The 63,178-nt window shown below is 46.5% G+C and overlaps 2 protein-coding genes across 4 annotated transcripts; both read left to right on the forward strand.

The window, feature by feature from the left end:
- The first annotated feature begins 16,757 nt into the window (after positions 1-16,757).
- Positions 16,758-38,575, forward strand: LOC115085882 (gastrula zinc finger protein XlCGF26.1-like). Of its 3 annotated transcripts, none has more exons than XM_029592418.1 (4): positions 16,758-16,945; positions 17,618-17,744; positions 23,277-23,396; positions 37,220-38,575. In XM_029592418.1, the coding sequence occupies exons 1-4, from the start codon at positions 16,922-16,924 to the stop codon at positions 38,542-38,544; spliced, it is 1,596 nt and encodes a 531-aa protein (XP_029448278.1). In that variant the 5' UTR covers positions 16,758-16,921; the 3' UTR covers positions 38,545-38,575. The 3 variants fall into 3 exon arrangements, with proteins under 3 accessions (XP_029448278.1, XP_029448279.1, XP_029448280.1); XM_029592419.1 differs by having other exon boundaries at positions 17,660-17,744; XM_029592420.1 differs by lacking the exon at positions 23,277-23,396.
- LOC115083165 (gastrula zinc finger protein XlCGF7.1-like) lies at positions 38,545-40,838 on the forward strand (the record flags this gene model as incomplete). The annotated part of the gene is made up of 1 exon (XM_029586972.1): positions 38,545-40,838. A coding segment is annotated over one exon (615 nt), but the record flags the coding sequence as incomplete, so codon positions are not given.
- Between the last annotated feature and the right edge of the window lie 22,340 nt (positions 40,839-63,178).

Raw genomic sequence — 63,178 nt, forward strand, 5'->3', positions numbered from 1 at the left:
GGAACAGCTACGGTGCAGTCTTAAGGATGAGCATGCTAAATATAGCACTATTTGGGGGCCGTAACTTGATTATGTGAATGATACTTAAGCTAATTTGTGGTGCCTCTTGGGGTTATTTCTTTTTATTTCCACTTTTATTGTCCCTCACTCGTTTCCTCCCCTATGTACTCTCTTTTGTTATGTACCTCACTGCAATATGGGTTATTGCTTCTATGTACTTACATCTGTTTGTTTGGAAAACTATAAATAAAGAGTTATAAAAATACAATCTTAGAAGCACAATCCATATGTCTTCCATGCATTATGAAAGGTGGAAGGAAGGGAAAACGATTACCGGCAAGGTTAAAAGGTGAGGTGAAGGAGGCTATTTTAGCCAAAAAAAATCCTTCAAAAATTGGAAGAAGGATCCATCTGAAGAAAACAGGAAAAAGCATAAGCATTGTCAAGTTAAGTGTAAAACATTGATAAGACAGGCGAAGAGAGAATTTGAAATGAAGTTGGCCATAGAGGCAAAAACTCATAATAAAAAGGTTTTAAAATACATCCATAGCAAGAAACCTGTGAGGGAGTTGGGCCATTAGATAACCGAGGAGTTAAAGGGGCTCTTAGGGAAGGTAAGGCCATTGCAGAAAGACTAAATGAATTCTTTGCTTCCATGTTTACTAATGAGGATATTGAGGAGATACCAGTTCCGGAGATGGTTTTCAGGGGTGATGAGTCAGATGAACTGAACCAAATCACTGTGAACCTGGAAGATGTAGTAGGCCAGATTGACAAACTAAAGAGTAGCAAATCACCTGGACCGGATGGTATGCACCCTAGGGTTCTGAAGGAACTAAAAAATGAAATTTCTGATCTATTAGTTAAAATTTGTAACCTATCATTAAAATAATCCATTGTACCTGAAGACTGGAGGGTGGCCAATGTAACCCCAATATTTAAAAAGGGCTCCAGGGGCGATCCAGGTAACTATAGACCAGAGAGCCTGACTTCAGTGCCGGGAAAAATAGTGGAAACTATTCTAAAGATCAAAATCACAGAACATATGGAAAGACATGGTTTAATGGAACACAGTCAACATGGATTTACCCAAGGGAAGTCTTGCCTAACAAATTTGCTTCAGTTTTTTGAAGGAGTTAATAAACATGTGGATAAAGGTGAACCAGTAGATGTAGTGTATTTGGATTTCCAGAAGGCGTTTGACAAAGCCCCTCATGAGAGGCTTCTAAGAAAACTAAAAAGTCATGGGATAGGAGGCGATGTCCTTTCGTGGATTACAAACTGGTTAAAAGACAGGAAACAGAGAGTAGGATTAAATGGTCAATTTTCTCAGTGGAAAAGGGTAAACAGTGGAGTGCCTCAGGGATCTGTACTTGGACCAGTGCTTTTCAATCAATACAGATAAGAACTGACTCTTAAGCAACATCAGTCACACCACATGCACACCACATACCGCCTCTACTCACACAACCCCGGGGGGAGGGGGTAGTGAACAAAAGCAAAAAGAGCAACACGCTTGCAGTGGGATCACTTGCCGTCTAGTTAAACCTATGTTAAGGTTCGTATTAAGCACTGTCTGCTATCTGTACTGTGTTATCATGGATCCCATGTGTGTATGTCATTTTCCTGGCAATAAAAATTATTTTGAAAAAAAAAAAACCAGATAAATGAGCCCTGACCGACGTGCCGCAAATGCGCAGTAGAGAGCAGCTCTGCTGTGCATGCGTGAAACAGAGAGCTCTGAGCGAAGTGCCGTGCATCTCTCTCCAGGGAGACGAGAACCAGCGTGGCATTTGCGGCACGTCGGTCAGGGCTCAACCGGCGCGAGTTCAGCACAGAGAGTATCGGGGGGGGGGGGGGGTGAACGGGAAGGTGCGCGAACACTGGAGGGGAGAGACGAATGCAGAGAGAGAATCGAATGCCAACGGGCATCGACGGAAGCCTCACCAACCCGCTGGGCCGCCTCTCATCTCTGGCTGGAAGCTTCAGCTGCTCTCACGTGTGAACGGGCTTGCAGGAACACCAGGGAGTGGAGGAGGAGGGCTGAGGGAGAGGGAAGGGGTTGTGGATGAGGTGAGAGGGAAAGGAAAGGGAAGATGAGAGGGGATGGAAGGAAAAGGGAAGAGGATATGAGTGAGTAAGTAGGAAGGGTAAGAAGTTGTGGAGAAGAGAAAAAGAGGGAGTGGAGGAGGGCTGAGGGAGAGGGAAGGGGTTGTGGATGAGGTGAGAGGGGAAGGAAAGGGAAGATGAGAGAAGATGGAAGGAAAAGGGAAGAGGATATGAGTGAGTAAGTAGGAAGGGTAAGAAGTTGTGGAGAAGAGAGCGGCTCTGACCTACGTGCCGGTCTGACCAACAGAATCCCGCCCGTTTGAATGGGATTGCAGGAAAAACTGGTGAGTGGAGGAAGGGGGGTGAGTGACCGAGGGGGAGGAGGATGAGTGACCGAGGTGAATGAGCGAGGGGAAAGGGGAGTGAGGGAGAAGAAGTGTAGAAGAGTGACATTCTCGAGTCACATAGCAATGACTGAGGAGGGAAGGGGAGGGAGTGAGAATGAGGAAAGGGGGTTTCAGTGAGAGGGGAGGGAGGCAGTGGGAGAAATAGGGTGAGTAAGACTGAAGGAAGGGAGTTTAAGTGGGGGCAGGGGAGGGAAGGGAAGTGAGTGACCGAGGGGGAGGAGGATGAGTGATCGAGGTGAATGAGCGAGGGGAAGGGGGAGTGAGGGAGAAGAAGTGTCCGAAAACGAACAGAAAAACTTTTTTTTAATGTAGCCCATTTGGCGGGCTTAATGGCTTGCATATTTATAAATGATCTGGAAAGGAATACGACAAGTGAGATTATCAAATTCGCAGACGATACAAAATTATTCAGAGTAGTTAAATCACAAGCGGACTGTGATACATTACAGGAGGACCTTGCAAGACTGGAAGATTGGGCATCCAAATGGCAGATGAAATTTAATATGGACTAGTGCAAGGTGTTGCATATAGGGAAAAATAACCCTTGCTATAGTTACACGATGTTAGGTTCCATATTAGGAGCTACCACCTAAGAAAGAGATCTAGGCATCATAGTGGATAACACATTGAAATCTTCGGCTCAGTGTGCTGCAGCAGTCAAAAAAGCAAACAGAATGTTAGGAATTATTAGGCAGGGAATGGTTAATAAAACGGAAAATGTCATAATGCCTCTGTATCGCTTCATGGTGAGACCGCACCTTGAATACTGTGTACAATTCTGGTCGCCGCATCTCAAAAAAGATATAGTTGCGATGGAGAAGGTACGGAGAAGGGTGACCAAAATGATAAAGGGGATGGAATCCCTTTCCTCACCGTGGTAGTGAAGGATCAGCTTGTGCTGCCAGTGGCTCCTCTTCACTTGTATGTAGAATAACTGACGCTCGCTGGTTCTTAAGACCAGGGACCATACATGGGTAGATAGCGCACAGATGCAGAGCTTGCTGATCTCAGTGGCCCAATACGTACATCCATAAAGGTGCTTGCTACAGAGCTAATGAGGGAGGTGGGCGGGCAGATAGAATTAGTAAAACGCTAGAAACAAAACCAAGTGAGCTTCGTCTTTATTATGATTACTGTTTAGGCTGTATCAGCACACGTCACTGAAGGATTCATCATCTTTTTAAGAAGTGGCTGTGCCAGAGCTATCTTAATTGAGCGTGTGGGTAGTAACTGGAGGTGTGTGCACATTTCAGGCGCCCTACCTCCGGGTGCTCCCTTTTGCTGCTGCCTCGTGATCGGCTCCGGCTCAGCCCCCTCCCTCCACCGCGATCGGCGAAGACCCATCGGGGTCCGTGGAGGTGAGGCCCGCCGTCCCGTCCTGCCTGCCCGGATCGCTATCGGCATCACTGCGAGACCCCCAAGGCCCACCCCCAGCGAGAACGACAGTCCCAGCGTGGTAAGGGAGTTTAAATTCAGGCGCCCTACCTCCAGGCGCCGTGCACCGAAGGAGCATGCCGAAGGAGCACGACTAAGGGGCCTGCCCCTTAGTGCGCCCCTTCGTGCGTCTCCTTTGTGCTCCAATAGGCCTCCAGCCTTGCATGTTTAGATCACGAGCATTGCAGCTGCCCTCACATTGACCCTTATTGGACACTGGACCTAAATCTACCAACACACCGTGACACTTTCATCTCCAGCAACTCATGATCCGGCACAATAAAAACTGTATCATTGTATCCCCTTAACTGTGCTATTGCCTTTTGCTACTCCACTCTATACACTTGCTATCGCACTTAGCTCCAGGTAGCATCATCCTCTTAGCGTCGTGTATCTGTATCGTTGCACTCACTCCACAGTGGTATTCGCTGCACCATTCCAATCACTTACTGTACCACTCTGCAACCTCCCCTCAGCTCCCTTGTCCCCACCCCCCACGCAGGGATATAATCTTCTTCCCCACCCCCCCACGCAGGGACCTACTCTTCTTCCCCCCGCCCGCCACCCCCCTTACTCAATTGACAATGTACCCCATCCCTCGCATCCACCGTCCCTTCTCCCGACTACCCCCTTCCTGTTTCCACCTTCCACCCCCCTCTCGCAAATCCCTAATCCCCATCCTCATCTCCCCCCTTACACAACTCCTAGGCCTTACCACACTCTCCATAATTCTCTTTAACGCACAGTCCCTCACCAAAAGACACCCATCCTCAGCGATCTAATCGACTGCAAACCAGATCTCTGTGCGGTTACCGAGACGTGCCTCAAAGACACCGACACCGACACCTACGAAATTTTCTCCATCCCCAGACCGAAAAAAAGAGGAGGTCTCCTCCTAGCAGTGAAGAAACATCTAAAACTCAAACAGATTCACACTACCCCTCCTCCCAAGCTGGAAATAGGGCTTTTCAAATCCCCCCACCTCCAAATCTGTCTAGTCTACTCCCCTCCCACCCTTCTAGAGTCCAACCCCTCATAGAATACTTCGTCGACTGGCTTAGCACCGATACTCCCACCATCCTACTTGGAGACTTCAATCTCCACATCATGCCAAACCTTTATCAAATCCCTACGCGCACTTGGATTCCAGCAAATTATAACATCACCCACACACAATGCTGGCCACATACTGGACCTGATGTTCATCAACTCCGATGTCCGGTCCAACTCCACACCATCCTGTACCCCTGTTCCCTGGTCCTACCATTACCTAATAGAATGCCTCCTCTCTACTAACACCCCACCCCCCACAAACAAAGCCCACAACACCACTATCATATCCAGGAAATCATGCCCCAATGATGAATTAGCTGCTGCACTCACCTCTTCACTACCCAGCCTCGTCTGCCCGGACTCTGAATCAGCCCTCGCCTCCAGGAGACATAGCAAATAAACTCTGCCCCCCCATCAAACGAGTTTTAAGCTCCACTGCCAAATCTGCAAACCTATGGTACACACCTGAGCTCAAAATTCTAAAAACTAATCTCAGACAAAAAGAGAGAAAATGGCGACAGGACCCAACCACCCAACACTCCTCCATTTTCAAATCAGCGCTACACAGCTACAGAATCACAACACTAAAACTTAAGAGAGACTTCTATGCCAAGAAAATCCACGATTACAGATTCAACCCCAAAGCCCTCTTCTCCTACGTTGCAAGCCTCACCAAATCCATCACCCCCTCTATACCTGATTCTGACGCAACCGCCAGATGCGAAGAACTCGCAGCCTTCTTCCAGAGTAAAATTACTAACCTTCTTTTGAGATTCCCTTCTTCACCCACCCCCTCCCCTCCCTTCCCCCCCTACTCTCCTCACACCATCTCTTCCCACCATGGCCGCCCTCGACCTCACCTCATCCAAAGAAGTCGAAAACATCCTGAAAAAACTCAAACCCGCCTCCCACCCCAGCGACACCATCCCCCCTAAAACCCTCTTGGCTGTTCCCACCGCCATAGCCCAAGCATTAGCGGACATCATCAACTGCTCACTTGCCCACGGCATTGTCCCAGACTCACTCAAACATGCCGTGGTCAAACCCCTTCTAAAGAAGCCCTCCTTAGACCCGAAAGACCCCGCTAACTTCCTCCCGATCTCCAACCTCCCATTTATTGCCAAACTAATGGAAAGAATTGTTAACTCACAACTCATGAAGTACATTGAAAACCATGCAATCCTCCATGTCTCCCAGTTTGGTTTCCGGAAACACTTCAATACAGAAACGCTACTCCTCACCCTATCCAACCACCTCCTCAGGGGCATGGGCCAAGGCCACAGTTACCTCCTTGCCCTACTCGACATTTCCGCGGCTTTCGACACTATCAGCCACATTCACCTCCTGACACGCCTGGAAAGCATCGGCAACACAGGCCTAGCCCTTGCCTGGTTTAGATCCTACCTCTCAAACAGGAACTTTTCTGTCAAAATCGGCGAAGCAGTATCCTCCCCCCACCCCCTAAAACAAAGAGTCCCTCAAGGTTCATCCCTCTCCTCCACCCTCTTTAACATCTATCTCGTCCCTCTATGCCATCTCCTCTCCGACCTTAAACTTAAATTCTATCTATATGCTGACGATGTCCAGATCGTCACCCCTATCCAATCTACCATCACTGAAGCCTTAAAGCATTGGGAAAATTGCCTAGTTGCCATCAACGGCCTCCTTACCAACCTTCACCTAGCACTCAACGCCAACAAGACCGAGCTCCTACTCATCTCTGCGCACTCCCCCCTCCCCTCCACTCTTTCTAACGATCCCAAAATTAACTCCACCTCAGCCCAACCATTTGTCAGGGATCTCAGCGTTCTCCTTGATCCACAACTGAACATGAAGAAACACATCAACTCCATTCTTAAAGATGGCTTCTTCAAACTTAACGTCTTGAAGAAACTCAAACCCCTGCTATACCCTCAGGATCTCCGTACAGTGATCCAAGCCACCATTGCCGCCAAGTTCGACTACTGTAACTCTCTCCTCCTGGGTCTCCCCTCTCCACGATAAAACCCCTTCAAATGCTGCAAAATGCTACAGCAAGAATCATCTCAAACACCCGCAAATACGATCACACCACCCCCATACTTAAGGACCTACATTGGCTCCCTATCCCATCCCGTATTCACTACAAAGCCCTCACCATTGTACACAAAGCCATTCACTCCCACAACTCCAACTGGTTAGACATCCCTTTCATTCCCCACCAATCTATCCGGCCCACCAGAGCCACCAACAAAGGCTCTCTACTTGTACCATCACTAAAAACTGCCCACCTTGCCTCAACTCGTGACCGTGCCTTCGCTATTGCCGGTCCCTCTCTATGGAATTCCTTGCCACCTAACCTGCGCCTCGAACTTTGTACTATCAAGTTCAAAAAGAAACTAAAAACTTGGTTATTCAAATGAGCCTACGTTGAATAGACCTTCACAACAAACCTTTCCTATTGCTCATCCAATGCAATGACACTTTCCACCCACTGCTTATGCCCAAATGCTCACTCCTCTTACACTGATGTATTTATATTATATTAATGCTTGTTAATGCTTTTGCTTATGTTTTAATGGTTCTCTGTTAAAGATATTGGTATATTCTATCTTTTCTACTCTGTATCACCTAGTTCTAGTTCTAGTTCTTCCCCCCCCCCCTAGTCCCAGTTACCTCTCCCTGTTAAAATGTAATTTCCAATCCTTTTGTTTTATGTGAACCTATGTGATGTCCCCACTAACACCGGTATATAAAAGCTTTTAAATAAATAAATAAATAAATTCTCCAGCTTTGAGTTGCGCGGTGGACATACATTGTTGTACAGCAGCTGGACGTGAGCTGCAGGATCCTCTCCCCTGCAGTGGGACAGGATCCTATTGGATTTTTGCATTTCTGTACCACAAATCTTTACAGTAGAGTAGTAAAGTGCTTTAAAAACCACTTTTCACTACTTATGTTTTTTATATTTAAAAATGTGTATTTGAAAAATGTTCAAGAGTTTGTCATGCAAAAATACTTTATTTTTTTTTAAATAAAATATTTTCTAACAGAAAAAAAATCTGATCCTTCAGTACCCCTATGAGGAAAGGCTAAAGAGGTTGGAATTGTTCAGCTTGGAGAAGAGACGGCTGAGGGGGGATATGATAGAGGTCTTTAAGATCATGAGAGGTCTTGAACGAGTAGATGTGAATCAGTTATTTACACTTTTGGATAATAGAAGGACTAGGGGGCATTTCATGAAGTTAGCAAGTAGCACATTTAAAACAAATCAGGGAAAATTCTTTCACACTCAACACACAATTAAGCTCCCGAATATGTTGACAGAGGATACGGTTAGGGCAATTAATGTAGCTGGGTTTTAAAAAGGTTTGGATAAGTCAGAGCTTTCCAAACTTTTCATGATGGTGACACACTTTTTAGACAAACATAATTTCACGACACGGTAATTCAGTCTACTAGTAAACCAGAGGTTAAAGGTTAAAACGAACGAAACATATTTCGACAATTTATGTATGTTTCCTTAAATATACATAAATAAAATGTTTCACGACACAACCTATCTCATGAAAACCTTACATTTATATTAAAAATATATATTCCAAGATTCATGTTATTGTTATAATTTATGAGAAACAATAATAAAACAAATTGTCTGTCCCCCACACAGTCATCTCTCTCCTCCCCCCAGCACGTCTGGCCCCCACACACTCATATCTCTCCCCCTCAAGCACATGTCTGTCCCCCCAGCACGTTTGCCCCCCACTCACTCATCTCTCTCCCCCCAGCACATGTCTGGCCCCCACACTCATGTACCTCGTCTTTTTGATTGTTGCCAGTTAAGTGCTTCACTCCCTTCCATGATCACCAGACACTGCTGCTTGCAGTCAGTACTCCTCATGGCCAGGCCTCATCGGCAGCAGCAGCCAATGCAAGGATGGCTGGGCTCGTTCCACCCACCAAGCCCCCCAAAAAAACGCGATTGACAGCAAAAATCACCCAATAATAAGCAACCCATAAACTGAAAAAAAAAAAGTGAATCTCTAGGAAAAAAAAAGCCCAAACTCGCATCAGAGTTGACCGGGCTTGCGCGACACACCTGCACACTGCAGGTGACACACTAACGTGTCCCCACACACAGTTTGGAAAGCTCTGGGATAAGTACTTGGGCAAGAAGTACATGTTGCGCCGCTCAGCTCTGCCTGACGCAGCTGAGCGGGCTTAACTTTTGGCTGTCTGCACTCCTTGCGATACCGCGGGAGGGCGGAGTGCCCTCCCGGCGCTTTTCGGCGCTTCACGGCCTGCTCCGCGGGCAGGAGGCCTGGGCGTTCAGCCAAGATGCCGCCGCTTCCCGAAGTCCCAGCTCAGGTCGTTCCTATGTGTGTACGCGCCCCGTCGTAGGATACTTGAGGAGACCAGGGCGGGAGATCCGGACTCCGCCCCGTGGATGACGTCATCTAGGGCGGGTTATTTAAACTTCCTTCCACCCTTTGCTCCTTGAGTTAGCAAGGAGCCTCTCTGCTGCTTCCGAGCTTCTCTGTGAATTGCTTCGTCATAGGATTTGCTATTGGATTTCTTCTTTCCCTGAATTCCTTTCTCAGCTGGACTCTTGGTTCCGGATTCCTTTCTGCGGAGACCTGGGTACCCGCTCCTCGGGGGCCTTGGCGCTTTCTTCAGTGATATAATGAAGATTTTGATTCAGAACTTTGGTTCATTTAGCCAGTTCCAGAATCCTTAGTGGTCTGCTTCACACTGATACTGCTGGGATACAGTGAACCTTTGACTGACCTCAGACTCAAGAATGTGGAAGATCTGGGAAACTTGTAAGTTCTGCAAAGCCTATAATTAAAGGCTATAAGGTTATCAATGGCAGATGTTTAAGCCATAATACCAGCTTGGTTCTCACAGATTCCTATCTCGACTGACAGAAGCCAGGTGAACTGGAGATTCCCAGAGGTCAAAGCTTTAATTAGAGGCCTGGCACCAGCAACAGAACTCAGGCCTAATATCTATTTACAAAACACAGAAGATCACAAGAAAACAGAATGCATCAAAGCCATGTTAAGACAAAGGAATTTTAAGGTGGGAGGAGTTTTCTCAGGGTAGCGAAGGGTAGGTTATGACACTGTCAAATTGGTAAATGATTCTCTCACAAGCATTTTCTAGGTATGGTTTGAAAGTATAAAATAACAGCTTTCACAAGATATTGTAAGACACAGTGTTGCTATGCCCATCTTGAAGGATGGCTCCTGTGCTTCCAAAGATATGAAATATTAAATTTATACTTGTTCTAACTAAATTCTGAGTCATATCTTTGTTTGAAAAAGTGCTGAGAAGCGTCTTACTAAAGTCTAATATTTAGACATCAGGTACCTCTCTGGGACCAGGTACTCGCTCCTCGAGGGCCTGCTCTCCCTGCCTTGGTGCCTGTAACCAACTACTTCTGCCTGCTGGGATCTCCAACTAAACAGCTATCATCTTACTGAGTAATCTAACTTTGTCAGTCTGTCTCATCTACAGCTCTGCTGCACTGGGAACCTGCATCCGGATCTCCCTGTACCATCTCTGTGAGATGGGTCTCCTCTGCCGAGGGTCCCTGGACTGCTACCTCTGGATCAACTCACTACTGCCACCTCTGGTGGTATCATCCAGCTGTATAATAAAAGACAAATCTCTGTGTTTGCGTGTCTCGAGTCTAGCCTAGTACTGTGGTTCCTCACAGGGCTCCTCCTCGTGGGAGTGGCCATCACTGCAGTACCCAAGAATCCACTTCAACACCTCAAAACCATAACAGTACATTAACTGCTATTAATGAATTAAGATGACTTGGGGGTAGATTTTTAAACATGCACGAGTGCGTCCATGTGCACGCGCATGTTATAAAATCGGGGGTCGGTGCGCGCAAGGGGGTGCACAATTGTGCACCTTGCGTGCGCCGAGCCCGCACCGAGCCGCGCTCCCTTCCCCCGGTCCCTCCCAGGCCGCTCCGAAATACCCCCACCTTCCCTTCCCTTCCCCTACCTCCCTCGCCCTTTCCCCCCTACCTTTTCCTTGTTTTTTCGTTTATTTCAAAACTTACCTCAGCCCTGGGGCTGAAGTAAGCTGCGGGCGCCGGCCAACTGCCCCCGGACCGCCGCTCTCTGCCCCCTCCCCGCCCATTTTTGCAAGCCCCGGGACTTACACACGTCCCGGGGCTTTACACGCGTCGCAGGGTCTTTTGAAAATCCGGCGCGTAACCTTTTGAAAATCCAGCCCTTAGGGAGTAGCCACTGCTATTACTGGCATCAGTAGAGGAAAACTGGTTCTTCCCTGCTAATTTTCGCTCCTGTAATACCACAGATCAGTCCAGACAAGTGGGTTTTGCATCCCTACCAGCAGACGGAGTAAGAAAAACAAAGCTTTGAGGCTCTGCTACATAAAAGAGCGCGCCACCTGCAGTCCCCTCAGTATTGACCTGCACCCAAGCCAAGATGTAACCCCCAAACCCCTTTCTCAGGTAACATGGAAAACTATAGGGTTGGAAACCCCCAAAAACCGGAGCCCAAAACACTCCCAAAAACGAAATCTGAAAAACGCAAACCATGATCAACAACTGCCCAAATACCCTGAAAGGCAAACCAACTTGAACCACCAGTTGGCAAAAAACATAGTCTTTCGGCAGTGACGGGATGGTGTTACAGGAACGAAAATTAGCAGGGTCTGTCCTTTCCTGAACATACCCAGATCAGTCCAGACAAGTGGGATGTACCAAAGCCCTCCTACACTGGGTGGGAACCCGTAAGACCCGCACGCAGCACACTCTCACCAAAGAACGCTTCTTCCTGCGCCCTCACATCCATGCGGTAATGTCTGGCGAAAGTATGCAACGAGGACCACCCCACAGCCCTACAAATCTCCTGAGGCGGCAGCAACTGACATTCTGCCCAGGAAGTGGCTGGCGATCTTGTAGCGTGCGCCTTCAGTCCCGCTGGAACTTGACGGCCCTTACAAATATCGGCCGTGCAAATAGCCGCTTTCAACCAATGGGAAATGATAGCCTTAGAGGGCTTCTCTCCCTTCTTCCTGCCCCCATACAGGACAAATAGGTGATCAGAGCGCTGGAACTATTTGACAGTTCCAGATAACGCAACAGAGTTCTCCTCACATCCCAAATATGCAGCTCCCTGTCCCTAGGGGAATCCTTAGATCACTCCAGAAAAGCTGGAAGGTCTACCGATTGATTAACATGAAAGGAGGACAACACCTTAGACCAAAAACAGGAAACCATCCGCAAGGAAACCCCATCATGGGAAATCCGCAGAAAGGGATTCTTGCAAGACAGAGCCTGTAATTCTGAAACCTGTCCTGCCGAACAGAAGGCCACCAGGAACACTGCCTTCAGAATCAAAGCCTTCAGCGTTGCTCTCCTCAAAGGCTCAAATGTAGCCCCACACAAAACTCGCAAGACCAAATTAAGGCTCCAAACGGGGCATAACGTCTGGACCGTAAGTTGCAAATGCTTGACCTCTTTTAAGAAACAAACCACGTCCGGACTTGAGACCAAGAACCTCCCTCGCCATTCGCCCTTAAGAGAGCCCAAAGCAGTCACCTGAATGCGAATGGAACTATAGGCGAGACCCTTAGTCAAGCCCTGTTGCACAAATTCCAAGATGAGAGGAACCTCCACTGACAAGGGATGCACCTTTCTCCGAAGTCACCAAGACCCAAACGCCCTCCAGACCTGAAAATACGCCAAAGTGGCAGGCCGACGAGCTGGAGAAACGTGGAGATAACCAGCTCTGAATAATCTTCCAGGTGCAGCCAACACTTCTCAAAAGCCAAGCTGCGAGACAAAGGTGATCCTCTCAATCCGAAGTTCTTGGAGGAGAAGTCCGTTAACTGTTATTAATCAAGTTTACTTAGGGAATAGCCACTGCTATTAATTACATCAGTAGCATGGGATCTTCTTAGTGTTTGGGTAATTGCCAGGTTCTTGTGGCCTGGTTTGACACAGCATGGCAATTTCTTATGTTCTTAATATTGTTGGGTTTGTGGCATCGTGTGGATTCTTGGTCGCAGTGGTGATGACTCCTCCCACGGGGAGGGGCCCCGTGGGGAACCACAGCGATAAGCTAGACTCAGAAAGCAGACACTGAGGAGGAAAGCTTTATTGTACTGCTGTAGATACATGATTCTTGAACAGGAACGGATAGCACTGTAGTCCAGCGATATTCCAATAAGCTCAGACAGTCTCAGATGTAGATGGTCTCACCCGGATGTAGCAAGGTTGGTAGTGTTCCGCAGAGCGGGATAAGCCGAACCTGAAGGATGGAAATGGAGAGCTGGAGCATAGAGGTACTCACAGGGAGGCAGTGCAGGAATACTCCTTGGTAATAGGTAAAGGAAAGGACCTGAGGTCCGTGGTGCAGGATACCCTGAGCTGGAAAGGCCCTCGAGGAGCGAGTACCTAGGAGCACTGAGGGATCCTGAAAAAGAAATAGATAAGAACCCCAAGGAGCGGTTGTCTTAGGTTAGGTTGTAGAACCCCGAAGAGTAGATAGAAGCGAGAGGCCCCTGAGGAGCGGGTGCCCAGAGCTTCTGCAGGAGCGAGGAATCCAAGCAAACAGCTTAGAAGCGGTCAGAGTAGCAAAACCGAAGTCCTTGCTAACTCGTTGAATTGGAGCGGAGCGGAGGCTATCTTCGTCTTCTGATGAAGGGACAAGGCTTAAATACCCGGATGTACTGACATCATGCAGTGGGGACGCCCCCGAGGTTCCCGCCATGACATATTGATAAGTGTAGGCAGCGTGCGCGCGCCCTAGCAGGCCACAGGAAGCAGCATGGTGGACGGGGTTTCGGCACTCAGCATCGGAGGCAGCCATCTTACCCATGGAGGAGGAGAAAGGTAAAAAAAGAGGTGATGCAGAGCGGTCGCAGCCGTTTGCAACCAACGGACACAACAAATCAGGGTTCCTGACGCAGCAACTTCGGTAGATGAGCCAGCCGAAGGGATCCGACCACCGCCAGATGCACCAGATGTGCAAATCACGGACACTCGGGCACTACATTCACCACAGAACTGGGAATGTGCCTCGGAATTCGACCAACCAGAGGCCAAGGAGGATACACGTACAGCAGGATCCCCAATGGCCAAGGACACGCTAGAGCATCCAGGCCCACCGAACTGACCTCTCTTCTGTCTAATCATCGGTTGCATAAGACATGCGATATACTCCTGACGGGGCTGTATTGCAAGTGCAGGCACTGTGTAAAGTAAATCAGCTGATGCGTGCACTTATCTTAATCCACCAGTTAACAGATAGTATGTTTGATCCTGAAGTACATCCTCCGACACGGCTGACAATTCAGCCCATTCAAATTATTTTGACAGTTGTCACCGCCTGGAGTTCCCTGAAGAAGGAGTCACACACTCCGAAACACTGCTGTGTTTACACAGTGCCTGCACTTGCGATACAGCCCCGTCAGGAGTATATCGCATGCCTTATGCAGCCGATGATTAGACAAGCCCAGTGCTTCACGGGCTTGACTATATAAGCCAGAAAGTACACTGTGGCAATATATGACGGTTGCTGGACATCTTTTTTTTAATCGAGTTCCTCTTTTGCATAGCTGCAACCTTTAAAAACGGCAGACCCCCGCCACCGGGATGGTCATCTTTCAAGTGACCGCCGACACCGCAGCATCTCCAAAGTAACTGGTGAATAAAAGGTGGAAACGCTTTAAAACACTCTTCTCCTCTCTTCGTTTATTGATTTGTGCAACATTAAGGATCCGTGGACACTTAGCGCTCTACCATCTTCTATTTTTGGTTGTCACCCACTTAGTATCCCGCTCAACGTCTCCACCTTATTTTTTGAGGTTTTGTTACCACCCATGATACAGAATTTTCTTTAGGGAAAATTGGCGTTTAGTAGCCAGGATGTCAAAGGGAGGAATTGTTGTGATTTTCTAAATGCTATGTCCTGCCAAATCTGACAAATAAAGGTCTATTTCAGAGGCGCATACCCATTGTCGTTTACCCGACTTAGGATGGCAAGGAAGGTGGGAGGGCAGCTGGCAGGGTCTTGTAGCAGACAGATCCCTGCAACCCCCCCCAACCGGCCTACAGAGGAGGTGGTGAAAATTAAAATAGTCAAGGAATTCAAAGCGGGAAGGGATAAACACTACGGATCCCTAAAGGCTAGAGGACAGGACCGAAGAAAAGGGAGCATGGGAGCAACTTGCTGGTGCGGCAGTTGTTACCCTTAGCAGAAGGCATGGGGATTACTACCCTTGACCAATAAGTCTTGATGCTTTTGATGCAAATGCAACATCGCTCTCCGCTTTGATGGCAGAGGGGAAAAGGGCAATTGGATTCAGACAGCAAGCAATGAGGTCCCTGATATGTATGGTCTGGGGTACTGATAGGCAGACCTAAAGGGAAAAAAAAGCACAGAACTGCTTCTACGGGCAAGTCCATAACCAAAGCATGGCAAGCACACTCTCTGGATTTTCAAGAAGGCTCGTCACCCATTAAAAATATGGCTAGCAGAATTTTTTTTATGGGTTATCATAAGGCTTGGGGATAACTGCACGAAATGGCAGTTACTACACTGTCCTTAAGAGAAATATGGGAGTAACCTGCATGGCAAATACTACTACCATAAGAAGCTCACTGGGCAGAATGGATGGACCTTTTGGTCCTTTTCTGCCATCATTACCGTGTTTGTGTTACAGGAAATTCTCAGAGATATAGCAGCAAAAAAAGGTGCGCAAACCAGAAGAGAGAGAGAGAGAGAGGGAGAGAAATTTCTTTTTCCTGTACAAGAGAGTCTGGACCAAAGCAGGGCTCAGGCCAGACAGATAGAGAAGTAGGGCTGTGAAGCAATGGGCACAGTGCACCGGAAACAAGGAAAAGTTTTATTGTGTTATTCCTGTGCAGAGAAGGCAGCCTGCAGGGAAGAAAAGAGGGGCTGAACCTGAATCAGACTCAGTACATAGCAACCTCTCTGCTCTCTAATCCAGCCCCTCCCCTCCAGTTCCCCCACTCCTCCTCCTGTATTGAAGGGGAAGGGGTGATATTGAAGCAGAATTAGAAAAGATAGAGAAGGGCAACCAAAATGATAAAGGAGTTGGAACGATTCCCCTATGAGGAAAGGCTAAAGAGATTAGAATATTTCAGTTGGGAGAGGAGATGTCTAAGGGGAGATATTGTAGAGGTTTATAAAATAATGCGTGTAATGGAATGAGTAAACGTTAATCGGTTGTTTACTCTTCCAAAAAGTACAAAGACCAGGGGACACACAATGAAGTTACTAGGTGATACATTTAAAACTAATAAGAAAAAATATTTATTTTAGTCAATGTATAATTAAGCTCTGGAATTCACTGCTAGAGGATGTGGTGAAAGTTGTTAGTGTAGTTGCGTTTAAAAAGGGAAAGTCCATAAACCATTATTAAGATAGAGTTGCACAAATTCACTGCTTATTCCTGGGATAAGCAGCTTGGAATCTGTCTACCCCTTTGGGATCCTGCCAGGTATTTTGTGACCTGGATGGGCCACTGTTGGAAACAGGATACCGGGCTTGTTGGACTTCTGGTCTGACCCAGTATGGCAAATCTTTTTCTTAAATGTTTGCCCACAAATCTCAAAAGGGAAAGTCCCATGTCTGAATAGTTAGTGTGGAAAGGGGAGTTTAGTTTTTCAACAAGCACTGTGGAAGAGGGTAGAAGAGAAGGAGGTAATTTTCTCCCTTTCATCCCTTTGGCAGCTCTAACAGCGATTAATAAAAAAAAAGCAGTGTAAAGTTCGGCCCGCCCCCCCCCCCCCCCCCGTGTGATGTCATCAGTCTGCGCCTGGCAGGAGTCCTCTCCCCTGTCCGAGCTCTGCTTTTCAGCTTTCCTCTCCCGTTGTAACAACCAGAGGCAAACACTCAGCTCTTCCCCATCCCGAGAAAGAGGCCCCCCCCCCCCCCCCCAATTCATTTCTAGTCCTGAAAGCAGCAACAGCAGAGAGGAAAATGCCTGCAGGAGCTTCTGCTCAGGTAAGAGATTGCTCCCAACTTCCTGTTCTCTCTCTCTCTAAACACTAAGAACATAGGGAATGTATCCCGCAAATCCCAATAGGAAAGTCTGCCTGTCTACTAAGTATTTATGGATCTGTCCCACCATCTATCCTCTTTCCTCCTCCAACCAACCAGTCTCCTCCCTCATTAATCTTCCTGTCTTTTTCCTGCCTACAGTTTAGCTTTCTCTGTTTCAGCTTGCTCTGTGCTATATTTATTTATTTGATTTCTATTCTGCTGTTTGATACTTCAATGCGCATTACATTCAGGTACTGTAGGTATCCTCCCTGCTTTACTAGCTATTGCTGTCATTCTCCTGCTCCTACTTAAGCCAAAAACTATGTGGCTTTGTTTCCTGTAGTAACTGGCAATGTCAGAAAGGAGAGACTGGTGGCAGTAAGGACCAGCTGCATAAGTGATGGTGGAAGCTGGCCTGTAGGGGTGGTTAACTCAGAGTAGGAGACTGACAGCAGCGGGGAGGAAGTGCATCTGTAGTGATGGGAACCCAAAGGGTAGGAGTGGAGCATGAGACTGGTGTCAGTTATATCACACATGCCTACAGCAGTGGTGGAAAAAAATAATAATTCCCCAGCACTAAGTAAGAGGTCTCCTGATGCAGAAGGGGCTGAGTGTTTCTGATTTGTGTTTCAGGTCCCAGTAATCTTTGAGGACATTGCTGTCTATTTTTCCCAGGAGGAGTGGGGGTATTTAGAAGAATGGCAGAAGGAGCTTTACAGGGAGGTGATGAAGGAGAATTATCAGACCATTGGCTCACTGGGTAAGGAGTACTTAAACTTTCTACATCCAGTCAAAACCCTGGCTGTATCATTCTATAGTAGCTGCAAAAGCCTTATTGTTCTTGCCGGGAGGCCAAATAAGAGGGCATTATCTGTAATTGTGTGTGTATCAGCTTGTGAGAATATATGTGTGACTGATTATATATGTGTCAGCATCTGAGAGTTTGTGTGTGATCGTGTACATGTCAGCATGTGGGAATCTATATGTGATTTATTGTGGGTGTGTCAGCATGTGAAAGTATGTGTGACTGGGTGTGTCAGCATGTGGATGTATGTGTGACTGTGTACGTCAGTGAGCATGTGTGTGTGGGTTAGCAAATGTGTGTATTTGAAAGCAAAAATTCTATGCACACCCCCAATGATTTCAAGGTGTTTGGAATCAAACGCTCCTAGGGGAGAGCAGGGGATTTTTAAAAATCTTTATTGGTTTTACTTATTGGTTGTTTGTTGCATCTGCTGTTTTGAAATATATTATTCTGGTTTGGGAAATTAAAAAAAAATGTTTGTTTTTAATTATTGGATATTTTATTCATTTGTATTGAAATATATATTCTTTTTATTAATATGATTTTACTATTATGACTGATTTATATTTCTTGATTTTATTGTTTGATGTTGTACGAGGAATGGAGGCTATTCTGTTTTTCCACTGTTGCACTGCGTGCAGGGTATGGCTTGTTGCGGTTTCCGGTTCAGTTTTGGTCTGTACATTTCTGTTTATGCTTTATGGTCTCTTTATTCTGTGTTTGGTGAGGGTGTTTCTGTGTTCTGCACATGTGATTGATCTGAGGTATTCTGCTAGCATGTAGTTTCTATGTAGATTGCTATAGATCCCTATCTTTTGTTTTCCTAATAGGGGATGTATTGGTGTTTTAGGACCAGGTGGAATAGTTGCAGTGTCGACTTTTCATAGGTAGGGTTGTTACAGTTTGAGTGCTAGCAGTTAGTGCTATTTTGGTATGGGAGGTTTGCTATATTGTAATTGTAATTCAGTTTAATTAAGGCTTTCTGAAGGCCAAGCCCACCCCCAACATGCATAACAATAGGCCTAATACCATAAGGGCTCCAAGTGTCTTTTTTTTTGTAGGGTTTTCTGGTTGGCACTATTGCAGTGTATATAAATATAATATACATGTTGCTTGAAATGATATTTTTACCTCAGAAGACTCTACTTTGAATATCTTTTTCATGTAGAATCTCCTAAACATAATCTATAATTGTGTGTGGGGAGGGTGCAAGCTGTAAGGCTCATCTAGGGGGCCTTATACTCAATCACTGGCCCTGGCTGCACTGGCTTAAATTCCATGTCAAACTGTGCTCCTTTGGGTCAGTGAATGTCCCCAGTCTTAGCTGCAGCAGTGAAATATGCAGTCTCAGCCATAGCCAAATTTTCTTTTTTTTTTAACCCCAGAAGAAGCCAGTTGCATGGATTACTCCCTAGGGGAGTAGAGCAGAGCCTGAAGAACCAGAACTGTAAAAGCAGCAGGCTCCACGGTCAATGGGAATGCTCTGTTGAGGGGACCAGAGAAGTGGAGGCAAGCTACAGTCACAGAAAGGGAAGGGATGAGCCAGGAGGAAATGCCTTGCATCGTTAGTCAGAATTCTGTCTGAGGGCGCTCCGCTGAGCTCTGAGCTGGCTGTGGAACCAGCGAGTCTCCTGGAGAGACAGGGGTGGGGGCAGAGAAGGGGTGGGAAAGGGAAGGCTGGGGAAGGGCTGGCCGCAAGCAAAATGATGCAGGAGACATTCACTAAGTGAGCGCACAACAGCAGAATGTGTGTATATGAGAGAAAGAGAGAGTGTGTGTGTGGTTTAAGAGCAGGTTGATTGACAACACCAGGCCACAAATCCAGGATATACATACATACATGACAGATTTAACCAAACGGATGTGAGGCCAGCCACTTCAATGAATGGAAGGGGGATTAAAGTTTGCTCATTCCTGGTATAGGGTAGGCTCTACTTCTTAGTTATTTACGAAAAAAGGTGACATTTATGATAGAGATATTTTGGTTCCAGGTCACATAATGGACCTTTCAAGGTTAGTTTAGCATGGTTTTGGGAGTTGTTGAAACATGCACCGCACAGAAAACTCTCAAGGGATTCAGACATATAATCCGTGGGCTTCCTTTGAAAAATATCCCCCGGACCAATATATTCTACAATCCGCCCCTGGTTGGAGAGGAGTGTAACAGGATAGAAAGGGAAAGTATTTCATGGTGAGGAGGAGGCTCCAGGGGCGATCTGGGAAACTACAGACCAGTGAGCCTGACTTCAGTGCCAGGAAAAATAGTGGAAAGTGTTCTAAACATCAAAATCACAGAACATATAGAAAAACATGGTTTAATGGAACAAAGTCAGCATGGCTTTACCCAGGGCAAGTCTTGCATCACAAATCTGCTTCACTTTTTTGAAGGAGTTAATAAACATGTGGATAAAGGTGAACCGGTAGATATAGTATACTTGGATTTTCAGAAGGCGTTTGACAAAGTTCCTCATGAGAGGCTTCTAGGAAAAGTAAAAAGTCATGGGATAGGTGGCGATGTCCTTTCATGGATTACAAACTGGCTAAAAGACAGGAAACAGAGAGTAGGATTAAATGGACAATTTTCTCAGTGGAAGGGAGTGGACAGTGGAGTGCCTCAGGGATCTGTATTGGGACCCTTACTTTTCAATATATTTATAAATGTTCTGGAAAGAAATACACCGAGTGAGGTATTCAAACTTGCAGATGATACAAAATTGTTCAGAGTAGTTAAATAACAAGCAGATTGTGATAAATTGCAGGAAGACCTTGTGAGACTGGAAAATTGGGCATCGAAATGGCAGATGAAATTTAATGTGGATAAGTGCAAGGTGATGCATATAGGGAAAAATAACCCATGCTATAATTACACAATGTTGGGTTCCATATTAGGTGCTATCACCCAAGAAAGAGATCTAGGCGTCATAGTGGATAACACATTGAAATTGTCAGTTCAGTGTGCTGCGGCAGTCAAAAAAGCAAACAATGTTGGGAATTATTAGAAAGGGAATGGTGAATAAAAGGGAAAATGTCATAATGCCTCTGTATCGCTCCATGGTGAGACCGCACCTTGAATACTGTGTACAATTCTGGTCGCCGCATCTCAAAAAAGATATAATTGCGATGGAGAAGGTACAGAGAAGGGCAACCAAAATGATAAAGAGGATGGAACAGCTCCCCTATGAGGAAAGACTAAAGAGGTTAGGACTTTTCAGCTTGGAGAAGAGACGACTGAGGGGGGATATGATAGAGGTGTTTAAAATCATGAGAGGTCTAGAACGGGTAGATGTGAATCGGTTATTTACTCTTTCGGATAATAGAAGGACTAGGGGGCACTCCATGAAGTTAGCATGGGGCACATTTAAAACTAATCGGAGAAAGTTCTTTTTTACTCAACGCACAATTAAACTCTGGAATTTGTTGCCAGAGAATGTGGTTAGTGCAGTTAGTATAGCTGTGTTTAAAAAAGGATTGGATAAGTTCTTGGAGGAGAAGTCCATTACCTGCTATTAAGTTCACTTAGAGAATAGCCACTGCCATTAGCAATGGTTACATGGAATAGACTTAGTGTTTGGGTACTTGCCAGGTTCTTGTGGCCTGGTTCGGCCTCTGTTGGAAACAGGAGCTGGGCTTGATGGACCCTTGGTCTGATCCAGTATGGCATTTTCTTATGTTCTTATGGGATAAATGAGAGTGGGGAGGTGGGAAAGTATTTCTTAGTAATTGTAGTGAGGAAGAGGAGGGGGATGGAGATAAATGAGGGAGGGGAGGTGGGGGAGGAGTGTAACAGGGGCCATCGTCTTCCTCCTCGAGGAGTTTGTAGAAGGGGTGGGTATGCCAGCACTGCAGAACTACCCTGGAGTCCGCTGATGCCTTCTATCGAGCACAGCCAGCAGCAGCAGAGCATTCTGGTGTGCAAGAGAGATGACCTGCGATGGATTCAAAAGGCGACCCGGGGGGGAAGCTAAGCATCTAGAAGAGGGACGAGCAACACGTCCGGATCCCCAGGAGTGTTTTCCGGCGTGGACGGCGAGGCCACGTCGCCAGGGATCGGTTGTTTGTTTTTTTTCATCGAGAACGTGCCTGGCCCCCACTGGGGCCTCAAGCTGACAGGAGCAAAGTTGCAGGGCCCCCGAAGTTAAAAACCCCACCGGGCTGTTCCCGCTTGTGGAGAGAGAGAATGTTCCCCGCCCGGGAGACGAGGAGCGGGAGCGCAGGTTAAAAGAGAAGTCCCAGTTGTAACCCAGACTGAGCGCGTTTGGGTGGTCCCAGTGGAAGCGGAGGAGCCTAAGAAGTCTGGAAAATATTGACCTAAAGGAAAGCGGTAACCCTGTGGCAACCCGAAGCGATACCCGACAGGCCCACGCGGTACCGACGACCCCGGCTGGACAGGCCAGCCTAGAGGTGGGAATACTGCCTCACCGGGCACTCTGGGGCCACCTCACGTGACAGGCTGATTCCCCCGGACTATATGACGAACTGCCTCATCGGGAGGCCTCCCTGAGCGAAGATTTGAGTTTATTCCACAAGCGGGCCTAGGGTGGTGAAGCCCTGAAGGAAGCTGCCAGCATTAGGGACTGCGGGGACTTAGATGAGGAGGGGTCGCACGGGCAACGACAAGTCAGCCTTTTCCCTCTGTTAAGGAGGAGGGACACGGGGTCCCGGCGCAGGGAGGCAGCCCGGGTACAGGCAGGCGCTCACCTGAGGGGGGGGGGGAGGGTAGGTGAGGGAGGGCCCTAGAAAACTCCCTGAGAACACCTCAGAGGGCCGGGCCTCCCTGCAAGGGATTCTGGGTGAAGGGAGGCTCCCCTCACCCACACTATAAGGAGTCGGGGCAGGAGGAGGCAGGACTGTGAATAGCTTAAGGTCTGCGAAGGTAAGCAGCCTCTTGCCCGTGCCTTTCTGTTGCGGCAAATGAAGTTCGTGTGTGGAAACAGCCAGAGTCTGCCTCCGTCTCTTCTCCCGGCTGTTTCCCAAGCTGCGGCCGCTCCCAGTTACCATAGCCCCTCCTTTATGGAGCTCGTCGGGGGTAAATGGTCTTGTAATACTTACACAGCAGCTTTCTGGCAGTTTTGGACCACTTGGGTCTCCCAGTGCCCCCCGTCCCCCTCTCCACACTGTGTACTGTCAACATGATCCTGCCTGACCCTGCTCTCCCATCACCAGTCCCTCAGGATCTGCCCCTAACCTGCTCAGTTTCTGTCACTGTTGTGCTTTCTTCCACCTCTGCTCAGCTCTCTCAGGCCTTCACTGCCCTCTCAGTAAAGAAATATTTCCTCCTCATTCCTCTGAGCCTCCCTCCTTCCACCTCTGTACCTGGAGCCTTTTTCTATAGAAAACGTCCCATTCTGGGGCCCTGGTGCAGCCCACAAGGTATCTGAATGTCTCTCTCAATGCATCTTTCCCTTCAGTGCAATCCTCCTGCAGAAAATGAGCAGTGATATTATACTGAGTGACTGTGAGAAACCTAATGCAGTGCTCTTACCCCAGGAACAGGCTCCCCGACCATCACCCCTGAGATTATATCCCACATTGAGCGAGGGGAAGAGCCGTACATTAGGGATGAGCCGGGATCAGAGGAAGGAGGCACTGGGAAAAGCAGCTGCTCAGGTGAGTGCAGGAATAAGAGGGAGCGGGGTCAGACTGCTGAGCTGGAGAGTGGAAGTGCAGAGACCCCTTCACAAGCTCCTCTGCAGATCTCTGGAATCACTCACAGGGTGTCTGTGACAGGCAGTGCTTGTGTCTGGGTCACTTATTCATATTCAGATACCCAAAGCCGCAGAGTGTGTGATTTACATAACATGATCTGTCCCTCACTGCGTTTTCAGCCACCTGCGGTACTGTCAGACAGCACAGCTGGGTTACTGTGAATGGCACAGCCATTAGTTTTCATGTTTAACTTTTATAGGTGCCGGCCATATCAGACCTGTGCTGATTAACAGATTCATGAATGATCTGCAAAAGGGAGCAGTGACTGAGGAGATAAACTGTGCAGATGAGAGAAAATTATTCAGAGTTGTTAAAACTTGAGTGTAATGTGAGGAAGTGCAGAGGGCGTGCGAGTGGCAGATGACATTTAATGTGCACCCGAGCGGAGCGAAGCACATGGGGGGGGAAAAGTCCTAACTATGGGCTAGGTAATCTCACTTCCCACGTTTCTGAAAAGCCCAGTACGGGGTCCTGCTGGTATAATCGGAGCAATAGCAGGAAAAATAAAATAAAAACTGAAAATGAGAGTCCCTATACATTATATAGAAATACATTTTTAAAAAAGGATGCAGATAATTTGCTTTGATACTTGTCTGTAATTCTGTCTGCAAACTCGCCCACACAGAGTCACCGCCTGCCTTTGTAGGGTGCAATTTCTGCATTTATATTTTTTTAAATGTAAAGAAGGAATGTAAATAGAACCGAAGTCCCCCTCCTCCACCCAGAATGCCTGTTTTTATTTGTGTAAAATAATACTTTTTTTCTGAGGACAGCAAGCTGGCGGTCCTCACATATGGGTGACATCACCCCTGGCTCAGTAACCCCCAGGGAAGGAATCTAGAGCCCCGTATACTGCTGGTAGGAAGGTGCCGCAGGCGTAGCCTCCTCCCGGTCTTCCCGGGCCAGGATGTGTGGGATTTCCTGGGACAGATGGAGGCAGGGGGTGAGCAGCTTCCTGAAAAGCAGCAGGACACCTTCCACTCAGGCATAGATGGGTCCCCTGGTGAGACCTCCCTTCTTTATTTATTTATTTGTTTATTTTTATTTTTTCTATACCGACATTCCTGTAGAAGTACAAATCATATCGGTTTACAACGAAACTTCAATTTCGCTCTAAGGCGGTACATGGAACAGTGAGGCCAGTTAACAGTAGAAACACTAAACGTAACCTGAAACTCTAGAGACTCATTTTAACATAATCTAAAACTCATGAAACTCGTATTAACAGAAAATACAGTAAATAATATAAATAAATCAATGTAATTGATGTGCATAAATAAGCTCAGGTGATGGAGGTAAAGAGGACTACCTTGGACTACCGCGTATGAATCTGGAGACCGCACCCTCAAAAGGAGGATATAAACAGGATGAGGTCGGCCCAGAGGGAGGCTGCTAAAATGGTCTTCATTCTGCAGCACACGGAGAGAGACTTAAAGATCCAAACACGCACACCCTAGAGGAAAGGGGAGATAGGATCGAGATGTTTAAATGCATCCAATCTAGCTGTTGATGCAGATGGTCTGTTAAAGACTGGATCAGCAATTCCGTACTGTGGGCCAGATTTTAAAAGGGTTACGCGCATAAGGTACGCGCGTAACCCATCTAAAACGGCCCTGCGCACGCCGAGCCTACATTGCATAGGCTTCCGGCGCGCGCAAAGCCCCGGGACGCACGTAATTCCCGGGGCTTTCTTGGGGTGGGCGTGTTGGGGAGCGTGACGCGATCGGCGCGTCATCCGGGGGCGTGTTGGGGGGTGTGACGCGGTTGGCGCGTCATCCGGGGGCGGTGCCGCGGGCGTGGTTTCGGCCCAGGGGTGTTCCGGGGGCGTGGCCGCGGCCTCCGGACCAGCCCCCGGACCGGAACATGGCGCCGGGCAGCCGGCCTGGCACGCGCAAAGTTACGCCTGCTTCGAGCAGGCGTAACTTCTGTGACAAAGGTGGGGGGGGGGGGGTTAGATAGGGCCGGGAGGTGGGTTAGGGAGGGGAAGGTGGGGGGAGGCGGAAGGAAAGTTCCCTCCGAGGCCGCTCCGATTTCGGAGCGGCCTCGGAGGGAACGGGCAGTGCGGGGAGGGCTCGGCACTCGTATGTTGCACAAATGTGCACCCCCTTGCACGCGTATCTTATAAAATCCGGCGTATTTTTTTGTTCGCACACGTGCTATGTTTTAAAAAGTACCCCAGCGTTTTGTTTGGGGTTTTTTTCATAAACCACATTTATTTTTATCTAGAATCTGATGCTCATCTATAAATTCCTCCAACTGTAACAAACCCCATTTCTCAATTACTTTGGCTAGAGTTGGAAGATTGGATATAGGTCTGTAATTTCTTACATCCACTAAAGGCAGTATCCTGTTTCTGACAGTGGCCAATCCAAGTTGCAAGTATCCAAACATTAAATAGATCCCAAGCTACTATTACTTATTGATTAATAGCAGTTTATGGACTTCTCCTCTGCACTGCATCCTGCATCCCAGCCAGCAGATCCTCTTCCTAAGTCCCACCCTCAACCCTGCAGGAGGACAAGGAGGAAGCAAGACCTGCTCTGCAGCTGCACCCACCGCACTGCATCCTGCACCCCAGCCAGCAGATCCTCTTCCTAAGTCCCACCCTCAACCCTGCAGGAGGACAAGGAGGAAGCAAGACCTGCACTGCAGCTGCACCCACTGCACTGCATCCTGCATCCCAGCCAGCAGATCCTCTTCCTAAGTCCCACCCTCAACCCTGCAGGAGGATAAGGAGGAAGCAAGACCTGCACTGCAGCTGTACCCACTGCATCCTGCATCCCAGCCAGCAGATCCTCTTCCTAAGTCCCACCCTCAACCCTGCAGGAGGACAAGAAAGAAGCAAGACCTGCTCTGCAGCTGCACCCACTGCACTGCATCCCAGCCAGCAGATCCTCTTCCTAAGTCCCACCCTCAACCCTAGAGGAGGTCAAGGAGGAAGCAAGACCTGCTCTGCAGCTGCACCCACTGCACTGCATCCTGCATCCCAGCCAGCAGACCCTCTTCCTAAGTCCCTCCGTCAACCCTGAAGGAGGACAAGGAGGAAGCAAGGTCTGCTCTACAGCTGCACCCACTGCACTGCATCCCAGCCAGCAGATCCTCTTCCTAAGTCCCACCCTCAACCCTGCAGGAGGATAAGGAGGAAGCAAGACCTGCACTGCAGCTGTACCCACTGCATCCTGCATCCCAGCCAGCAGATCCTCTTCCTAAGTCCCACCCTCAACCCTGCAGGAGGACAAGAAAGAAGCAAGACCTGCTCTGCAGCTGCACCCACTGCACTGCATCCCAGCCAGCAGATCCTCTTCCTAAGTCCCACCCTCAACCCTAGAGGAGGTCAAGGAGGAAGCAAGACCTGCTCTGCAGCTGCACCCACTGCACTGCATCCTGCATCCCAGCCAGCAGACCCTCTTCCTAAGTCCCTCCGTCAACCCTGAAGGAGGACAAGGAGGAAGCAAGGTCTGCTCTGCAGCTGCACCCACTGCACTGCATCCCAGCCAGCAGATCCTCTTCCTAAGTCCCACCCTCAACTCTGCAGGAGGACAAGGAGGAAGCAAGACCTGCTCTGCAGCTGCACCCACTGCACTGCATCCTGCATCCCAGCCAGCAGATCCTCTTCCTAAGTCCCACCCTCAACTCTGCAGGAGGACAAGGAGGAAGCAAGACATGCACTGCAGCTGCACCCGCTGCACTGCATCCCAGCCAGCAGATCCTCTTCCTAAGTCCCACCCTTAATCCTGCAGGAGGATAAAAAATCAAGATCTGCTCTGCAGCTGCACCCAATGCACTGCATCCTGCATCCCAGCCAGCAGATCCTCTTTCTAAGTCCCACCCTCAACCCTGCAGGGAGGACAAGGAGGAAGCAAGACCTGCTCTGCAGCTGCACCCACTGCACTGCATCCTGCATCCCAGCCAGCAGATCCTCTTCCTAACTCCCGCCCTCAACCCTGCCCTGCAGCCCATTTTTTTCCCTGGTTGGGGCTGTTCCTGAGTCCCAAACTCTGGGAGGAAAGCTGAATGTTAACAAGCCAGGGTGAGACTTAGCATGTGCTCTGCTCTCAGACCCTATCTCCCGTACAGAATCCAGCAGGGAGATTGGGCCATTCCCTGGGAGCAGAGCAGACAATGACACTGTCAGATGTTGACTCTCTAACATTGAGCTGCCAAACTCTGGACAGGTCTCAACTGAAAATAAGTCCACAGGGCAGGGGTAATAATTTTAGTCGTGTTGCTGGCTGGTAGGGGGAGAGAGAAGGAGCAATGTTGTTTTTAATGATAAACTGATGTCTGGCTAGGTTGTGTAGGGAATTTGGCTACAGTTTAGATTACCTGATATTAACAGATAATCTGCAACACAAATTCATTGGTTTTCCAGGTAATTAATGATTCGTTTTATTGTAGCAGCATACAATGATTTACACAGTAGACACAATTTAGTTTTACATTTCTGGTTTACCAGTCTAAAACACTCTCACTATCAAACTTAGCCAAACACCTGCATTATCCTCAATCAACTTGTGCTTCACAAATTCAATGCCAGTTAACTAGCTCCAGCTAAGGAAACAGCTAAGCCAGTTAATCTCACCCTTAGTCACAGCCCTGGAGGGTTGGGGATACTGTCTCGGCATAGAGCGAATACAGCCGTACCTCTGATGGCATAGGGCAGGTTAATAAACCATCAAAATGGCTTATTGGTACCAAGGCTGCGTCAGGGCGGTGCCTCGTTGGTAATGAGATATTCTTTCTCTTTGCGTTCTCTTGGCGTTCCGGCAGCTTTGCTAAGCACCGCTTAAATCTTAAAGAAGAGAAAAACTGCTTCTAAGATAAGTAACATAACGCCTATATTACGGTAGTTGCCGATAAAGAGTACCACCACTGGTCATTGGGCTTTATTGATAATTTCTCTAGACTGCGATAACTTGCAACAGTATTGCCTTGGCTTCGTACAACCAACCTGATTCGATTGTCACACTGTCAATGAGGCATTGAAGCCCTGGTACTAATAAGACACATAGTAGCTGATTAGCACATCTGTCTATTTTTAAACAAAAAAAATTAAAAAAAGGGTTTTTTTTTTAAAAGACCCATGATTGCACCGGCTGGTTCTAAATCTGATAAAATATTCAGAAATGATACCAGTGCTGAGGTCTTTATTCCTCTTAAATGTATTATTAACAAACGCTAGCAGTCCTTGATATCAACACTACATACACCAGCCATTTAGTATTTTTTCTGAACATAGCGCAGTTTAATGCCACAGGCTCAGGGCAGCACCCAGAAGGCCTGCAGATGTCTCCTATCAGCTATGCAGGCAAGAACAGGGTGGAAACAGCTTAACTTGCCAGGGGCTTAGGCAGGAATGAGGTTGGCAAGTAGGATTGCGCAGCTAATCCAGGGTTTAATGGAGCAGCCTTATGCCGAGCCAGAAGCCCAGCCACGCCTCTCAGTTGGAGCTTCGTGCAAAGTAATATCTAGAGGGCCGAGTTCAGGGATGGGGAGTTTTTCGTGAATGGCAGCAAGCATCTGCAAGTCAGCAGTCCTAAATCTGTAAAGTTCAAAGGGTTTTTTCTTTGTTCAGAGCTTCATACTTACGCAAAAGCATAGGGTTCAAACATTTAAGCTTGATTGGATGTCACCATTGTCCATAAGTTTGGGCTTGGTGGACTTCTAATGTGACGTCGTCTTAGCAGGTATGTATATGCATACTCGCAGGGAGATTAATGAGGTCGGTCAGGAGACATTCATGATCCTTTGTAACAAGCCATTGCTTCATGGCTTGTTACAAAGTTGCAATTAAGTCCATGGTTTAATACATCCAGGATGGACCAGCAAATTATAAGGTGCAAACAAATGTCTGCTAGAAGAATAATGGCAGTTTCTTCTCAGTTCTCTGTCATTCACATTAATTGCAGAGGACATAAGAACATAAGAACATGCCATACTGGGTCAGACCAAGGGCCCATCAAACCCAGTATCCTGTTTCCAACAATGGCAAATTCAGGCTACAAGTACCTGGCAAGTACCCAAATATTAGATAGGTCACAAGCTACTATTGATTATTAATTACTGTAATAGCAGTTTCCTGGCGTGTAGCCAGATGGACTCAGGACAAATGGGATAGTATCCACGTGCTAGCAGTTGGAGACGGATCTGACGTCAGCACAGGGGCGTGTATATATCCCCACAGGAAGCGCAGCTGTTCAGTAATTTCCGTCTCCAAAGCAGTTTGGAGTGCCTGCACGCTGGTTCAGCGTGCTTTCATTTTTGTTTTTCTTCTCTTCTAGATTCTACTTTACCTTTCTTCAACACCTTTTTGAGCCCCGCGCTCCTCAGGGGGCCGTTCTGGCCGTGCCCCCAGTTGAGCTTCCCGGGGTGACTGCCGTGGTCCCCCGGAGGTGTAAGTCCTCGGTTCAGCCGAGGCCCTCGCTCCCGGCGTGGACGAGGTAGCGGGTGCAGTGCCTCAACCGCGGCGGTGAAAGGTATCGGCCCTTTCCCCTCGCAGCCGGAGACCGCCTGTGATCCTGCCCGGCAGCGCTGAAGATTTGGTACGGCGTACGTCTCTTCACCCAGGTCTCCGCTATCTAGAGGACCGGCGGCGTGGCAAGCCGTGGAGGACGCCATTTGTGGCCTTACTCAGGTATTCCGCGCCTGTAATGGGCGCGGCTTTTATTTATTTTTTTTTCTTTTTTTTCCTCCTTGTTCTTGCTTCTTGGCTGCCACTGTGAGTATGTGCCGCATATTGCTGCTGTATGTCTATTGACTGCCCTTAGGTGTATATTGCTACCTGCTTCGTATTGTGCGGCTGTTTTTTCAGCACCTATTGCTGTCGCATACTCTTGCTATTGGGCGCCTGTTCCTACTCAGCGCCTATTGCTGCCGCTTACTATTGCTATTGTGCGCTTGTTTTGCTCAGCGCCTATTGCTGCCGCTTCCTATTGCTATTGTGCGCTTGTTTTGCTCAGCGCCTATTGCTGCCGCTTCCTATTGCTATTGTGCGCTTGTTTTGCTCAGCGCCTATTGCTGCCGCTTACTATTGCTATTGTGCGCTTGTTTTGCTCAGCGCCTATTGCTGCCACTTCCTATTGCTATTGTGCGCTTGTTTTGCTCAGCGCCTATTGCTGCCGCTTCCTATTGCTATTGTGCGCTTGTTTTGCTCAGCGCCTATTGCTGCCGCTTCCTATTGCTATTGTGCGCTTGTTTTGCTCAGCGCCTATTGCTGCCGCTTCCTATTGCTATTGTGCGCTTGCTCTATTCAGCGCCTATTGCTGCCGCATCCTATTGCTATTGTGCGCCTGTTCTAGCCTGCGCCTATTGCTGCCGCATAGGAAGCGCACGCTTGCTATATTCTGCTCATGGATCAGCTCGCAGCCGCGGCCGCAGCTGCGCCGCCACTTGCCCTAGACGTTTCAGCTCTGGGCCTCTGCTCCGCGTGCCACCTTCGTGCCACGCGCGGTACTGACCCCGACTCACTGTGTACCCAATGTGCGGCGGCCGGGGGACCCTCCGGCCAGGACCAATCTCAGCCGCAGTTTTTTGATAGTTCACCTGCGGCTACCCCGGATTTGGGAGGCGGTCTCGACCGCTCGGGAATCCCGGGGGATCTGGTACCCCGGCGTTTTGAGGCGGCTTCCATTTCCTGGGTGGATCTTTTTCAGGGAATTCATGCCTTTGTCCAGATGCAGACGGCTTCGCGTCCTGCCCCTACGGTCCTTGCTGCGCCTGTTCTTCCGGCGGTTGCTGCGGTTCCTGCGGGGGCGGCGTCTCCGGCGCATACTGCGGCTGCCGCCATGATGGCAGCCTCTAGGGATCCGGTTCCGGGTCCCTCGCAGCCTTCTCGGGAGCGGGACCTCCCGCTATTGGACAGTCCCGATCACTCGGACCAGGAGGTTTCGCCAGACGAGTCCGAACTCCTGGACGAAGGGGACCTCCCCCCGGGGATTGCGCCATATAGGATTATGCGGCGCTTTTTCCCTAAGGAGGACCTCTCGGACCTCGTGTCTCAGTGTCTGGCGGAGTTGGAGATCACTGGACCCAGTGCTTCGATTCCTTCTGCGCAGAACCCCCTGCTGGAAGGTCTTCGTCCTACAGCCCGCCATTTTCCTTTCTTGCAGGCAGCTCAGCAACTCATTGATTTGGAATGGGCAGCACCGGCGGCCTCCTTTCAAGGGGGCCGGGCCCTGAAAGGCATGTACCCATTGGCACCGGCTCTCCAGGACCTCCTGGCATGCCCTCAGGTGGACGCCTTAATTAGCGCTGTGGTCAAGCGCACTACCATTCCTGTGGAAGGGGGTTTGGCCCTCAGGGAGCCCCAGGACAGGCGGATGGACGCCATTCTGAAGCAAAATTTTGAGGTGGCAGCTCTTTCTTTGAGGATTGCGGCCTGTTGCACGGTGGTCACTCGTGCCTGCTTGTCTCAGGTCCGGAACAACGCTCCGGCGGCTGACATGGAGCCCGCTCTTTTCCTTCCTCACCGATGCCGCATCGGATTTGGTTCGAACCACGGCTAAGGGGATCTCGTCTTCCGTGGCCGCCAGGAGACACCTATGGATCCAGCCATGGTCCGCTGATGCCCCTTCCAAGTCTCGCCTCACCAAATTGCCTTTTCAGGGCTCGTTTCTGTTTGGCAGTGACCTTGATAAGCTTGTCGCTTCCTGGGGTGCCTCTCCTGTGCCTCGCCTACCAGAAGACCGGTCCAGGAGGGGACAGCGCTCCGGTCCCCGGCCCTCCAGGGGCAGGGGTTCACAGCGATTTGTTCCATATAGAGGGCGCTACCAGACGCCGCGTCCTCCGGCCAGGAATCAGTCCTTTCGGTCCAGGCTGCGCAGACGGGGGAACGGGCCGGGCGGGGGTCCCGGTCGCATCCCACAATGAGAATTTGCCGATTCATCTGGGGGACGAAGCCATAGGGGGCAGGTTGACCCTCTTCTACCCCAGATGGGTCGAGATCACGTCGGACCAGTGGGTCCTCGCAGTTATCCGAGAGGGGTATTATCTGGACTTTCATCATCTTCCTCCGGACAAGTTTGTGGAGTCTTCATGTTCCCCGCTCAAGAAGGCAGCATTGGCGGCCACCCTGACGAGGCTCCTGACCTTGAACGCCATCCTCCCAGTGCCTGCCTGGGAAGTGAATTCTGGACACTATTCCATTTATTTCATAGTACCCAAGAAAGAGGGCACTTTTCGGCCTGTGCTGGACCTCAAATCCCTCAATCGGTACTTACGGGTGCCGAGGTTTCGCATGGAAACTCTGCGCTCCGTCAAAGCCGCAGTCCAGCCCGGAGAGTTCCTCACGGCTTTAGACCTGTCCGAAGCCTATCTTCATATTCCGATACATCCGGATCATCAGCGCTTCCTCCGCTTCAAGGTTCTGGACCGCCACTTCCAGTTTCGAGCTCTCCCCTTCGGGTTGGCCACCTCCACGAGGACATTCACCAAGGTGATCGTGGTTGTGGCGGCGGCACTCAGGCGGGACGGGATCTTGGTCCATCCCTACCTAGACGACTGGTTGATCAGGGCGAAGTCCCGAGCGGAGAGCCTGCGGACAACCGACAGGGTGATCGCCCTTCTGGAAAGCTTGGGCTGGGTCATCAACCTCAGCAAGAGCTGCCTACAGCCTTCCCAGTCCATAGAATATCTGGGGGTAAAGTTCGACACTCGGGCGGACACGGTCAGTCTTACGTCCAAGAGACAGTTGAAGCTTCGGCAGCGTATCCAGTATCTGTTGGGAACCAGTCGGCCGTTAGCTTGGGATTATCTGCAAGTTCTGGGTCTCATGGCCTCCACTCTGGACGTGGTGCCTTGGGCACGAGCCCATATGAGACCACTACAGCATTCCCTGCTCTCTCGCTGGAGCCCCCATCACCGAGCCTATTCCACGCGCCTCCCTCTGCCGGTCCATGTTCGGACCCAGCTGCGGTGGTGGTTGCGGTCCGACCACCTGAGCAGGGGGTCGCGGATGTCCTCGCCCACGTGGATCTTGCTCACCACGGATGCCAGCCTCAGCGGCTGGGGAGCACATTGCGAAGAACTCACTGCGCAAGGGCGTTGGGACAGGGAGGAGTCCACATGGAACATCAATCGCCTGGAAGCCCGGGCAGTCAGACTGGCCTGCCTTCGTTTCGCTCCGCGGCTGCGGCACAGAGCTGTCAGGGTGATGTCCGACAACGCCACCACGGTGGCCTACATCAACCGTCAGGGTGGAACCAGAAGCCGACAGGTATCTCTAGAAATCGCCCCACTAATGGTTTGGGCAGAGGCGAATCTGCGGGACATCTCCGCCGTCCACATTGCCGGGAAGGACAATACCACAGCAGACTTCCTCAGCAGGGGACGCCTGAATCCAGGCGAGTGGCAGCTGTCCCCCACAGCTTTCCAGATGATTGTCGATCACTGGGGGCTCCCGGCCATGGATTTACTGGCAGACAAGTCCAATGCTCAGGTACCCAGATACTTCAGCCGCAGGCGCGACCCGTGCTCGCACGGCATCGATGCTCTGGTCCAGCCGTGGCCTCCGGGGACTCTTCTATATGCCTTTCCCCCGTGGCCTCTACTGGGTGCCCTCATCCACAGGATTCGGTCACACCAGGGCCTAGTTCTTCTGGTGGCCCCGGACTGGCCGAGAAGACCCTGGTACGCGGACCTCAGACGCCTGCTGGCAGGGGAGCCTCTCCCCTGCCTCCTCTCCGGGACCTTCTACGTCAAGGTCCCATTCTGCACGGGGATCCGGCTCAGTTCTCTCTTACGGTCTGGCCATTGAGAGGGCTCGACTGAAGAAAAAGGGTTACTCGGGGCCTGTGATTACTACACTCCTCCGGGCTCGCAAGTTTTCCACTTCCCTCACCTACGTACGGATCTGGAGAATCTTTGAAGCATGGTGCGACTCTCATGGCACCAGTCCACATGCCGCCACTATTCCTATTGTGTTGGATTTCTTGCAGGATGGGCTTCAGAAGGGTCTCTCCCTCAGCTCCATCAAGGTTCAGGTAGCGGCACTATCGTGCTATGGACCCAGGAGAGGTGGCAAGACTATCGCCAAGCACCCTGATGTTTCTCGTTTCCTGCAAGGCGTCAAGCATATTCGTCCGCCACTAAAGTGGCCTATACCCTTCTGGAACCTTAATCTGGTTCTGGATTTCCTTGCGGGATCCACCTTCCGACCCCTTCGGGGCTTGTCTCTACGGTCTCTAACCCTGAAGTTGGTATTCCTGCTGGCCGTATGCTCCGCACGCCGCGTCTCTGAACTACAGGCGCTGTCCTGCCGTGACCCCTTTCTACGTATCACTTCGGAGTCTATCCATCTTCGGACGGTTCCCTCCTTTCTCCCTAAAGTGGTTTCACAGTTTCATCTTAACCAAACCATATCCTTGCCTACCACGGTAGGTTTGAAGAAATCTGAAGAAGGCCGTTTATTACGCCATCTCGACCTCGGCAGATTGCTGCCCAGGTATCTGACAATGACTCAAGACCTGCGGAAGACAGACCGTCTGTTCGTCCTACACAGCGGGAAGAAGCAAGGTGAAGCGGCCTCTCGGCCCACCATTGCCCGCTGGATTAAAGACGTTGTCAGAGCCGCCTACGTGGAGGCTGGGAAGGCTCCGCCTCTTCGGGTTAAGGCTCATTCTACCAGAGCCCAAGCGGCGTCTTGGGCTGAATCCCGGATGCTGTCACCGGCGGACATCTGTAAAGCGGCGACATGGTCCTCCCTCCATACCTTTTCTCGGTTCTACCGTCTGGATGTCCAGGCCATGGAGGACTCGGCCTTTGCGAGGGCGGTACTACATGGTCCTCAGGCAGCCTCCCGCCCAGGCGGGGTGTAAAGCTTTGGTACATCCCATTTGTCCTGAGTCCATCTGGCTACACGCCAGGAAATGTTCAGATTACTTACCTGGTAATCTTGTTTTCCTTAGTGTAGACAGATGGACTCAGCATCCCGCCCAGCTGCCTGTGTACATGGGTTTTCACCGATTCCAGGTAAGCCTTTGACATTTGTTTTCCTAAGAGCGTACACTCTGCCTATATCCACGCCTTCCGGTTGGGAAGGCTGGCGGTCTCCGGCCACTGTCAATCGGTCAGGGGAGGCCTGTTTTCACTTTTTTCTTTACTTTTCATTGAGCGTCAGTACACACATCCATAACAGCTTTTGCAAGGAAGATTACTGAACAGCTGCGCTTCCTGTGGGGATATATACACGCCCCTGTGCTGACGTCAGATCCGTCTCCAACTGCTAGCACGCGGATACTATCCCCATTTGTCCTGAGTCCATCTGTCTACACTAAGGAAAACAAGATTACCAGGTAAGTAATCTCAACATTTATGGATTTTTCCTCTAGGAACTTATCCAAACCTTTTTTAAACCCGGTTACACTAACTGCTGTAACCACATCCTCTGGCAATGAAGTCCAGAGCTTAACTATGTGCTGAGAGAAAACGAATGTTCTTTGATTTGTTTTAAATGTGCTATTTGCTAACTTCATGGAGTGCCCCCTGGTCCTTCTATTATCTGAAAGAGTAAATAACTGATTCACATCTATCCTATTTTGCTAGTTTGATTTTGAAAGAATTTTATGTATTTTGTTATTTTTAGAATGATTATAGTATAATTTTACATGTTTTTACTATTTATAGAGTTATTTTATTTTTTATTTTATTTTATTGAATGCTTTTAGGACATGTCCTTAAAGATTGCCCAGTGATTTAGTGTAAACCGACATGAAGTGTATACAATATGTTTCAGTATATAAAAATGCCTACATAAATAAATAAATACCCATTCTAGACCTCTCATGATTTTAAACACCTCTATCATATCCCCCCTCCGCCGTCTCTTCTCCAAGCTGAAAAGTCCTAACCTCTTTAGTCTTTCCTCATAGGGGAGCTGTTCCATGCCCCTTATCATTTTGGTCACCCTTCTCTGCACTTCCTCCAGTGCAGCTGTATCCTTTTTGAGATGCGGTGACCACATGGCTTGGACTCTATCTTGTGTTGCTCAGGGTCTGCACTTTGGTTCAGCTGTGCATATCTATAAGGGTGTCTGTCTTATACCCTACAGAGGTAAAGAGGTTTCTTTTTTTCTTTTCTGTGGATAATACTATTGAGGGAGGGAAAAGGGGAGTGAGAGAGAGGCTGTGGGTTTTTTTTTTGTTTGTTTGTTTGTTTTTTTAAATAAGAGCAACTTTTCTTTTCTTTTTGGAAAACAATGTTCTTAAATTGGCTAGTTGCCTTCTTAAAATGACACAGAGCAGCTGCAGGGCTGATCCATGAGATTAAAGACTGGGTGGGGGAAGTGTATATCTCCCACTCCCCGCTTTTTAATTTTTGTGGGTGCAGTCGGTCTACAGAATTTAAGGAAGGTACCTAGCTGGTCCCTGGCATACAAAAGGTGGAGAAGCGCTGGTCTAGGTCATCCCAAAATACTGCAGAGAGGAGGTGACATGGCTGCTTTACATCCCTGTTTCCTCTGAGCGGGGCGGGTCTCAGGCATAGGCAGGCGCCTTGGGTGCCAAATTCTGAAAGTGCCCAAAAACTGGGACTCCCCCCATGGCACTCTGCTTTCTAGGGGGAGGGGAAGGCGAGAATCCCATTCCTTAAGCCCCTCTGCTTATTGACTCCTTTATCTTAAATCCCCAGCCCTGCCTCTGAGCTGTGTTAATGCTGGGGAAACCCTGCCCATTGTCACTGTGAGTCTCCCTGACATCAAGTAACATCTCTCCTTTTATTTTCTTATCCAGACATCGATGAGTCCAAGAGAAAACGTAAGGAGTTGCATCCTGAGGAACATCTGGAAGTGACTAAACCTTTATCAGAGGAAGAGAGAATGGATGCCTGCCCATGTTGTGACTGGGGGAAAAACAGCTGGACTCAATATAAACCAGAGGAGAGTCTGACAAACCCAGCAGGAGACTCTGCTGAGGATGGGATTCCTTGTGAGCAAAGTACCGGTGATATCCCTCACTCTATAGGGCAACAGAAAACAGGAGAAGGGTATGAATGTAATGAATGTGGGAGCTGCTACATGGATCAGGGATCTCTAAATTCACACCAGAGACTGCATGGAGGAGAGAGACCCTATACACGTACAGACTGCAGGAAGATCTTCTATCAGGAACAGCAGCTCGCAGCGCACCAGAAATTCCACACCAACCAAGATAAATCATTCCCCTGTCCTGAATGTGGAATAAGCTTCCTTCAGGAAAAATATCTGGAAATACACCAGAGAACTCACATGGAAGAAAGACCATTTCAGTGTCCTGAATGTGAGAAAATCTTCAGTCTGAAGAAATCTCTTATAAAACACCTGAGTATTCACAGTGCAGAGAGAGCCTTGCATCAGACTACATGTGAGGAAAGCTTCAGGCAGAAGCAAACTCTCAAACAACTCCTGAGTATTCATATTAGAAAGAGACCGCTTTCATGCCGTGAATGTGGAAAAAAATTTCCAAATAAAGTAATATTAAAATCTCACCAGAAGAATCATAAAATAGAGAAACCATTTCCCTGTAGTGAATGCCATAAAAGAATTGTTTCTCCATTAGAATCGAAAAACCACCAAAAGAGTCACACAGGAAAAAAATTATTTAAACATACTGCATGTGATAAGAGCTTCTTTAATCAGTGTGAGCTGAAAAAGCATAAAAAGATACACATGGCAGAAAAAACATTTTCATGTAATGATTGCAATAAAAACTTCTATTTGAAAGCAGACCTGAAAATGCACAGAATAACCCACACAGGAGACAAACCATTTTCATGCACTGAGTGCGATAAAAGATTTAGGCGTAAATGTCTTCTGAAAAAGCACCAAATAATCCACACAGATGAGAAACCTTTTATATGTACTGAGTGTGATAAAAGCTTTGGGCTGAAATCTAGTCTGAAAATACACCAAATAATCCACACGGAAGAAAAACCATTTCAATGTAGCGAGTGTAATAAAAGCTTCGGGCTAAAATCTAGACTGAAAACACACCAAATAATTCACACAGGAGAAAAACTATTTACATGTAACGAGTGTAATAAAAGCTTCCGTTTGAAAGTAGATTTGAAAACACACTAAACAATCCACACTGATGAGAAACCATTTACATGTACTGAGTGTAATAAAAGCTTTGGTCGGAAATCTAATCTAAAAAACCACCAGATAACCCACACAAGTGAAAAACCATTTACATGTACTGAGTGCGATAAAAGATTCAGTAGAAGATCAGGCCTGAAAAGTCACAAAATAATCCACACTGGAGAGAAACCATTTACATGTACTGAGTGCGACAAAAGCTTCTGTTGGAGATCAGAGCTGAAAAAGCATCAAAGGTTCCACTTTGGTGAGAAACCAATTACATGCACTGAGTGTAATAAAAGTTTCAGTGGGCGATCAGGTTTAAAAAGGCACCAAATAATCCACACGGGAGAGAAACCATTTACATGTATTGAATGTGATAAAAGCTTCTGTTGGAGATCAGAACTGAAAACACATCAAAGGGTCCATAGGGGAGACAAACCATTTGCATGTAATGAGTGTAATAAAAGTTTTCGGCAGAAACCTAATCTAAAAACACACCAAAGAATCCACACAAGAGAAAAATCATATTCATGTACTGAGTGTGATAAAAGCTTTGATCCAAAATCTAGGCTAAAATTGCACCGAATTATCCATACAGAAGAGAAACTGTAGACATTTACTGTGAGTAATAAAAGCTAGAAGTGAGAGAATAATCAAATTGAGTAAATGCATTAGTGTTTCTCACAAAGTCTTAATGATTACCTTCATATGGTGACATTTGTTGCATGATACCTAAATTAAATCTCAGCTAGGTGTCTACGTCTATTGAAGTATGATAGGATGTAGTCTGAGCACTAGGGCTAATGATGGTGGTAGTAATGGTGCTGAATCTTCAGGTGAAGATAAAATCCCTGGTGCAGCTGTAGCCCATGATGATGCTGTTCATGGGCTCTCTGCAGCAGCCGAGAAACCACTGAAGCTAATGAAAAAACTGAGAGGAGTATCTATTATTAGGTGGACCACTGAAGATAAAAAGGAGGTAGTGTACTGTAATTTTTTTTCAAGAAACCCTATATTTATACCTCTGGTTACACAAAGCCCTCCAAAAAAATGGAAGAAAAATTATATGAAAAGAAAAGCTGCAAAAGGCAATTGATGAAAATGTAAAATTTTTATTTGGACGTCATAACACAGAAATACTTAAGTGATGATTTTAGAACAGTTGAAGGAGGATGTTGACAGAACTGAAAAAACATGGGAATGCAGAAAGGAACTTCAGGGGAGAGGTCACAGTGATTTATATCCTGCCAATTACCAGACTGTTCTAGGCAGGTTACAAAAAAACATCAACATCGTCTAAAACAAATAACATAAAAATATACAAACACAATAATAAAAGCTAACAGTGTCAACTAAAACAAATCACACATCAAGAATAAAAGCCTCCCTAAACAAATGTGTTTTTAATAGCTTCCTGAATGCCTTATAATCTCCTTCTAGGCGGAAAGACAAGGGCAAGTTATTCCAGACATAAAGAGCAGCAAAAGAGAATGCATGGTTACTACTCTCTTTTAAACAGAGCTTCCTCTTATTGGGCAAGTCCAGCAAAAATAAATGCTCAGAAAGCAAAGCCCTGGGAGGACAATACCAACTCCCAAAATCTTTCAAATAAGAATGAGCACCTTTGGGTACAGCCCTGAATACCAAAATGACAATCTTAAACTTGATTCTTTGTTCGATGGGAAGCCAGTGCAAGGTTTTCAATACTGGCGGAATATAATTGCCTAAAGCTCAGCCAGCTACCAAGACGTTGTAGGGCTAACAACTTGCAATTGTGAAGGCCCACATATAAGGAGTTACAGTAGTCAGTGTTGGTTAAATATCATTAAAATCTAAAATGTACTTCAAGCTTCTCAACTGCCTTAATTAAAACAAAAACAACAACTTTTTATCACCAGTTTCAGTTGTGAATCAGATTTAGAAAAAGAATCAAACAGCATTCCAAGGTTGCAAACTACATTAGAGACCAGGGTTAACATGAAGGCATCAGCACATCTAAAGGGGCATGTGAAATCAGGTCAGCCTCTGTTTTAGCAAGATTTAACAAAAGACCGTTCTCGCCCATCCAATGCTTAACCAAATTTAAAACCAGACACACCAATGGAAGTGTCTCAGACATACCCACTGACACTAGGAACAAAAGCTCTATGTGGTCAGCATATGTTTTAAAATGAATTCCCAAATCTTGCAACAACAGGCATAAAGGATGCATATAAACATTAAGAAAAAAAAAAAAAAAAGGGAGGAAGAGGAAGTGACATCACCTTCCAGGATGGGAGCCTGAAACAATCGCTTTGGCCACATGGTTTTTTTTGTTTTGCTAATTTAAAGCAAATCCAGCATGTTTACTACATCGTTTTCCGCATTTTGATGATCAAGTTTATCTCGTGGTGATGGCGACTCGACGAAAGACAGCGAATCCAAAGCATTTTCTTAAGGTCGGCAGCGTGACAGCAAAGTGCTTGAGTAGGTTGCAGATCACAAGGGAACAGACCTCCTCTGATTCTGAACCTGACAACGTGGCGGGAGAGACAGGACTGTCGGAACAAGCACTCGCCTGAGCTGAATTAAAAGGCTGGTTCCGGGATCTTTGCAGAGATATATTGTCTGTTAAAAAGGAAATCAGGGACTTACTGACGGAGCTTCAGGGTGAAGTGTCTGATCTGGGCAGTCGTGTGGAAGAAGTGGAACGGAGACAAGAAGAACAGGAATTATAAATAACGGAGGCCCTGAGATCTACATCCTCCTTATTGGAACACCAAGCTGAGATCTTAGATAAGATTGAAGATTTGGAAAATAGATCTCGGTGGCATAATATTCGGAATAGAGGCCTGCCTGAAGAAGGGCAATTCGAGGATGTGATCATTGTGACACCGCATCTGCTCCACTCTTCTGTGCGGTAACGGTACAGAGTCGGCAGAATGTCCAGTGGTTTTTGTAGAGCAGGCACATTGGGCACTGGGGCCATGGAAAGGAAATCTTCCATGAGATAATAGTGGCCCACTTGAAGGATTTGCCAGAGAAAGAACGAGTTTAGAGCAAGGCTAGGGTTCAAGGTATTGGGCTTTGGGAAGGACATAAATTATCTTTGTATAATGATTTGGCTCCGGCTACCCTGCATCGTCCAGGGGAAATGAAAGATATATAACAAGGAGACTTAGGAGAGAAAACACACGGCACCGCTGGACTTTTCCTTTTGGTTTAAGATTCACTGTAAACGGAGTCGCTCATAAGATCAAGTCGAGGGAAGAAGCGATACAAGCATTGGATATTTTGGATCTCCAACTGGGAGAATCGAGGAAGAAGATAGGCGTATCCATGGTGACTAGGCAAGCCTTTTCGAGATGGAAAACAATCATCTAAGACTTGAATGAAGAGTTTCAGCTTGGCTAATTAGCTAAAGTTTTGTTGTTCATACTTTTTCTATGCTCTCCATATTAAGAACATCACTCTGTTGGTTTGTTTATATTTGAGTTTGAACATTTGTTTTCTCTATATCTGTGTTTGTCTATACGTGTGCCATATTGCTCTACATCTGGGAGTTGGGGGTCACTCTTCCTTAGGGACAGATATGGGCTGGAGGACTATGGGTCATAGAGGGAGGGGGGATGTGGATGGGTGGACATGGGAAAGGAGGGGGTGGGTAGGGGGGGAAGAGGTGTTAGGAAAGCAAAGCTGAAATCCTTTTTTTATAGCAGAGGGAAGGAGGGGGTGGTATTGACATTTCATGACTTCCAATAATAAAATCGAATCAGGGACGGAATACACCTACTACTGTATTTAAGGAGCTTAAATAGATTGAGGGCAGCTATTACCTTTATTCAGGAGACGTCTTAGGAAGAAAGAGGAAGCGTTATTGCAATTAGCCCCAGGTTTTGTTAGTCTCTGCGTGTGATAATAAAAAGATCACAGGAGTGGGAATTCTTTTTCATAGACTGTTCAAGTTAACGAGTGAAACGAGATAAAGAGGGCCACTTTATACTTCGTCAGGCTAACACTGAAGGCCTAGATGTTACTCTGTCTAACACGTATGCTCCCAGTCAGGATCAGGGTTTCTTTTATGAATCTTTAACAGAACAGATTGTGGGTTTTCCTAATAGCCCTGTTATAGGAGTAATGAAGAGGCCTCAGACAGTTTTCATGGCAGGAAGGAAGAGGGAGAAGGCAAAGAGGGTTTGTCCTCAGAGCCTCTTCCTTTTATTGTACATTCATACAAAGGCAGATGATGTGTCATTACATGATTGGCTACTTTCCCATAGCAACAGACGAGTCCTTACACCATTGGCTTTGGCTCAGGGGGTGTGCACGGATCATATCATTGGCTGCTGAATTCTATACCTCCTGACTTTGTCCTGCCTCTGACTAGGGAACACCCAGCCCCTCTTTCAGGCTAACAGGATTAATTATAAGCCAGAGAAATACATGAAGTCAGGTATCCTCTCCTTGGCAGAGACTTAAGCACAAGTGATGCTTTTATTCAGGCAAAGGTCAGGGAGAAGGGAAGTTAGTGTTTAAACCCTGAAATGGCTTGCTGGCAAGCGCATATTTCCCACATCTCACCCTTTCTGTTTTTGTTTAGGGCAGCTCAGTAAAGCTTTAGACCCTTACTGAAATCTGTTATGTCTTGGTATGGGCTGGAAATAGGGGAAGAGGGTTTATGGAGAGAAGAAAGCTATAATTCGACGTGGTGTGCCAGCTGCCGATGAGCTTCTGAATCTCCATATCACCCAGAGCTGGTGCAGCGTGGTGTGCCAGGATTCCCTATTAGGCATCTTACAAGACATCTTTGTATCCGGGCTGAGAGCAAGGTTTCAATATGGATATGAGGGTTGGGTATGCACTGAATACAGCATCACAGGCAGATAATTAAGATAATTACAGTCATTATTTATTTATTTATTTATTTAATTTTATATACCGGCAACCGTTTGCACATCGTGCCGGTTTACAGATAACTTACAAACCAAGATAAATATAGGCGGAGCCTTTACAAAGAACTGTGTGTAACATGAGCATAGTAACATAGTAAGAACTCGAAAACTAGGGGAGGGAGGGGTGAGGGTGATCTTGACGAGGGGGGGGGGGGGGGCGGGGGGGTGAGGACGGGTACAGGAGGAGAAAATATGTACAGGGAGTCAATAAATAGAGAATATGTACAGGGGTTGTATACTAAGGTTGTATGTGCGCATGAAGAGCAGGGAGGGGGGTGAGGTAAAATGTACAATTGTATTAGGTGATGGCTTGTTAAGTGAATGATGTTAGGTGAGGGGTTTGAGGTTGTCCTGAGGGGAAAGGTGTAGGTCCTGTGGTGGGGGTGTTAGAATTAGGAGGAGGTTGAGAGGGGGTGTTTATAGGTGAGGATGGTGATTATAGAAATCACCCTTTTGAGACCAGAAATATCAGGGAGTCAGGACCATAGCCAGTCCCATGGAGAAGTTGGTATTCTGCCTGAAAGTGGTGCATTAGCAACCATGGTTTCTATCTACTCTATGGTATGTGTGAGGTTTGCTTTATAGTCTGATATGTACACACAGCAATGAGATCCAATTAATGCACAAACACCACCCTTTAAGACTAAAATGGTTTCTAAGGTATAGCTGTTCTGAATGCTACTTGTCTAATCTGAGAAACTTTTGTTGTGAGTAGTTTTAATGCATGGACTGTCTGATTAAATATGGCAGTCGTCCAGTTAGCTAGGATGTGTAAGTCTCTGTAATTCATAGCTGTTCCCATTGGAGGAAACAGGCTTCTAGCTATCTGAGTTTCTGGATACTTTTCTGTGGGATTATTTATCGCCTCCCTTTTGTTACAGAGCCTTGCTTTAGGTAAATTTTTGACTGCATAGTATGAGGGGAGGATGTAGCCTAAAGTGCATCTGTCTCTCCATCTTGGGGAAATGCACATATATGCTCTACGCCCACATAACATCCAAATGTTTCCTAACAGATTAGTGGACATGTCATTGGTTATCATTTGGGCTATATAACTACAAAAGGTAAATCCTTCATCCCCTCTATACTTTCTGTACCTGCTTGGGTCTCCCACTGCACATCCTGAAATCTGCCAATTGCATACATATGTGGTATAATTATGTAAGTGTTCAGTGATTAATACAAAGGTTCGGTTACAATATGGATATTGCCCACCTGAATTCCCTTTCCCATCCCCTGTATCATAGTCCCAACAAAGAGCGGCAGTCTCTTGAATACGGCTACCAAGGTGTAGTATGGTATTATTAACTGGAGAGTTAATGAAAACACCTCTCTGTAAAGGATAATTAGTCCATACTGTAAGGTTAAATGGTACAGCATGCATCAGTCGTTCTCCGCAGGCTTGGGTTGGCATGTGTGTGCAGATCCAACAGTCTGTTCGATTCAACAGGTGTGAAAAGTTCTGATTTGAGGATGTACATGTTGTCCTGTCAGAGTCCTTGTTCTGAAATCGCCATAGCTGGAGAAATAAGGCAAAGGAGGAGGATGCAGAACACAATTGTTAATGAGTTGGCATTCAGGCAAGAAAAAGCGGCTAATAAGTTTTCTGGAGTTTTCTCAAGGCCTTGCTGTTCTAAGAGTTGTGCAGATTGGTTGGATAGGGCCTTGATCTGTCTCCAGGTCATGTGGTGCTGCTTTTTGCAAGGAGTCCGGTCTCTGTCCTTCTGAGGGCTGTGGAGGCTCAGGGAGAAGTTGGGGATCGGGTCCTGTAGACCTGGACACCTTTCCATCTTTCCACGGCTTGATTGGACCTGTGGAAGCAAGCAGAGAAACATATCCTCGTTCCCCATTTTAAGGGAACGGGACCGTACCAGACATTAAATATTCTATACAAAACTGATGGCTGTGGGTGACTAACCCTAGTCCCATAATGATTACTCATGGCTGTGTTCTTATGTGAACCTGATATGTTTAGATGATTTAAAGTAAACAATACTTTGTTCAGGGGGAAAATCCAGGGGCAATCCCCCCTTTTTCTTTTTGTTTGGTCCAGAGCTCTTAAGCGTATGGTTGGCTCTCTCCACAATGGCTTGCCCTGTGGTGTTGTAGGGGATGCCAAATAAGTATTTAATGTTCAATTATTGACAAAATTCATGCAAAGGAATGGCTGCAGTAAGCAGAGCCATTTTTAGTTTTCAGAAAAGAGGGTAACCCCATTATCAAGAAAGTTTTTATGCAGTGATCAATTTTCATTCAGTAAATTAGCATAAATGTAAATTAATCGTTTAAAGGAAAAGTCATTTGCAGTAAGCAGAATCAAATGACAAGTATATTAGACATTACATTAAACATATGTTACACAAGACTGACATATATTCATTCATCTTGCAAATATTAATTTACACAAAACTGACACATATTCATCCATCCTGCAAATATTCCTTGCATCAAGACAGACAACAGATAACACATAATATGAGCTAAAAATCTTATCAAAAAGTTATCAAAAACAAAATTAGATCAAGGATCAAAAGTCAAAAGGTGTTTAGAAAAATGTTAAAATAAACTGCAAAGTGTCCATATTCACATCTCCTCATGGCAGGAAGGCTGTAAATCTGGAAAATATTAAAAACTGGCATACAGCAAAAAATTACTAAGGTAAGGATTAAAGTGAAATTCTTACTTTTTTAACCTTGGAGAAATCAATTCTATTATTCAATTTAATAAAATCAATTTGGATTTGCAAGAAAAGGCTTGGGAGGGATTGCTTTAGATGTAGCAACCTCTGTCAGTAAAAATTTTAAGGTTCAGAATTCTGTATAAATTTTGTGAAAAAGAAAATAAAACTGAAGTGTCCTTAATACAGAAGGTCTGTAGGCCTGAAAAATAAAAACTATTATACAACAGAATTATTAAAACAATAATATAATATAACTTGTAGAATAACATAGCGCCTCCTAGTGGAGACCTCATCATTACATTATAGATTGCAACTATTGTTCCAGGTTGCAATCAATAATACTCTGAGCTTACTTTCAATGTGGAATATCAGAATAGAATTTCTTCTTATAATTATTAGAATAGGAAATTAAACACGCTGTTTGCTCAGCTCTGTCTGCTGCACGCTAAAGTTTGAAAGTATTAAAAGATTAAAGACATATAGAAAGTAGAGAGAGAAATTGCAGGACTAAGTCCAGGTTTTTTTCTTTCTTTTCAAAAGTTCTCCCTCCCTCCCCCATGAGTGGCTAGCAAGAGTTACAGAAAAGGGGGGGAGGAGCAGTGTTTCTCAAAAGAAAAGAACTGCACCCAAGGAATTAATCCTTCAGTCAATAGGAACTTAAATATAGCTTTGTTTAACAATTGATACCATCAACCACAGACAATGGCTGGCTGATTCCTTGCAGACAAACACCACTTCAATTCACTTTAGGGAGAATCACAGTAGAAATATAAGTTCTGTGTGCTGGCAATTCAAACTATAAACTTAAATCTCAGAGAAATGGAGTCATTTTAAATGTGAGCCAAATAAACTTTGCAAAAGGGAAACTTTCACATGTAATTTACACAGTAATTGTTCAAATCTCAGTACAGTTTTAACATAAGGCTATGCATACACTTTGTGGGGGAAAATACTCTCAAAGTATGCAGATTTTTTTTGTAACTGAAATCAAATAGAAACTACTCCTTAAGCATGCAGTCCCTCTGCAACTGAATATCGAAGACCAGGAGAAACCATTTTTTCCAAATTTGTACTGTCTGCACAGTTACTTTGCCTAATCTGGTCTGCAAGAGGTCATTGAAGTGTATAATTAAATCAATTTTTTCATAGTGATATTTTCTTTGCTTGTAACGCAGGAGTGCAGCTGCCTGGCCCAAGGTCTTACACGCTGATTTCTTTGAAGACCTGGGGGCAAAGCCACTGCTCATGGCATTCCGGGCTGCACTCAACTCTATTGCTGCCACACCCAGCTCTTTAATCCCTTTTGTAATAGGAGAGGCTTGAATCCCTTTCAATAATTCCTCTCTTGTGAGATTTCCATGTTCTAGGTGAAATCCCATACTGACCGCGGCACATAAATTGTTACCGGGAGCAGTGGTCTGAGATAGTAATTTACCTGCACAAATTGGTGATGCAGAATTAATGACTGTCTCAGGCAAAGGCAAATGAAGGTTCAGGGAGTGGTTAGTGGGGGAAGGGGTTTGCAGGCAAGATGGAGGAAGGCTAGTTTTTCTGACCTCAGTGTTTTCTATTTCCTGGGGCCTTTTCTCTGAGGTGGATGCAGAGGAAGCCTCAGGAGCCATGTGATTGTGTGTCCCCAGATGTTCTATTTCATTTTCTGTCCCCCTTTGTTCATGGTTCTTTTCTGGGATGGGGAAGGCTTGAAGTCCTTCCAACAAATCTTTTTCTGTAAAGTTTTCTTTCTGCAGTTTCTGCTGAAATTCAATGCTAATCACCCCACCCAGGCCAGGTGGTGGCTCTATTGTTCTCAAGGACTGCTTTTCTAAAGAAATGGGGAAGGTGTGAATGGCTTGTGCCTTGGGTGTAGGTATGGGGAGCTGAGGATACAAAGAATTTGCTGTCTCTGAGGAAGACTGAGAAGATGGGGGAAGGGTATGTCTGCCTGCTTCTAAAAGCACATGGTTTGAAACTGCTGTTTTTAAACCTTTTTTTTCTTCCATGTGTTCGATGGCCTCCGTGCATTTTTGCCAAATTAATCTTTGCTTTATGGGAGCTCTGGGAGCCGTATGAAGATAATTGCCGATTGAAATCCAATTCTGGGTATTTAGAGTTCCAGACTCCATAGAATACCAAGGGCAACGGCAAGCTATTTCACTTATTAATTTTTCTAAGTCCCCCAGGCTGACTTGCGCTATTTTTCTTCTGGTGATGAAATAATGATTATTGATGATTTGCTGCAGCTCTCTGGCATGTAACCGCTGCTGTACAGTCAAATCATTGCCCATGCTTATGAGTGTGGGGAACAAACTTGCTGAGAAATACTTTTAAAAATTACTAAGAAGTACTTTTTTTTTAAATTATTACGATTGCAAATCTATGCTTGACCAGCTATGACCAGCTATGACCAGCTATGACCAGCCGAAATAAGCATGGAGTTTATCATCACGGTCGGGCTCACCAGATATAGGAGTAATGAAGAGGCCTCAGACAGTTTTCATGGCAGGCAGGAAGAGGGAGAAGGCAAAGAGGGTTTGTCCTCAGAGCCTCTTCCTTTTATTGTACATTCATACAAAGGCAGATGATGTGTCATTACATGATTGGCTACTTTCCCATAGCAACAGACGAGTCCTTACACCATTGGCTTTGGCTCAGGGGGTGTGCACGGATCATATCATTGGCTGCTGAAATCTATACCTCCTGACTTTGTCCTGCCTCTGACTAGGGAAAACCCAGCCCTACTTTCAGGCTATCAGGATTAATTATAAGCCAGAGAAATACATGAAGTCAGGTATCCTTTCCTAGGCAGAGACTTAAGCACAAGTGATGCTTTTATTCAGGCAAAGGTCAGGGAGAAGGGAAGTTAGTGTTTAAACCCTGAAATGGCTTGCTGGCAAGCGCATATTTCCCACACCCTGTGGTTCTGAGAGTGATGTCAATCTGACTATTCAGCCTTCTATTGACAACTCTAAAATTCCTGGAGCTTCACATATGGGCAATAAAAAGTTTCCCCACTACTAAGGACTACACCTATAAGAATCTATATCTAATGATTCTTATTCTTGTATTGACATGATATTCTGCTCTGCAGTGTTAGCAGGGAAAACTAATACGGGCAGGTGTGGTCTGATCACGCAGCAATCTGGGCTGAGTTTTGAATTTCAGTCCCTGCCAGTCGAGGAAACCCTGAAGATGAGATGATTCCTTGTTGAGGGATGAAATATGCTGCGAAAAAAAAATCAAAAGAGAAATTCAGGGTTATTTTATTTTTAATGATAATGGGGAAGTTACTGAAGCCATTCTTTGGGATGGGTTAAAATGTGTATTGCAGGGGTAAGCTCATATTGTGGGCATCCCAGAACAAGAAACAAAGACAGCAAAAAGCAATGGAATTGAGGGATTATATTACTGAACTGGAGAAACGACATAAAGTTAAGGGTTCTCCCAAGATACTGACTAAATTGGAAAAGGCATGGGATCAATTGAAAACATTAATGCTTGATCAAATTGCTCACAAGCTCATGAGGGTCAAACAGATTTATTATGAACAGGGAAATAAGGCTTCTAGACTCTTGGCGCTCAAATTGAAAGAACATATAGTGAGGTCTCAAGTTTTGGGGATAAAGGATAGGGAAGGATATTTAGAACAGGAGCCTAGCAGAAATGAACAAAGATTTCAAGAATTTTATATATCATGATTAGGGATGGAGATATCAACAGTTATTTCGCGGAGGTGCAATGTCCAAGTTTCTAAGTGGAGCAACAAGAATTGCTAAATAAAAGAGTCTCGATGGGTGAGGTTGTGTCAACCATCAAAGGTCTAAAGCTTGATAAATCGCTGGGTCTAAATGGCTATACGGTGCATTTTTACAAGCATTTCTCTCATCTTTTAGCAAATTCTCTATGTAAATTATATAACCACCTATTGCTAGATGGTGAGTTGTCACCCTTGATGCATTTGGCGAGTATTACTGTCATTTCTAAACCAGGGGAGGGATAGCATGATCTGTTGGTTGTATAGACCAATAGCTTTGCTCAACATCAGTGTTAAGATACTGGCTAAATATTGGTTGACAAGTTAGCAAGACTGATCAATAGGGATTCATAGTGGGAAGAAATACATCGGATAGTATTCGCAGGGTCTTAAATCTTATTTGGGCTGTCAAAAAATGTAAATCAAGAACCTTCTATCAGTTGATGCCAAAAAGGCTTTTGATAGAGAGCACTGGCAATTTATGTACAAAATATAGGTTGGGTATACAATTCATTCCTTGGATTCGGAAGTTATATACCTCACCCCAAGCAATGGTTAAGATAAATGGGGGCCTCTGTGAGAGATTCCCTTTGGAGAGGGGAACGAGGCAGGGCTGTCCCCTATCTCCACGTTTATTTGCACTTGTTATGGAATCCCTAGCGGAAAGGATTAGGAGAAATGTGAATGTTAATGGGATTAATATAGATAATGTAAATGACAAGATTTCGCTAGTTGCGAATGATGTCATGTTCACCCTCTCTAGCCCCTTGACTTCCCTGCCAAATGTGGTACAGGAGTTAACATTTTATGGTAAGATCTCGGGATTTAGGGTGAACATGGCCATGGGCGCGGTCCCCTACCTCCACCATGGCGGCGACCCGCCGTGGCAACTCCTAACATGCTCCCCGGGGCCGGTGCCCATCACCCCGGGGATGGTCTGCGGTCTGGCCGCCTGCTGTGGATCCGTCCCCACGCCTCCCTCGCGGAGCTCTGCTGGCTTTCCTCCTCCTCGGAAATCCAAGATGGCCGCCGCCATCTTTAGGCATGAGGCCATGCCCCCCTGCTGGATTTAAAGGAACCTGATCCTTTTAATGATACTCACCTGCTTCCAATGATCCAAGCAGAGGAAGTATTTAAGGAGGCTTCCTCTGCTCATTCCTCGACTTGCAATGTCCCCTAGCGCTGTCTAGTCTGCTTGCTTCGGTGAGTCTTCAAGCTTTGGATCCCGTTCCTGATCTGTCTTGGTGTTCCTGACTTCGGATTGGCTTACGGTGATTCTCTGGTTCCTGACTTCGGATTGGCTTATGGTGATTCTCTGGTTCCTGACTTCGGATTGGCTTCGGCGATTCTCTGGTACACGACTTCGGACTGGTGAGCGACGACCCTCTGGCACTCGACCTAGGACTCCTTCAAGACTCTGTCTCCAAGGGCCCACCTAAGTCCCAGCGGCCCGGGTCCCTACGGGGTCCTCCTGGAGGGACCGCGGGCTTCCAGGGCGAAGCTCCAGTTGGCCTTTGCACCGTTACCCTGACCTCCCTAGGTCCACCTAAGTCCCAGCGGTCGGGTCCCTACGGGCTCCTCCCGGGGGGACCGCAGACCACCAGTGGTGAAGACACAGCGCCTTATCTCGTCTCTTCATCACCTCCGTGTTCGCCTCAGTCTCCAGTGCCAAGGGTCAGCTGGTCCTGCCTCCTGTTCTGCCTCGCCACCTGACAAGAGAGCCTACGGACCCTCCGAAAGGTATTCCATCCTCGTCGGCCAAGGGTCCACAAGCCTGAGCATAACACATGTCTAAATTGGAAATACTGAATATCTCTAACCCTCAGGAGTGGGATACTCGTTTACATGATAGTTTTCCTTTTAAATGGACACCTAAATATGTTAAATATCTATGGGTTAAAATAGTTCACGGTCACTCCCAATTAGCTAGTGTAAATTATTCTTGCTGAACTGATGTGGGAATTAGATAAGTGGGGTAGGAGTAACCTTTTCTTGGTTGTGGAGGATAGCGGTTTTAAAAATTAATGCTCTACCAAGATTCTCCCTGTGGATCTCCCGAGAAGGGAACTTAAAAATATTAAGACTCACTTTTTAAAGTTTGTTTGGCAACAGAAATCTCCTAGGATTTCGAGAGAAGTTATGGGCCGGATTTTAAAAGGGTTATGGGGCAGATTTTCAAAGGCTATGGGGTAGATTTTCTAAATTTGCATGATTGCGTACTTTTGTTCGCGCAGCAGGCGTCACGCCCCCGAAACGCCGCGTCATTTTAGACACGCCCCCCTCCCCGCCCCTTTTAGAAAGCCCCGGGACTTACGTGCGTCCCGGGGCTCTGCGTGCGCCGGCGGCCTATGCAAAATAGGCGCACCGGTGCGCGAGGGCCCTGCACGCGTAAATCTGGCAGGATTTACGTGCGCAGGGCATTTAAAATCCGCCCGTTTGTGCGTAACCTGAGGAAATCTGCCCCTGCACGCGCCGAGCCTATTTTGCATAGGCTTGGCAGAGCGCGCAAGCCCCGGGACGCGCTAAAATGAGCGGTCCAGGGGTGTGTGTCTGCGGTCCAGGGCAGTCTGGGAGCGTGGCCGAGTGCCCTGACACAGCGGCCTGTGTCAGGACCTGGCCAGCCGGTGCACACAAGTTACGCCTGCCAGAGGGGTTAGAGTAGGGCTGGGGGGGGGGGGGAAGGGGTGGGAAGGTCCAGGTTAGGGAGAGGACTGCGCGGCTCGGCGCAAGCAAGGTGCACAATTGTGCACCCCCTTGCGCGCGCTGACCTCCGATTTTATAGCATGTGCGCGCACAGGGGGAGGGGGCTCAGATTGGGGTTACGTTGTGGATCTGGATAATGTTTGATAATGTTGCTCTTTGGGCCTTTTGTTATTTTTTGGAAAATCTTTTCCATAAATATTTAATTTAAAAAAAAAAAAAAAGGAGGACGAGAGACGACCGCTGAGGCACACCTGAGGTAATCAAAGACCGGTCTGAAGTATTTTTACCAATACTTACTCTTTGATGATTATCTAAATAAGAACAGAACCAGTTTAAAACGGACCCCACCCAACTGTTCTGGGTGCTTATAGGCCCTTAGTGCCTATTGCAGATATAATTTGTAAGAAAGAGCAGTGAAAAACTTTTTGACATGTCATATAAAAACGTCATTATACTTGTTTCCTAAGTTTTTTTTATTTTAAGTAGCTTTATAATTACTAACAAATAGCATGACACTTGATCTTTGTTTTTGCTAGACAGGCAGACACCACAGAAGGAGAGAAACTAGAGAGGAATGCTGTATTGACAGAAAAATACTGGGCCGCAATTATATTTATAACAGACCAAGGTTGTTTGGCACCATAACTTAGTACTGAATCTCTTTTGCTTTCACTCTTCGAGACTCCTAAACTTGGCTTCGATTCCAACATCAACTATAGCTCAGCTGCATTCGATACCCTAAACCTTGAGATACCATACTCTAACCTCAAACACGGCATCACTGGCATGGCACTAAACTGCTTTACTTCCTTTCTGTCTAACTGTCCTCATCACTCTGCGTAGTACTGCACTAACTCTGGCGTTCCCCACGGTTCTTCTCTATCAGCTACTCTTTTCAATATCTCTCTTCTCCTTCTCTGTCACTCACTCACTGATTTAGGGTTAACCTTCAACATGTACGCAGACGACATCCAGTTCATAGAGCTCTACACCTCTTCCTGGACACACGCTTTCTCATTAATTCATTTATACCTAAAAGCCATTGACCCATGGCTATCACATAACTGTCTAAAATGAAATACCTCTAAAACTGAAATGGTTTACCTGTCTTCAGTCCCTCGCTCTTGTACTATTCCGACTGTAAATCATGCTCGAAACCTAGGAGTAATTCTAGATTCTGATCTAAAAATATTTCTGCAGTAGTAAAAAAAAAAAAAAAAAAAATCTTTACAAAATACATTTACTAAAAAACCTAAAACCTTTGCTATACCCTACAGACTTTCAAACTGTTCTTCCAGCCTTGATTCTAACTGGAATAGACTACTGTAATTCTCTGTATGCTGGTCTTCCTGATAACTTCACTCCGTCCGCTACAGTTAATTCAGAACACTACTGCTCGACTCATTTCAAACACAAAATGCAGTGACCATATTACCCCTACTCTTCAATCTTTACACTGGCTTCCCAACAAACAACGTATACAATTTAAAGTCCTATCAATTGTTCATAATCTTATCTACAACCCCCTCGTCTATCTGGCTCTGTTCCGTGCTCACAGACTTTATCAACCTGCTCGACAACTCCGTTCACAAGATAAATGTCTCCTGGAAGTTCCTACAGTCAAAACGGCAGGACTAGATCTAATCAGAAAACGTGCTTTTTCAGGTTGCAAGCCCCCTTTTATGGAAAACTCCCTTCCAGCTTCACGTCGACTACTGTCAAACCGTAAAGAATTAAAAAAAAGCACTAAAAACATTCTTCTGTTTTTAATACAATCCCTGCAAAGCCATAACCCTTTTAAACACTGATTGTTCCTAGATTATGCTAACCTTCATACTGCTATTATTTTCTTAACATGCAATGTATGATTTATTTTACCTTTACTACCGCCCTTCTAGTTCTAATATGTACGATTCATTTTATTCTTTAATCTTATTTTATTACATGATATTATTTATTCTTTTCTCTTAATACCTATTGTTGTATTTTTTTACTATTTATTTTTTGTAAACCACTTAGATCTTATACTACTGTATAGGCGACATAGAAATTATTTTAAATAAATAAATTAGTAGCAAGCTCCGAGACAAAATGTACACGCAAAGCGAGGATTAATTAAGATGGAGAGTGAGAGCATATTTAACATATGGCCATTCAGATTAATCATTTTTAACAGAAAGCCGATCATAGAAATTTTGACAATTATGTAACCTAGTTTAGGTGTTGGAAATGTACAAGTGTAAATCCTACATAATGTTTTATTATCCGTAAAATCATTGGAGAGAGAGAGTTTTATTCTGGTGCTTTGCGTAGCACTCTGCCAGGCTCTCTCTCCTTGAGGCCTTATTATAATTATTTTGTAACATTTAAATAAAAAGTTTTTCTCTACAGCTGTTGGCTCTAAGCAGTTATTTCAGAGAGCCACATCAGAACCCAGCCTCTGTAAGATCCTGTATCTGGAGGGAGCGTGATACCGAATCAAAAGCGGCTGAAACACCTAAGAAAATGCCAGGAACAGACTGCTTTTGATCCAACTTGGGGAGAATAAAATCAGAAGCTGAAATCAAAAGTCCCAGTGCTATTACCAGCACGAAATCCTCATTGATTTCATGTGAAGGATATTATATATATATTCTAACAAAAAAGTCATCGAATTGGAACAACAGTATTTTCTCAATAATGTTCCCTAAGAAATGGAAGTATTGAAATTGGTCTATGGCTTGCAGGGTTATCAAGTGCAAGCTGGGCATGCTCTTTAAAGCAATCTGGAAATGCCCCCTCTGTAAGACACAGATTGACTAAGTTTACTCCAACTCTCCAATTAACATCAGAGTACAGGCACCAAAGACCAATACAAAACAGACCAGGGGGAAAGAAGAAGAACGAGGCACCCAAGTAAATGAGGACAACCGGAGCAGGAGTGCGGAAGCAGCTAATGGGGTGTCCTTTAGGGATGGGGGATGCGATATCGGGGAGGATGGGACAGGCCAGGAGACAGGGTGAGGAAAGGAATCAGAAGACTGAAGACTTGGTGGTCAAGCTCATGGTCTACCCGGGAGAGGACCAAGAAAACAACAAGGAAGGCTATCTAAAAACGCTGTGAGGGAAACAAAGTGGAATAGAAGCCAGATGTCCAATCAGAAACTTTATTTTATGGAGACGTGGTTTATAAAACAAGCTCGATTCCGGCTGAGTTTCGCCCCTTACATTGGGGCTGCCTCAGGGGCTGTGTGCTACACTAACTGCACTAACCACATCCTCTGGCAACAGATTCCAGAGCTTTATTGTGCATTGAGTGAAAAAGAACTTTTTCCGATTAGTCTTAAATGTGCCCCATGCTAACTTCATGGAGTGCCCCCTAGTCCTTCTATTATCTGAAAGAGTAAATAACTTTTCGTACGTTATCCGCAGTGTGTCTCCCTGAGATATAAATTTGGATTGGTTGTCCTGAATTAACTTGGGGATAACTCCCGCTAGTCTCATAGCTAGAATTTTTGCTAATAAATGTGTGTCCACATCTAACCCTGATTTTAGCTGGTACAACCCACTGAGGGCTAGATTTTAAAAGCCCTGCGTGCGTAAATCCTGCTGGATTTACGCGCACAGGGCCCTCGCACGCCGGTGCGCCTATTTTGCATAGGCCGCCGGCGAGAAACGATTTACATGTACTGTATGTGATTAAAGCTTCAGTGGGTCATCAAACCTGAAAAAGCATCAAAGGATCCGCAGGGGAGACAAACCATTTTCATGTATTGACTGTGATAAAAGATTTAGGCATAAATCTCATCTGAAAGTGCATCATATAATCCACACAGGAGAGAAACCATATACATGTACTGAGTGTAATAAAAACTTTGGGCAAAAATCTAGTCTAAAATTGCAGAGAATAATCCACACAGGAGAGAAACCGTTTGCATGTACTGAGTGTGATAAATGTTTCAGGCAGAAATCTCAACTGAAAATGCACCAAATAATCCAAACAGGAGAGAAACTGTAGACATGTACTGTGTATAATAAAAACAAGAGGTAAATACTGTAGTAAGTAAAGAAGCAAAAAAGAAAAATTCACATTGGCACACGTCGGCCAGGATGAAAAGGTGCCCATGCTTAGTGTGAGCACTAGAATTAATGATGGTGGTAGCGATAGTGCCGAATCTTCAGGTGAAGATAAAACCCCAGGTGCAAGTCCACAGAGTTCGGCTGTCTGGAAAAGAATGTTGAGTGTTTATTATCTGTGCAAGTTAACAGCTCTTCATCAAGACCACCTGGAACACTTTCAGAAGCTGTGGGTGCCCTCCGAACAATGGGTGGCCTGCAACTCCTCTCCCTGATTGAGGAACCATAGTTTTTTACAATGCACATCAACTGCTGGGACTGTGGAACATCAATTCATCAGTCATCTATCCTTTTCATCTATACTGATAATAGTGGAATAGTAAACCCAGAGGGGTTTGGGTGGGTGGGTATCTCTTGTCATGTTATGTCGGCTCCTAAGAGCAGGCTATGTTACTGGTTTGCAATGCTGTGAATTCTGTATTGCAGATGCCTTATGCTTATGTTCATGTTCTGGCATGTATTGTTGATATTTATAATAATAAAACTTTAAATGACAAAAAATACCCCAAAACCCAGGTATAGCTATATTGCAGTAGCCAATAAACCACAGTAAATAATGAAAAAGTTGAGGATTATCTACTACTAGGTGGACCCGCTGAACGACCTCCTGCAGTCGATCTCCTGCCGGCGCCATTTTCCGTACGGAAAACGATTCGCGGCAGGAAATCGCTCCCGGACCCCCGCTGGACCCCCAGGAACTTTTGGCCAGCTTGGGGGGGCCTCCTGACCCCCACAAGACTTGCCAAAAGTCCAGCGGGGGTCCGGAATGACCTCCTGCGTCGAATCGTTTTGGTCTATGGCCGCCGCCATTTTGCGGCGGCCATTTTGCAAAATGGCGCCGGCTGAAGACTACACGATTTAGTGTGCCGCTTTTCCTGCTCTCCCCCTTCCCTCGATTTAGCTACGGACCGCCGCTACGGAGGTAATTTAAGGCTACGGACCCCCAGGTAATTTAAGGCATTTGGGGGGTGGGGGATTTAATTTAAAGGGTCGGGGTGGGTTTTAGGGGGTTTTAGTGTGCCGGCTCACAATTTTAACGATTTTCACGATAATTTACACACCCAAACGGCAACAATACGATTCCCTCCCCCTCCCAGCCGAAATCGATCGTTAAGACGATCGAGGACATGATTCACATCTCTAGTTCCTGATAGTGACCTGAAAAGCAAGTGAGGCCCCCAAGGAGTGGGTACCCCTTTAGCGTTAAGAGTCCAATGGATATTGGAAAGGCAGAGTAGCTGGGTACGGAGAGCGAATCCCATCCGTAAGATTCCCCTTGCTACCTCAAAGGCTAGCAAACAAAGAAGGCTTCTGCGATTCAGCGAAGCTCTCCTCTTCACCGGGCAGTGTAGCTGAAGCAAGGGCCTGCGCAATCGGCGCTGAAGCCCGTCGGGGTAAGGCTCTCTAATTGCTCTCCTGCCCCACGCGGGCTCCCTCGCCGATCGTGGGACCGCTTCCGGCGCACTTACCGTCCGTCCAGGGCACGATTCAACCCGGTCCCCTCCTCGCTGCAGCCAATCAGCCACAAGACGCAGCGCCGATGACCAAGACCCGCGACACCGCAGCACGATAAAGGCAGGACCTCCTCTCGGCGTCGCGCGCCGAGTGTCGCGCGCACGAAGGAGCGCAACAAAGGGGCCTGCCCCTTTGTGCGCCCCTTCGTGCACCCTCTAATAGCCTGCTCGAGAGTTTCCTACCTCCCCCTGCATTTGTCTGCCTTCACGCTTCTCCTAGCTTTAACCTATTAGCTAATAAGAACATATTTCCCTTCTCTTTGATACATCATACACATAACAAAGTTTTCGCTAGCCTAAACCTGAAAACGCAGTATTTACCTAAGCTATCCCTGCCCCCACTCCCCCTGCCTCCACTCTACACATTCTCTGTCTACCTTCGCTACCGTCCCCACTAGCCATCTTCCCTCCCTTACCCTCCCTCTCATCATTTTATATATTTTACATTTAACACTTCTTCTTACCCCCCCCTGCTTGTTCACAAATCACTCTGCTTCATATGCCCTCTATTGACTCTCTGATACCACCATTGCAGTGATCCCTTCCTCACTACAATAAACAGTAACAACCACAATCCACCCTCTCTATCCTACTTATCTCCTTAATCCTTTATCCTATCATTTCGTTTCAACCATGGCTTTCATTCCCAAACTCAGTTACAATAGATATAGACCTGCAATTTATTCTGCTACACGCCACCATTCATACCTCAAAACCATTCACACAACCATGATCACCCCACCTCTCACCCAAGTTATTGCCATCACTGTGCTATCACTCATTTTATTCAATGCTCAGTCACTAAACAAAAAAACTTCCATACTCAATGATTTACTCTTAGATGAAACACCTGATATCTGTGCTATAACTGAGACTTGGTTAAAGGACACAGACAATGTTCTCCTTAATCAGCTCCCTAACAACATTTATGATATTGTTTCCATCCCCAGACCCAAAAAGAAAGGTGGGGGCATTTTACTAGCCACCAAGAAACAACTGAAACTTACCCTCATTCCCACCTCCTCCCCAGCTAAACTTGAAATTGGGTTACTCAAATCTCCTACCATCCAAATATGTCTCATATATGCTCCCCCTGGAACGCTCACCAACAATTCCTCTGCTCTAATAGAATACCTTGCAAAAAATATTTCTATTGACTACCCAGCCATCATCCTAGGTGATTTTAATCTTCACGTGGACACTACTCCACTCGCACCTAGCTGCTCTACTTTCTAAGAAGCAATGAAATCCCTAGGATTCAATCAAATCATAAACTCCCCTACCCATAAGGCTGGCCACTCGCTTGACCTAATCTTTACCAACCAACACATGGTAACTAATACCCTCACATGCACACCCATCCCCTGGTCTGATCACTATATTATAAAAACTACTAATAGCCTGGAAAGTCCCCCTCCCCCCCCTGTTACATCCACCTCCATACAATTCCGTAAGTCATGCAACAAAGATGAACTAGCTTCTGCTCTCTCTTTCTCCCTCAACAACCTCAATTTAACCAATGCGGACACAGCTCTTGCATCATGGAATGAGCACACCCTAACAGTCGCTGACAACCTCTGCCCTATTACTACCAAACAAATATCATCTCAAAAGAATACAAAAAAACCCTAGTACAATCCTAAACTAAAAGAACAAAAACAAGCTCTCAGAAAAATCGAAAGAATTTGGCGTAAAGAGCCCTCTCCTACCACTCTTGCGCGCTACAAATCTTCCCTATACAACTACAATAAGGATATAAACATTGCCAAGAAGAATTTTTATGCTACTAAAATACACCAGTACCAATTCAACCCCAAAGTACTATTCGAATACTTCACCTCACTCACCAATCTCATGCCTAACATCATTCCAGAAGAAGAAGCCAAAACTAAATGCGAACAACTGGCTACATTCTTCCATGATAAAGTCAACAAAATTATGACACGCTTTCCCACTCTCCCTCACATACCCCAAAACAGCTACGCTGTACAACTTAGCAACCCTTCCACAAACCTGATGATGTTTGAACATACTACGGCTATGGAAATTGAATCCTTACTTAAAAAAGCTAGACCGTCATCCCATCCTTCAGATACCATACCCACAAAATTACTTCTCACTATACCTGATGTAATTGCCAGTCCCATATCGAACATTATCAATACGTCCATTGACTCTGGTACTGTTCCTAACCCACTAAAACAAGCCATCCTGAAACCCACCCTAAAAAAACCGAAACTTGACCCAACTGAACTTACCAACTACCGGCCCATTTCCAATCTCCCATTTATTGCAAAAATATTAGAAAAAATAATTAACCGCCAGCTCACTGACTATTTAGATGAACACCAAATCCTCTCTGCGTCTCAATATGGTTTTCAGAAGCTACACAGTACGGAAACCCTTCTTCTTTCTCTCTCTGATTACCTGATCAAAAGTCTTGATAAAGGATTATCCCATCTTCTAGTAATACTAGATATTTCAGCCGCATTTGACACTGTGAACCATCAGATCTTACTCAAATGACTTCTCGAGGTCGGAATAACTGATCTCGCACACAATTGGTTTAGCTCATACCTTTGTAATAGAAATTATAAAGTCAAAATTGGCAACTACGAATCTCAGGAAATTCCCCTCTCACAGGGAGTCCCTCAAGGCAGTGGCGTAGCCACGGGTGGGCATGGGTGGGCAGGTGCCCACCCAACTTAGACCCATGCCCACCCAACTGGCACCGGAACTGCAAGGCTGTCGCGGGATCCCATCCCCGCGACAGCGAACAAGAGAACCCACGCCTCGCGCGCCATCACGGCACACATGGGGGAGCGCTGCTGCGGCCGTATGGCCAACCGGTCTTCCTGTTGAGGGGGGGAGCGGAAGCGCCGCGGGCAGCTTCCGCTTCCTCCCCCCAAAGCAGGAAGATCAGCTGCCTCTCCTGCTGCCACCCGTTCTCCTGCTATCTTCGGGCCCGCCGAACTTCCTGTTTGGGGGTGGGGAGCGGAAGCGCCGCGGGCAGCTTCCGCTTCCTCCCCCCCCCCAATGCAGGAAGATCAGCTGCCTCTCCTGCTGCCACCCGTTCTGCTATCTTCGGACCAAACGGCCTGCCGAACTTCCTGTTTGGGGGAGCGGAAGCGCCGCGCACAGCTTCCGCTTTCTCCCCCAAAGCAGGAAGATCAGCTGCCTCTCCTGCTGCCACCGGCCTCCTGCTATCTTCTTCGGGCGTCGGGCCGTATGGTCCGCCGATCTTCCTGCTTGGGGGGGGGGAGGAAGCGGACGTTGTGTGCTGCACTTCCGCTCCCCCCCCCCCCGACAGGAAGTTCGGACGCCCGAAGATAGCAGGAGTCCGGTGGCAGCAGGAGAGGCAGCTGATCTTCCTGCTCTGGGGGAGAAAGCGGAAGCTGTGCACGTGCTTGAATGTGTATGTGTGGATGAGAATGGGAGTGGGGGTGGGTGAAAACTGGAGCCTGGGTGTGTATGTGGGTGAGAATGGAAGCTTGAATATGTGGGTGAATGGGAGCTCGAATGTGTGTATGTGTGGTTGAGAATGGGAGCCTGGGTTTGTGGGTGGGTGAGAATGGGAGCTTGAATGTGTGTATATATGGGTGAGAATGAGAGCCTGGGTTTGTGTGGGTGGGTGAGAATGGAAGCTTGAATATGTGGATAAGAATGGGTGCTTGAATGTGTGTATGTGTGGGTGAGAATAGTACCTTAAATGTGTATATGTATGGATGAGAATGGGAGCTTGAATATGTGTGGGTGAGACTGGGAGCATGGGTTTGTGGGTGAGAATGGGAGTCTGGGTTTATGTGTGTGGGTGAGAATGGGTGCCTGGATGTGCATCTGTGTGTGCATAAGAATATAAGCCTGGGGAGGGGTGAGAAAGTGAGAACTTGAATGTGAGCTTGGGGGGGGGGAGAGCATATGAGAGTGAGAGCTTGAGTGTGTGAGAGGGAGTCTGTGAGAGAAAGCGTGTATGTGTGTGTGTGTGTGTGTGTGTGTGTGTGTGTGGAAGGGAAGAAGACAGTAATAGAAGAAAGACACTGAAAAGGAATTAGGAAATGAGCTATAAGGGAAAAAATGGGAAAAGAGACCAGGACCAACTGATTAGAAAAATACAAAGATCAGACAACAAAGGTAAAAATATATATCTATATTTTGAGATGTTAGCAATTTAAATATAAGCAACACAACCGCTCTCTCAAAATTTATGGACAGGTAGGAGCCGTGTATAAAATCGTAATAATAAGAAGGCTAAAGTACCACAAATCACCGTGAATTATGTTTGTATCATTAAGTAAACCTCATACTTAGGCGTAGATGTGAATGCTATGCTGCATAATTTGGCATTATTTATCAGTAAAAAAACAACTAGTAGACCTGCATGCCTACAGCCCACCCATGTTAACCTTGTGCCCACCCAAAAAATCAATTCTGGCTACGCCACTGCCTCAAGGTTCCTCACTCTCATCTACCTTATTTAATATTTATCTGCTACCCCTCTGCCAGCTCCTCACTAGCCTTAAGCTACCTCACTTCTTGTATGCTGACGATGTACAAATCCTTATTCCTATTACTGAATCTATACCTAAAACTCTCGAAATCTGGCAAGCTACGCTCACCTCTATTAAGAACCTCTTAAGCTGTATCCAACTTGCCCTCAACACCACAAAAACGGAACTTATGGTTATATCTCCCCCCCGCACCTTTACACTCTGCACCCACAACACCTTCTATTCCACCAAACACACAATTCTCCTCTCAAGTCCGGGACCTAGGAGTCATACTTGATGACCAAATGTCACTGAAAAAATTTATCAATGCCATACTCAAAGAGAGCTTTTCAAGATCCACACACTCAAAAAACTCAAACCATTATTGCACTTTTCCGATTTCCGTACTGTGTTACAAGCCATGGTCTTTTCTAAAATTGACTATTGTA

This window comes from Rhinatrema bivittatum, chromosome 2 (assembly GCF_901001135.1).
Source record: "Rhinatrema bivittatum chromosome 2, aRhiBiv1.1, whole genome shotgun sequence".
Classification (NCBI taxonomy): domain Eukaryota; kingdom Metazoa; phylum Chordata; class Amphibia; order Gymnophiona; family Rhinatrematidae; genus Rhinatrema; species Rhinatrema bivittatum.

What these genes read in the sequence shown, in the direction of transcription:
- LOC115085882 (XM_029592418.1), top strand. Translation starts at nt 16,922, where the DNA reads ATGCCTGCAGGAGCTTCTGCTCAG. An exon ending in TCAGACCATTGGCTCACTGG is followed by an intron (nt 17,745 to 23,276) that starts GTAAGGAGTACT and finishes CTCTTACCCCAG; the next exon opens with GAACAGGCTCCCCGACCATC. An exon ending in TGGGAAAAGCAGCTGCTCAG is followed by an intron (nt 23,397 to 37,219) that starts GTGAGTGCAGGA and finishes TTTCTTATCCAG; the next exon opens with ACATCGATGAGTCCAAGAGA.